The sequence below is a fragment of the Medicago sativa genome, chromosome 5 (genome assembly GCF_051527215.1).
Source record: "Medicago sativa cultivar Bolivia chromosome 5, Bolivia_mono, whole genome shotgun sequence".
Lineage (NCBI taxonomy): Eukaryota > Viridiplantae > Streptophyta > Magnoliopsida > Fabales > Fabaceae > Medicago > Medicago sativa.
In genome coordinates, this window is record NC_140753.1 from 28247365 (window position 1) to 28319293 (window position 71929).

Consider the following 71929-nt stretch of genomic DNA (forward strand, 5'->3'; position numbering starts at 1 on the left):
CATCTTCAAAAATACAGCGACTACACCATTTGCTCTAATTGAGAAAGTCAAGTTACATTCGTTTTTTTGGTTGAAAGCAAAACATGCGTCCTTTAATTACTTTTATCATGACTGGTGGCAACACCCGCTACCTTGTATGGGCATCCACTAGTGACCTTTTTTGTCTGTTTTACTGATGCCTCTTTCTTTGGTCTCTTGTAATTTGTAAACTTTGATCGGTGTTGTTCTTTTACACTCCTTGTGCAGGGCGCACCACCGTTGTTGTTAATATATATCTTATTTTGATTTGTGCAAAAAAAAAAAAATTCTATATATTGAATAAACAATCAATTTCATTTATAAATTATATAAATATAATTTTTAAATTATATAAAATTCATCAATTTAGTATCTCATATTAAAATGTTATGAACTAAATTGACAGACTTTTATCTACTCTAATGATAGATTTTATATAGGTTAAAGAATACTTGCTATTTTTATATAATTTAAATAGTAAATTATTTAAGAGAGGATAATAGTTTATGGACAAACGAATTTCTTAAAAAAATTAAAAAGGTAGAAATATAGAGATAAACAATATTTCACACACTAGAGATTGTGGATTCGAATTTAACACCGTACAACATTGTTAAATCTTATCTTATAAGAGAGAATGTTGTTGTTTACCATGGTTCTATCTGATAAAACAAATTAGTTTTTTATAATTGTGCACAATAAATCTTATCTTATAAGAGAGAATGTTATTGTTTACCATGGTTCTATCTGATAAAACAAATTAGTTTTTTTATAATTGTGCACAAAAATACTTGGTTTATAGAAAAAGAACGATATTTCACACAAAATGTATGATTTACTAATAGAGTGGAATTTGATACTGTGGGGATCGTTTGTCGATAAGCTTTGCAAGGTGAGGAACACTGTATTGTGAGCACGTTAAATATATATCGATATCGACTAGAAGCTGGTTCTTTCTCCACCACATAAAATCCATAAATAAATATACTCAATAAATATCTTCCATGTGAGTGTTTTTATTTTATTGATAAAAACAGGACAAAATAGGAATTTTTGGGCCACAAAAAAGACCATATGTCGACTGAACATGACAACAAAAATTTGGACCACATATTTTTATCCTTTTTTGATTTCAAGATGTTAAGATCTACACTTGTCACATTTTTATCCTTTTTTGATTTCAAGATGTTAAGATCTACACTTGTCAAAAATATGTTTAGATCTATATCAAAATCTCCTACCTAAAAAGAGATTTACATCATAATCAAAGCTTTATACTATTGAATTCTGTTAATAGTAGGTATAGCTTGTTTTTTATTCTAATTTTTAGTTTTTTCTAATGACTTTTTGTTCAAAATCTACTTTTTTATTTATGTTTTTTCAAGTGCACAAAATATATATATATATATATATATATATATATATATATATATAAATTGAAATTGTTAAAATATTATTTGCAAATGTAAATTTACACTATTCTTTTATTTGCAAATGTAAATGTACTTAATTTACACGCGTAATTAAGTAGATTAATGGTTCAATATGTCTCCGTGAGTTTAACTCATTTAATAAAGACAATACATATTATATGCAGATGTCGGCGTTCGAATCCTAAACACCCTACTTATCCAATTTAATAAGTTTTTTTTTTAGGGAGCAATTTAAAAAGTTGAATTTCTAATAATTTGTCCAAGCCAAAAATTAAGATAGTTTTTATTTGACAGAGAATAATGTTAGATATTTTTTTTTAGAAAATGTTATACCATTTCATTTTATTGCACTTTATTCCACCTTTTACTACCAATTCAAATATACTCATTCCACCCAAAAAGTTCTACCAAAAATATATTATAATATTTTGCAAAAAAGAAAATATGTTAGAACACCCCTTAAAATGAAAAAAAAGGGTAATGCTAACTAATAACCCCAAAATATAGATTAATAAGCTAAAATTGAAAGTTTTAAATTGAAAATGTCACTTATTAAATTTCAATTCTTTAACAAATATCTTTAGAGCATTTGTTGGCTAACAAGAGGGAATGGTGGGATGTTTCAAAAAAAAAAAAAGAGGGAATGGTGGGTAAAAAAATTGATTAAACCATCAAATTGGTCCCTGTCTTTGTAAGTGATTCTCAAATTAGTCTATGCTGTATTAATATTTCAAAATAGTCCATGTCTTTGTTAAAAGTTTCTCAATTAAGTCCCTTGACATGAGTTTAATTGAGAAACTTTTGACAAAGATATAAATTATTTTGAAATATTGTCAAAAGTTTGTCAATTAGACTCATGTTTCTATGTTTTTTACACGACGAGGGACTTAATTGAAAAACTTTTGACAAAGACAATGATTATTTTAAAATATTAATAGAGTTAAGGACCAATTTGAGAATTACTTACAAAGAAAAAGACAAAGACCTAGTTGATGGTTTACTCTAAAATAAAATCAAAGGCTAAGATGTTATCTCATTTGACTAACAAGTGGGAAAGACCCAGGGGAGGATTGACAAAAAGACAAAACTTCCAAAAAAGTTATATGGATTAAAAAAAGGCTGGGATAGATAATAGAGCAACAGTATCTTTATAACTACGTGGGGGAATCCAACACAACACTAAAATCTCATAGGCCAAAGCAACTTGTGGCTCACAAAACTTCTCCTTTGCTGAAGTGGCATTCCAACTTTTTGTTAATAAGGATTAAGGATAACTTTGTTTAAGAGAAGGATAGATAATAGATGGAATGGAAAAGAAAGGGATAATAAATGAAACTTTATTAGTATGGACACATGTGTTAAGTATATGTTAGAATTTCGTCATCTTTAAAAGAGATGATATTGTGATATATCAAATGACATTTAGAGCTCAATATTAGATAAAAGAGTGCACATTAAACAACAAATAAGTGACGAAATACATACTTTAAGTCTTAATTTTTTTGGATGAAGATGTTGTATCATTCTCACTTGTGTGGTCGGTCTTTCTCAAATGTGTCAATCCACACCAGTGTTGTCCCCCCATAAAGCCCAACAATTGTATGATGTACCGGTTTAACATTGTGGGATAGTACGAGTGGGGATCTTGGTGGTGGATCACGAACATGAAGAGTCTGACACTTAATTAAGAGATGTTAATGTGTCAAATGAATTAAAATTATAGGTATGAAAGAGTAGTTGACTCATATACTTAATGTTTTAAGATTTTGGAGGAAGATATGATGTCAATTTCACTTGTGTGGTTGCTCTTAGCCTAATATGACTATGCAACCCAATATAGAATTCCACGAAAATCCCAACATTATGATATTTGTGTGGTTGCTCTTAGCCTAATGTGATGATACAATCCATTGTAGGTTCTCTCAAAACTGTGAACATTATGATGAATTATTTGATTAGTTTTTAGATGTCATTTGTTTAATTTTCATATTCAATTTAATCTTTTGGATTTGAATCGTTTTCATGCAACATTTTTTAATCAATCTCTATTATTTTAAATTCCTTCACTTTTGGTCTTTGTTAGAATTTAACCAAATAAAAACAATAATGTATTATGTTGAGTTGACAAAATACGTGCTTATTAGACATTTTTAAATATTGTGGCGTTTTTTTTAATTGGGTCTAATTTTTTAGTAAATTAATCCTAAAAAAATCTTCAACTCCTTTAATAAACCCATCAAATTACCAACAACTCACACAATCTCTAAATTTCCAGTTTCTTTATTCCCACGCATTGCTCATAGAAGTAGCCGAGCAAGGCTAGACACTGTAGGCCATATCATTTTGATCAGTAGAAATAGTTTTTTTTTTTTGAAATAAGAAATAGTTTTTTTTTACAAACAGTAGAAATATTTTTAATTTGTATATAAATACTTATTGTTGGAGCAGTAGAAATAGTCTTTGGCTAGTAGAAATAATCTTTGACTTGTATAATAGTTTAATAGAAAAATTCCATAAAGAACTAAACTTACCGTTTTGTTGGAGCAGTTAACGAACCCCACAATTGAGAGACATATTAAGTTCATTGCATATCGTTAATTGCTTAAAGAAAGAAAATCACAAATGAGGACTATTTATCGCTACCTCGATTAAATTGCTAGTTGGACAACAAACTCTTTTTTTTTTTTTTTTTTTACAAAGACAACAAACTCTTATCTTCATATGTTATGCGATTGATATTATTGAAACTTTATATTTTTCCCCTTCCCCTAGTTGTATCTCTATGGTTAACAAAACAAAGTGGAATATAATAGAAAATTCTAATTAATATTGTTGCGATTAAAAGTTTAGGTGGTCTAAGGTTCAATTTCCCACAAGGATAGACTTCACCTCTTATGAAATATTTATGGAAGTATTTCAGTATTACTCTACGATAAAACTCCAAATTTAAATCGTTGCTTGTCCTCAAGCAACACATATAATTTACATGAATCTGATGATGAAACATACCTTTTTGGAGATGATGCTTAGATAGTCATTCACTCTTCCCATTTCCAGACTTAACTAATTAACTTATCATTTTCACGCAAATGAGACAAGTTTAGAGAAGATACTCCTACTCTCAACCACTTACAATTATATAGAAAAGACTCTTTATGATAGTTTATATAGAAGGGACATTTGTTACATTACAAGCCAATTTTGTATGGTTATGTTAAACGCAAGCACAATTTTTAAGACAAATTTAATTCATTCCATTACACTTACCTTATAGTTCAAACGTTTCAAAATATGAGAGGCCGATATGGTTTTTTGCCTGTCAAGTGGCAAGATCAAGAGGGAGGAATTGGCAAAAAGGCAAAAGTTGAAAAGGATGGGTGAAAAGAGAACAGAACAGCACATTTTTTATACGTGTGAGTGAATCCAACTTTACACTAAGATCTCATAGGCCAAAACAATTTGTGGCTCACAAAACTTTCCCTTTTCTGATGTGGCTTTTTAACTTTTTAATCTTTATAAAACCTCTTCACATAAACACATAAACCATTGTACCTCCCTCTCTCTCTTTCTCTCTTTTTCTTCATTATCAAGTAACCAGAACAAAGAAACAACAACAAAAACTTCTTCAACATATATACCAGAGATGACTAATGATTCAACCATTAAGCTTTTTGGGAGAACAATTTTTCAAACACACAACACTGATGATTGTTCCTATGAGTTTTCTCCTCCTCTTGCTCATCAAGATTTCTCTGATCATAGTCTTCATTCATCTTTATCTTCATCTTCTCCACTTGAAGTGAATTCTTCAAACCAACATGATTCAAAGAGATATAAGGTATGTTTCATGCCAATTTTTCATCTTTTTTTGTTTTCAAATTAATTACTTATAGTTAGGTGTATGCAAATGTGTATTTAAACTAATTTTCATTGCAATCTTGTGGCCATTTTGACAACTTTTTGCTTGAAAATATGCTTCATGAAATTGTGCACTTTTTTCATCTTTTTGGTGATAAAATTCTTATGGCTGTTTTGACAACTTTTTTTGCTTGAAAAATATACAAAGTTTTTGGATTTCATGATGACTGATGCTTGATGAAATTGTGCTTTTAAAGTTTTCAAGTTTTTCCAATTCATATTTTGAAGTCTATAATCCTAAACTGGTTTGATTGCAACTTCAACTTAACTTTGTGGTTCATATTTTGGTCTTACCTAATCTAATTATTGTTTATCAATTTCAGGAACAATCAAGGAAAGAACCTACCTCAGTACTTGATTATAAAGAAGCCTCAAAACAAACCACAGAGGATTTAAACACTCCCACCACATCTTCAAGCCTTATTGAGAACCCGAAAACACCCTCATCAGAAACAGAAACTTCTCAACAGAATTCCACTAAAATTGATGAACAAAGTGATATGTCCCAGGACAAAGCTCCTAACAAAATTGTTCCATGTCCAAGATGCAAAAGCGTAGACACAAAATTTTGTTACTACAATAATTACAACGCCAACCAGCCCCGTCACTTCTGCAAAAGCTGCCAGAGATATTGGACTTCCGGAGGAACCACGAGAAGTATGCTTGTAGGTGCAGGTCGCCGTAAGAATAAAATCTCTTCTTTTTCTTCCGATGTCTCACATAATCGTCAAATGAGTAGTGTCTTGACCTTTGGATCAGATTCTCCTATTATGTCTTCATCTTCACTTGTCAAGAAAATCAATATTGGATCAAATGATGAAACATCTGATAAGAGTAATCAGTGTTTTTTTCCACAACAGTTTCCATGGAACCCAACAATGTGTTATCCTGTGTCATTCCAACCCAATATAGCATACTATGGTGGTTGTTTAGTCCCATCATGGAGCGTACAACCTATCGCAACTCAATCTTGTGTTCCAAGTAAACCTACTTTAGGGAAACATTCAAGAGATGGCTTAGAAAATAACAACAAAGAAAGTGATAATAATAGTGTGTTGATTCCTAAGAAATTGAGAATTGAAGACCCTAATGAAGATGCAAAGGGTTTTAATTGGTTAACACTAGGAAACAAGAGTGGTGGAGGACTTTTCAATGGATTTGCATCTATGGGTGGTGATAGGAATCATGTGGTTGAAGCAGCCTCATCAGTATTGAAAGCCAATCCTGCAGCTTTATCAAGGTCTCATGTGTTCCATGAGAGGATTTGATTGGGAATATGTAGAGTCGACGCCTACTGACATGTGTCAGTGTCGTGTCCGTGTCTGTGTCAATGGTAACTTAATTATAATGAGATAGACTGATCAGATTTCAAAATGTTTCTGAAATAGATCATAGGATAGTACAGTTTCTTTCTGCTAACTAAGCTTCTTTTCTTTTCATCTTTAATCAGAATCAGATGATTTTGCTGCGTAAATATCTGTTGTACATATTATGTAAATGAGACAGGATAATAACACGATGAATAGACAAAGGAAAGGAGATTTTTGGACTGAATATTATGTACATATTATGGGTTGCGTAAATATCTGTTGTACATATTATGTAAATGGCTTTTTTTAGAATAAATATCAGGAGAGTGCTATTGCTATTGCTTCTTCAGTTCTTAATTACTCTGCAGTAGTAGTAATATTGTTGGTTCCAAAAGATTATGACATTTATTTCAGTTGGGAGTGGTAAAGGAAGGGACCATACCTCTTTGTTTTTTTACAAATCAAACCACATGCATGATCACTTCACTACCACAAAGCACAAAAAGAAGGGGAATCAATGCTATTCCTGTTAGAAAAATATAAACTTTTCTTAGAAAAAATGGGAAGTTGTTATGATTAATCTAAGGTTGCTAAGAAAAAATCTGATTTGTGACACATTTATGGAAGACAAGCCTTGCGTCAATGTTGTCAATCCCCCTAGCATTCCGAAAGAGAATCTTCAGCACAAGGAGGTGGATGATCCACCCTTGTTGCGGGTTCCCCGTAATCTTGGGAATATTAGGCACATCATCTGAATTTGACCGGATATGGCTTCTAGGAGAGTGAAGAGATTCCTCAAAATTAACATGAACATAAAAAAATGTTCACAATCAGGTTATTAGGCCCCTTTTGATCCTGAACATTGTTTGTCGTCTCAGCAACAGAGTCAACCAGGGACTTATCACCAACAACCAGAGGTTTTGCTGCTAACCGGTTCACAATTGTCCTTCCAACCAGAATTCTATCTTACGGGGAAGAACCATTTACTTTCTCTTCCTCTAATATTGCCTTATTATCTCTTGATCCTTAATTTTAGGCACATAAACACCTTGTTTAGGCTTGATATGCTCCTTCCTACAAAGAAAACACATCCCTCTCTTTCTACAAAGATTTGATCAAGATGATTAAAAAAAATATCACGATCCACCAAGATTCGAGCGAAATGGCTTTAAGTCTCATCAATTGCTAATTTGCTGTTGGTCTCTGGATACCACCCACAATAGCAAAAAGGATTTTAGGCCTCCAATATTTCAATGGCCAATCAGAAAGCCATTACTGACACTGCGAGTGAGTTAGCTTTAGATTGTTATGGTTAAAATCCGATGTCCATGAGAATAAACGCAAAGTACCAGGGTTGAACGACCAAGAATCTACTGTGCTCACACTGAGCATGTCTTTCAAGGACAAATAACTAAATTCAAAGAATCCTTTGTCAAGGTTAATAATCATCCAATAATTCAAGGGTTTCTGAATTTGCGATAGGTTGTGACGCAAGTCAAGAAGCTCAAGAGGTATGCTTACATTTAGGAATGACCAAAACACCGTGCTTATTGTTATTACACCCTGCAAATCCTTCCTGATTATTACACCCTACACCCGTGCAAGGAGTTGAGAGTTGGTTAAGAGTTATATCGCATGAATTGTCTAGAGCTTGAGCTAACATTTTATGCATACGGGGTGGGATCAATATTTTGAGAAGGGACTACTACATCAGAAATGAAGGGGACATCCCCGCTGGGTTTTGTTGCAAGAAAATACTAAGACAGTGTGGATCGCAAACCTACTTGGAGGCGTTCAAACCCTAGGCGCATGTGTAAGAAACAAAATTATATTTCAATGTTTCACTTATACCTTAATAATATTTTTTAATAAAGTTTTATATATTCAACTCAACATTGCTTACCTTAATATTAAAACTGATGACAAGCGACTGCATGTATACACAGTTTTTTTTTTTTAGTTTTTTTTTTGTTTTTTTTTTTATAAACTAAGGTATAGAGTACATGCTTCATTAGATGAAAACTTGTAATTATTTTAGTATGTAATTGAGATTGTGTTGCATAGTAAATTTCCAATATAAAATCAAATTTCAAATGTTTGCACGAAAACATATTTGGATTTGCAAATCTGAATCAAGTTTGATCTTCAAATTTTGTTCATTAATTAAATATGAAGTCTAAGCAAAGACAAATTTGGAAGATTCACAATTTTTCAGTCTAGATGACTTTGCGACACTTTCTACAACTTTTCAAAAATTATATATGTAACGCTTTTTAGTGTTACTAGCCATGCAAAAAAAGTGTTACAAAAATATAAATATGTAACATTTTTTTTTGTTACTGATATTACTATCAAATATTACTAAAGCTCTTTAGTAACATGGGTTTTACCTAACAATTGTTCAAATGTTACTAAGTTTAATTAGTAACATTTTTCTTGATTTAGTTACAATTTTCAATTGTTACTAAATCTCAATATTATGTTGTAGTGCTTCCACTTATTGCACATCACATTGCTTTCACTCTATTCTTTTAACAGGATAACGTTACTTTGAATAAAATACAGTTCAAAGGGTGAAGAAAATTGAGTGAATCCTGAACTAAAAATATGCTTTAATTGATGATGTAGCATACAATAAAATGAAACGGAATAAAAGAATCTAACAATAGACAAAACCAAGAAAAGGAAGGAACTGAGAAAAAGGCAAAAGTTGAAAAAGGAGGTGACATGGATGAAAAAGGGTAGGACAGAAGAGAACAACACTATCTTTATAATTATGTGGGTGAACCCAGCTAGGCACTAAGATCTCACAGCCACAACAATTTGTGGCTCATAAACTTCCACTTTTCCTATGTGGCATTACTTTCCAACTTTTTGACCTTTATAAAACCTCTTCACATGAACACATGAATCATTGTACCTCCTTCTCTCTTTCTCTCCTTTACTTCTCCCTTGTAACTCTTCATTATCAAGTAAACAGAACCAAGAAGCAAAAACAACAAAAAAAACTTCTTCAACATATATACCAGAGATATGACTAATGATTCAACCATAAAGCTTTTTGGGAGAACCATTTTTCAAACACACAACACAGATGATTGTTCCTCTGAGTTTTCTCCTCCTCTTGCTCATGAAGATTTCTCTGATCATAGTTTTCATTCATCTTTATCTTCGTCTTCTCCACTTGAAGTGAATTCTTCAAAGAGATATAAGGTATGTTTCATGCAAATTTTTCATCTTTTTTGTTTTAAATTTAATTACTTCTAGTTAGGTGTATGCAATCTTGTGGCTGTTTTGACAACTTTTTTTGCTTGAAATATATACAATGTTTTTGGATTTCATGATGACAGATGCTTGATGAAATTGTGCACTTTTTTCATTTGTATATTTATTTAAAAGTTTAGTTTTGATAGTGTCTGTAAAACCATTAATAATTCACAATAAATCATATGTACAACTTTACAAGTAATTGTGATTAAAGGAACTTCATCAAAGTTCATTCTTTCAAGAAAGACCAATAATAGGCCAACTCATATTATTTTTTATTCATATTTTGAAGTCTATAATCCTAAACTGGTTTGATTTGCAACTTCAACTCAACTTTGAGTTTATTTTTTATTGGATCTCATAGGCCAGCTCTTAACTTTTTATTTAATATCTTAATGAATCAGTTACTCTATACTTTCAATTCATAAAAAATATTTAACTTTGTGGTTCATATTTTGGTCTTACCTAATCTAATTATTGTTAATCAATTTCAGAAACCATCATGGAAAGAACCCACCTCAGTACTTGATTATGAAGAAGCCTCAAAACCAACCACAGAGGATTTAAACACTCCCACCACATCAGAAAAAGAAACGGAAACTTCTCAACTGAATTCCACTAAAGTTGATGAACAAAGTGATATGTCCCAGGACAAAGCTCCAAACAAAATTCTTCCATGTCCAAGATGCAAAAGCGTAGACACAAAATTTTGTTACTACAATAATTACAACGCCAACCAGCCCCGTCACTTCTGCAAAAACTGTCAGAGATATTGGACTTCCGGAGGAACCACTAGAAGTATGCTTGTAGGTGCAGGTCGCCGCAAGAACAAAATCTCTTCTTTTTCTTCCGATGCCTCACATAATTGTCAAATGAGTACTGTCTTGAACTTTGGATCAGATTCTCCGATTATGTCTTCAACTTCACTTGCCAAGAAAATGAATGTTGGATCAAATGATGAAACATTTGATAAGAGTAATCAGTGTTTTTTTCCACAACAGTTTCCATGGAACCCAGCAATGTGTTATCCTGTGTCATTCCAACCCAATATAGCATACTATGGTGGTTGTTTAGTCCCATCATGGAATGTACAACCTATCGCAACTCAATCTTGTGTTCCAAGTAAACCTACTTTAGGGAAACATTCAAGAGATGGCTTAGAAAAGAACAACAAAGAAAGTGATAATAATAGTGTGTTGATTCCTAAGACATTGAGAATTGAAGGCCCTATGGAAGCTGCAAAGGGTTCTAATTGGTTAACACTAGGAAACAAGAGTGGTGGAGGATTTTTCAATGGATTTGTATCTATGGGTGATGATAAGAATCATGTGGTTGAACTTGAAGCTGCCTCATCGGTATTGAAAGCCAATCCTGCCGCTTTATCAAGGTCTCTTGTGTTCCATGAGAGGATTTGATTGGGAATATGTAGCACCGACGCCTCGGATTGAAGGCGTGCTCGTACCGACGTGTGTCGGAGTCCGGTCGATTCAATGTCCTGTCCATGCCTGTGTCAACTGTAAATTATAGTGAGAAAGACTGATCAGATTTCAAAGTATTTCTGAAATAGATCATAGGCTAATACAGTTGCTTTCTGTCAAGCTTTTTTTCTTTTTGCAGAATCAGATGACTTTGTTTAGTAAATATCTTTGTTGTACATATTCTGTAAATGAGACAAGAATCACACGATAAATAACAAGATCAAATGACAAAGGAAAGGAGATTTTTTGACTGAAATCCAATGATTTTTTTTAGAATAAATATCAGGAGAATGCTACTGCGATTGCTTCTTCAGTTCTATATCTACTCTATAGTAGTAATATTGTAGTTTCCAAAAGCTTATGACATTTATTTCAGTTGGAACTGCAATATGGTAATGGTGTATGCATCATCTATTCTGAAGAATTTATCTTTGGGAGTGGTAAAGTATGGGACCCTACCTCCATGTTATATTTTTTCAAATCAAACCACATGGTCACCACCTCAAAGCACAAACAGCAAGAAGCGGAATCAATGCAATTCCTTTTTGAAAACTTCAACGTCTCTTAAAATAATTGGGAAGTTGTTATGATTAATCCAAGGTTGAGCCAAGAGATTCTGATTTCTGACACATACAAAATTTTTGGAGGACAAGCCTTGCGTCGACGTTGCCTATCCCCCTAGCATTCCGAAAAAGGATCTTCATCACAAGGAGGTGGATGATCCACCCTTGTTGCAGGTTCTGTAATGCACATCATCATTTACATGCGGTTTCCTGTGTTCTTACTTATTTGTTTTGGATTTGACCAATATAAAATCATCATTATCTTCCTCGTTCAATTTCCTAGCATACAAAAAATATGACACTTAAATTCAAGCTTTTGCAAACTACCTCAGTCAACTAATGATCTGGTGTAATATTGGGAATATTAGGCACACATCTGAATTTGATTGGATATGGCTTCTAGGAGAGTAAAGAGATTCCTCAGAACTAACATGAACATCAAAATCTTCTCATGATTAAGCTATTAGGCTCCTTTGGATCCTAAACATAATTTACAGTCTCAGCAACAGGGTCAACCTAGGACATATCACCAACAACCATAAGTTTATTGCCAACCATAGTTCATAATTATCCTTCCAACCAGAACTCTATCTTACTAGGAAGAATAATTACTTTCTCTTCCTTTAATATTGCCTTTTGATCATAATCCTTGGTTTTAGGCACATAAACACTTTGTTTAGGCTCGATATGTTCCTTTCTTTTGACGGGTTGAGGAATCATATGACCATTCTTTTCACAATTAGCCATATTATCACCAACTATTCCACAATCATGGCAGAGAGGTGGAAGCTATTCATAGATCACATCCACAAAGAACATACATCCCTCTCTTTCGACAAAGATTTGATCCAGAAGATTAGAAACAAGATCACAATCCACCAAAACACGAGCAAACTTTTATTGGGTTGGATTGTCAATGTTCTATTGGTCTCTCAATGCCACTCGCAATAGCAAAAATGATTTTAGGCCTCCAATATTTCATTGGCAAACCAAAAATATGTAACCAGCACTACGAGTGAATTTGCTTTAGATTGTTATGGTTAATACTCTTCCAAGAATTCAGGGGATTCTGCAAGAACTTCTATACCTAAACTAGAAGTTCCAGGATTCAACGGCCAAGAGCCTACTGTCCTCACACTGCACATGTCTTTGAAGGACAAAAAACTAAATTCAAGGATCCTTTGCCAAGGTGAATACTCTTCCAAGAATTCAGGGGTTTCCAAATTTGTGATGGCTTGCGATGCAAGTCAACAACTTCAAGAGGTATGTTACCTTTAGGAATGACCATGCAACCGTGCATATTATTATTACACCCTGCAAGTCCTTCCTGATATTCATTTTTAAGTATTTTAATGGCAACAACACATCTCTTTCCGTGCAAGGAGTTGACAGTTCGCCAAGATGTATATCACATGAATTGTTTAGAACTTGAGCAAACATTTTATGCATAAGGGTGGGATCAATATTTTGATAAGGGACCACTACATCAGCAAACGAAGGGGACAACCCAGCCGCATTCTGCTGCAAGAAAATCTAAGGACAATGGGGATCGCGATCCTCCAGTAGAGAGGCATTCAAACCTTAGGTGCAGCGCATGTGTAACAAAAGAAGTTCATTTTAATAAATTCGCTTATACCTTAATAATATGTTATAATAAAGTTTTACATATTTTACTCAACATTGGTTACCTTAATATGAAAACAAAGGACAAGTGACTTGTGCGTATACATAGTTATTTTGTAAGTTTTATTTATTTATTTATTTCTAAACTAATGTTTTACCATTCACACTGGCTAGAGATCGAACTTTCGATCAAATAGCTAACTGATCCATGTATCTTCCACTTATTGCACATCACATTGCTTTCACTCCATTCTTTTAAGAGGATAACATTTCTTTGAATAAAATAGACTTCAAAGGGGGAAGAAAAATAAGAGTAAATCCTGAACTAAAGATATACTTTAATTGTTGATGTAGCATATAATAAAATGAAATGGAATAAAAGAATCTAACAAGAGGAAATACCAAAAGGAAGGAACAAAAGGAGGTGACATGGATGAAAAAGGTAGGACATAAGAGAACAACACTATCTTTATAATTATGTGTGTGAATCCATCTGCACACTAAGATCTCACAGGCCACAAAAATTTGTGGCTCACAAAACTTCCACTTTTCTGATGTGGCATTGCTTTCCAACTTTTTTACCTTTATAAAACATCTTCACAGAAACACATAAACTATTGTACCTCTTTCTCTCTCTCTCTTTTTCTTCTCCCTTATAACTCTTCACTATCAAGCAAACAGAACAAAGAAATAACAGCAACAACAAAATCTTCTTCTACACATATACCTGAGATGATAAACAATTCAACCATAAAGCTTTTTGGGAGAACGATTTTTCAAACACACAACACTGATGTATCTATCAATGATTCTTCCTCAGAATTTACTCCTACTATTGCTCATGAAGATTTCTCTGATCATAGTAGTCATTCATCTTTATCTGCATCTTCTCCACTTGAAGTGAATTCTTCAACTGAACATGATGAAAAGAGATATAAGGTACGTGCCATGCCATGGTGATTCTATTTGAAGAATTATATTTTCTTGAAAAATATGTTGCTAGCTAGTAGGTTTAATTCAAATTTTTCATCTTTTTTGGTTTGAAATAAATTGCTTCTAGTTACGTGTATGCAATTAAATTGAGTTTCACTGCGATTTCTCGGGGCTGTGTTGACAACTTTCTGTTCGAAAAATATACACGGTTGATGAAATTGTTCATCAAGGTCTCTCATTCAACTTATGCACAAAAAACATGTCTCTTTATGTGAACAATTTCATATATGAGAAACCTCATGTTAGGATCAAAATATATGAAAGAGATCTGTCCATCAAGGTTCTTGTTACTATTTCGATCCTACCAACAAATATAAAGAGAGATGCTTTTTATCAAGGACCAACATGAATTTTCTGTTGTTTATTTATATAAGAAAAAATAAATCGGATACCATATGCTTATGCAGCACTGACACTTGAGAATAAAGTTGTGTTTTGTGTCCAACACGATGTCAATACATGTAGTTACATTCAATATGTCTTTAAATTTTCAATTTATTATCGGTGTCGTATTTAATGCTTGTGTCTATGTCGGTGCTTCATAGCTTTATACTGTCAATTTATAAACCAATAAAACTTTGTGGCTCATATTTTGGTCATATTTAAATGCTATATATCAATTTCAGGAAACATCAAGAAAAGAACTCATCGAGGATGAGGCTTCATTCCAAACCACAGAGGATTCAGAATCTCCCACATCTTCAAGCCTTATTGAGAACCTGAAAACTCCCTCATCTGAAACAGAAACGTCTCAATCAATTTCCACTAAAATTGATGAACAAACTGATATGTCACAAGAAAAATCTCCAAAGAAACCAGACCAAGTTGTTCCATGTCCAAGATGCAAAAGCACGGACACAAAATTTTGCTACTACAACAACTACAACGTCAAACAGCCTCGACACTTCTGCAAAAATTGCCAAAGATACTGGACTTCCGGAGGAACCACGAGAAATATGCTTATAGGCGCAGGTCGCCGCAAGAACAAAATCTCTTCTTCTTTTCATTCTGATACCTCACATCATCATCAAATGAGTACTGTCTTGACATTTGGATCGGATTCTCCTATTATGTCTTCAACTTCACTTCACAAAAAAGGGAATGTTGGTTCACTTGAAAAAACATTTGACAAGAGTTATCAAAGTTTTCCTCAACAGTTTCCATGGAATCCTACAATGTGTTATCCTGTGCCAATCTATCCAAATATAGCATTCTATGGTGGTTGTTTGGTACCATCTTGGAGCGTACAATCCATCTCAACACAGTCTAATGAACCAAATAAACTAACTTTAAGGAAACATTCAAGAGATGGGGACATTATCTTTCGTTCAAAGAATGATGGAGGACTTTCCAAGGGTTTTGCTTCTAACGCTGCAGCTTTATCAAGGTCACTTTTGTTCCATGAGATGATTTGATTTGGAATAGGTTGCACTGACACCTAGGTTTGAAGGCGTGTTCCGTGTTTGACACATGTAAGTGTCTGACACTGACACATGCGTGCAGTGCCAGTGTTGTGTCTGTGTAAATGGTATAAAGCGAGAAATATTCCAAAATGTTTGTAAAGTAGATCATAGTCTAGCACAATCACATTCTGCAAAGGTGCTATCTTTCAGAATTAGATAACTTTGTTGAGTAAATATGTTTGATGTACATATTATGTAAATGAGACAGGATAAATAACAAGGTAAAAAGACAAAGGAAATGAAAAATGAGTTTTGGACTGAAATCTAATGTTTTAGAATAAAATAAGAAGCATGCTACTTCTGTTCTGTTTCTACTCTGGTTCCAGAAGATTATGAGATTTATTTCAGTTTTTACTGTTATGTCCGTATCCATGACCTATACTTATTTATGTACCGTTGCATAATCGGCATAATTTGTATAATTCATTTTGGTATAAATCTGGTATACCATGCAACTGTAGAAATTAATCCCATAAACCTAATAGGATTACCTGAATACCAAAGATTCCTCTCAAGAGTTTTAATATCGATTAATGGCCATGACATTTTTAAAACCTTTACTGCATCCAAATTTTTGTTACAATGCTCTCTATAATTCTCTATGTTGCAGATCGGATCTCACGAAGTTTAGAGCAAGCTTGCCACAAGTTGTGCCGAAACTAGGTCCATCCAGAGTACTAAATTTCAGTTAGAGGTTGTTGCATAACCGTCTTCCAACGCATGATGCATTGAAGACTAAGAATACTCTTTATTACACGCTACCTTTATTGTTGTCCCTTCTGTTTTTTTGGGTGGTTGCTCTCCTTTTTTAATATCTATGAGTTCTCGAAACCAAGATTATCTACCCAGAAAAACATCTTTTTCTTCTATGTCTCAGCTTCCCCTTTCTTGTATAGTTTCCACTCCTTACATGATGAAGTTATTGGATACACATCTTTCAAAAATACATGAATAGTGTTCCGGGATTAAGTCAAGACACATAATGTGGATATCTAGGTTTAGTGGTGGTTGTCCTCTAATCAGAACAAAAGTTCAGAAATACTAATGTTATATTTTGCCAACTAAAACTCAACTTTATTGTAGGATGTTGCAATAATATGATCCATATTCGGTAACGTCAACCACTTCTTTTTTGGTGCAAATCTCTATTATTTGGTGGAGGGTACAAACCATTAAAGGTATATTGAGAACGTTCCTCACTTTCAAATATTGACATATAATCACTCTTATGACTAGTTAAATCTTTAATCAGTATGTTATATATCACATAGTGATATCTTCACCCACATTAACATGTTGAGCTACGACTCAAAATCCACAATTACCATCACCTAATATATCCACAATTTTTTCAGTATATGGACACATGAACAAAGGCATCCCATTAATATAAGGAATGTTTGAATTTGGAATCGGAGTAGGCCTTGGAGCCAGAGTAGGCGATGAATTATCAATATGAGTGCTTTTTCTTTTATGGAATGAAGACTTTGTTTATGACATTTAAGTATCCAAAAATTGGGAATCAACACAATCACACAAAATGAATCGTCGACTAGTCGAACCCTCATTTGGTGTAGACCTCAGTCGTTTTTTGGCACCGGTTTGTACCTTATTTGGAGGTGGAGTCACAATGTCGTTTTTGGAAATGCAAACTGACGCATATGCTCCTTGATATGTAGTTTGATATTTAAGGAACTTTCTTGAGACGTTCTTGAATATCATTCCACTATACTACGGCAGAAAAACCTTCTTTATCTTCTTTCTCATCCATAGTAACCTTACAATGTAACCTATGCTAGTGAGGGTTTACCTAATCTAGTCGAATAGGCTTCTCGTTAGGAATCCTCATAGCAAGAATACGTGCACAAGGAAATCGATACGATGTCATGATCACACAACCACATTTTTGCTTATCCATACCAGTTTTCTTTGAGCAAGCTCCATCTTGAAAAATAAAGTTCAAACCAACTCTACAAACCTTATACTCCAACTTATAGTACAAAATTTTGTCGTTCTAAAATAGTTTAAATCCTCCCAAAATTTGTTTGTATCTCAGTGAACTCCAACACGAACATAATATGTATTCCCTCCCAACATATAGTCAATCTCTCATACTATCCGTCAAATATTTCTTCAGCTTTCCATGAACACAGATTCAACTCTATTAGTGGTTCCATTGCCAAAATGCAAGACACGATTTGTCCATGCCTTCACAATTTTTTCATTTAAAGGATTTAATGTTACTTTCAACATATGTAAGGAACTTGAGGAATTTCTTATATACATCTCGTAGTTGTTGTACGAGATCAACATATGATTCTTTTGAAGGAGACTCAACCTGATTATCCCAAGCTTTCATGATGTTGTCAACTAACGCCATGGATTTCAACTCTTTGAATTTCTTATCTTTCTCATCCAATTTGGCATATGATCACAAGAAATAATGAAGGTTTTAAGTCGTCAATTAGCATCAACTTAAGAAGTAGAATAGGAAGTTTATGTTAGTTTTTGCATAGAAATCATTCAAAAAGTCATGAAAAACCAAGAGACAGGAAGATGCCTTAAAGCAATGAAAATATACCTAAACCATACAACTTTGTATTCGTGTTATTCTTTTTACGAGTTTCTCATTGATTAAGTTTAGTACATAGTCGTTACAGACGTTCTGGTGAGATGAAATGGAGCGAGGAGTCAAGAAACCAAGGAATTGGCTATGGCCTATCTCGCATCGTAGGCTATGACCCCTGACAACAATCAGCCATAGCATATTTTTAGAGTATTTTTAATCAAGTTTTTAGTCTATTTTTATTAGTTTGGTATCTAATTTAAGGTCTTTTTAAGTAGATTATTGTTTTTCAAATATTGAGTAATTGTAGAGGTTGAAGTGAATTAAAGAAGAGAGCATAATAAATAGTTAAGGGTAGAATATGAAAAGTAACATTAATGATTGGTATTGTACAACAACTTATAATTTAGAATACATTGTTTCACAAAACGTTTTATAATTTGGGATGGAGAAAGTATTTTGTGTGTGTTAGTGTTAGTGGACCATGTATGAAAGAAAGCATTAGGCCTTTGACCTGTTGTGTCTGTTGACCCTAGAGAAAATGATGGCTAGCATGGAAATAAATTCTAGAAGGGAAATAAAATGTCGCTACGGAGGATGCATCATGTTCGATTCTTCTCGATGAACATGATTAATTAATTTCTTTTGATTGGGTCTTTTAAATGAATTTATTTTGACCTACTTGAACTATGTAGTTGTGAAACTTTATTCAATACAATTGCAATTCTAGTATTATTCAATATATTTGTTCGTAATATTTTTTATATCTTGAACACATATGAACTATGAACTGATTCATATGACTACTAGTCCTATCTGTTGATTTAGATATAGTATAGTGTTCAACCTATCGGATCAGAGCTATTTTGTTTACTTATGGTGAGGCTATGAAAATAATTGTAGAGAATAAGTGCAATTTACCAAATAACAAAAGAAATAAAGGATTTGAAAGAGATGATCACTTTAATGTTTGAAATTACCAAAACTAATTTATTTTCTTTTGAACTCATATATATATATATATATATATATATATATATATATATATATATATATATATATATATATATATATATATAGAAGAAAAGTCACGGGTGTGGCGTGTCGATTTTCACCTTAGAATGAAGACTCAATCAATGAGGACGGAAGAATAGTTCATTTATACTCATTCTTCTATAAAGTGGGAGATCACAATTCCCAAAAGTTTGTTGACATCTAAAGTGGGAGATCACAATTTCAACAAGAAGTGTATGACATAAGGATTGTCTATGTAGTTAAAACTTCCATAAATATCAGCCTATGAGGTTTAAGCCAAAATTTATACACCCTCCGGTCACTAATATAAGCAAGAGTTTGATTTTTAGATTCATTCATTAAATGACGTATGTAGTCTTTATTATAGACTACATACGTCATTTAATGAATGAATCTAAAAATCAAACTTTTGCTTATATTAGTGACCGGAGGGTGTATGTTTTTACTTTTCTTTGTTTATGAGTGTTTCCATGCATCTGTTATTTCTAAAACTTGCAATTTTTATTTACATGTTGAATGATTATATTTTGTACACATTGATGAGGCAAATTGCTTTGTACCTATAACCTTTTTGAGCCACCCTATATGATGTATTTATTTATCCTTTTCTAAGCAAAATTTGAGCATATAAATAATTACACTTTTGATTGGCGACAAATCATATCACAAGCCTAGAGACCTTAGGTGAAATGTTTATCACTCCTGGTTTTAGAGTTAGGTAATGTTTTGTATGTTGTTTGTTGAGTGATAAGTTTGAAGTTGCTCTTGAAATTAACAATTGTTTAAGTTTGGGGTAGCACCAGAGAATTTAGAGATCACATAACGTCTCTTAAATAAAATAATAAATAGTGAATTAAACCATATAAATTTTGTTTACCCAAAAAAAAATTTGAAGAATAAAAATATGAAAGAAAAATGAGAAAAATAATAGATACAAATTTAAACATTAGTCTTTTCTTTCTTTTTTTCTAGAAAAAAAAAAAAAAAAAGTTCTCTAGTACTCAACCTTGATCGGTTATGTTATGTTGGGATGAATATTTGTTTTGACTGAACCAAGATAGTAATGAGTACTTAACTCCAGTATTTTCTATTTAACCTAATTTCGCAAAAATATCGCACATGTACCTAACCATCAATATAACCCTTAAAGATGTCAAAAGTGTGTGTTCTAGTATAGACTTTGAGAGACTATTTAAAACCTTTTCAAGTGTATAGTAATATGAAAGCTCTCCATGTCGACTAAAAAAATTGTATGACCCTATAATTGAAATTTTTTTTTTATAAGCCAAGAGCACAATGACATAAAATGTCAGTGCTCATATATATTATCAAAAAAACGGAAAAAAGAAATATAAAAAAATACAAAACCCATGGATGTCTAAAATGCGGTGTTTAAAAACCCTATAATTGAAATCATGTTATATTTGTTTTAAAAAATTGTATGATCAAGAAATGATCAAATAACAAAAAAAATTGTCAATTTATTTGTAGAAAAAATTTGCAAACAAGATTATAAGGTGAAAATGATATGAAATTTAAATAATTATTGATAAAATATTAATACATAAACTAAAACTAAATAAATAAATCCACAAAAGCATCATAATTTTGCAAAAAATAGGAATAAAAATAAGATTAATGCTATTTGTCCCGAGAGATATGTTCCCGACGTTATCACGATGGTGTAAAGTAACCGCATCACCAAATCACCTTGTATCCTGTCCATCCATTTATTGTATTAATTGCAGAATTAATGGTGAAAATCAATTCGGGACACTATCGGGATAAAATCCTTCGGGATAAATAGCATGGCTCTAAAAATAAACCCAATTAACGAGTCTGCAAAACATTTATTTTCAACTAGTAAGTTTGCTGCCAGCCACCAAAGAAAACTAGATTCACAACAACATTCACTTCAAACAAAGTCAAGCATGGTCCTAAACATAAGCAATAACAAAAGAGCAAAGATATATATATATATATATATATATATATATATATATATATATATATATATATATATATATATATATTTATTATGTTCTGCATAGCTCAAAGGTTGACAGGAGATGCATCACATTTCGGGGTGACGGTTGAGATCAAGATATGGAAACTTGTTCAAGCAGCTAGGTTCTCCAGCAATAGGGACATTATCTGACGTTGATGCACCATTAGTTGTTGTTTCAGCTATCACATCTTTATTCTTCTCTTCTACAGCTACACCATTAGTACTTGTTGTTGCTAGGTCATCAATTAGCATATCGAAAGTTCCCAAAACAAGCTGATGGAAAAGAGAAACTTTGAGTAAGTGTGTGACAATGGCTATCAAATAAATAATTTCTAAATGGACAACATGGAAATGAAAGGAAGTAATTTTTGGTATTTTTTTACAACCAGGTACACAATTTTCCCAGTTGTTTCGTTGGGACTAATCTTCGTTTAAGAATCTATTAAACATACAAGATGAAGGTAGGTCCTCTCCCCCTAGCCAAATTTTTTGCACATATAAAGTCATAAATCAAATTCTAATCACATTTTGATAAATCAAATTATGAGAACGTTGCCTCTCATAAATGTTGCGCAGCCACTTTTCTCCGAAAACATTACTATACTTTATCCTTATAGTGTGTTTGGATGGGGGAATGTTTTAAGGGAATGTAATGTTATGAGGGAATTCAGGTGCCGTTTAATTTGGGAAAGGCTAGTTATTCCCCACCATGGGAAAGGTTTTTTTTGACCGTTAGATCAAATGAGGAACACATTTTAATCATACTCTCTCATTACTAGATTTTTCCACACTTTCTTCTACCATCACTCTCTCCTCCATGGTCACTCACCCACCACCAGCACAACCTTACTGTTTTTGTCCAAGCTTTCATTGTAACTCTTCAATTCTCCTTGAATTGCAAAAGAGGGCTAAATCACAAACAATAATTAAATTTATATATTCTCTAAATCTAATAAATTTTCAATAAGAAGAAGAAAAACATAATGGCTTACAATATTTCCTTTTACATAAAGAACACAACTTCAAAAGACCAATTATGAATCATGAACTAAAAATCTCAAAAAAAAAAAAAAGGCAAAAATTGAATATGGGTGAATTTTCTTCAACTGTGTTTGAAACCAACAGGGGGCATTTTTATGTTAGAGAACTTCTGAATTAACAAAGGAGAGAGAGAGAGAGATTTGGCAGCGGTCTCTGTGATTGATGTTTTCTACATAGTCAGATTTCTGTTATATTATATTTCACCAGTGGTGATTTTACTGCACTGTGATTTGGTAATGGTGGGTCAATTGTAGTCTGAGTTGAAGATAGTGAGGTGGAAGACAGCAAGGTTGAAGAAGACAAAGTGTTTTGGTGATGGTGGTGGTGGTGGTGATGATGGTGGTGGAAGATGATGTGGGAAAAATTTGATGTTGAGAGACCATGATAAAATTGTGTACCCAATTTAATCTAATGGTTAAAAACTAACTTTCCCATGGTGGGGAAAAACTAGCCTTTCCCAAATTAAACGGCACCGGGAATTCAAATATTTTGAGGTAAATTGCCTAGAATTTTAAATTCTTTAAAATTTTCAAATTACCTCATCCAAACACACTCTTAGGTTAAGTTTATGGGGTTTAGATTTCTTAACTTTTTTTTTTTTTTTTTTTTTTGAGGTGACCGGGGTTTGAACCCCGGACCTTGCATATATTATACATTGTCCATACCAACTGAGCTAAGCTCACGAGGACAGATTTCTTAACTATCTGCTTTCTAACTATCCTATATGCATGGATGTTTAAAAATAATTCTTACATGAATAGGAGTAGCAGCTATCATTGATCTACCAATACCACCTCCAAAAATACTCCCATCAGGTTTAGACAAGGAAACACTCATCAATTCAATTTCCTTCTGTTCACAACCAGCAGCAACACTAGGGAATTCGCATGGCCCATTCAAAGATAAAATAGGAAAGTGGCCCTGTATTATAGCAGAGAAAAGTTCAACAAAAAAAAATATTTATTAATTAAACAAGCTAGCTAATGGAAGACACAATCAACGATCAAGTTAATTGACAAGAATCATATGTTATGAACTAATTGATTAACGAGAGACACATTTGAAGATGTTTTTGAATTTTGGTTAATTTAGAGACACATGCAAGGACCAAAACTACGATTTGTTAAAAAAACAAGATGTTTAGATTTTCTCATAATTAAAGAGTACAAATTTATTGCAAATTTCCAAAACTCCCTTTTACATCGTTATTTACACTACATTATTCTTCTCCATTACTCTTAATTTTTCAAAGGTTGAATTGTAGAACGTTACATATTTTTTGAGTTAATAAGATATAAAGAAGTGACAGTGAAAGGTCCATGTGAATAATATTAATGCATATAGAAGATTAATTGCTTTTACAATTTTACCTCAAATCTTAAAAATCCATCAGAAACACCAGGTTGGTAAAGGGTGACATTTGATACAGCTCCATTAGCAGAAAGTATGCAAACAGCTTGTCGAGGACCATTCTTAAAAAATGCTGATATCTTTTCAACCACATTCTGAAAATCACCAAAAACAAAACTCTGAATTCATACCATACATATATATAACTTTTGAGAAATGTTTTGAAAATCAAAACCATCCATTAAAACGATACCTATATGTTTTAAATTTCTTAAATCAACCCAAATCTATATAGATGGACCGATCAAATAGCTGAACCATAAAAATTGTCAATTTACGGTTCAATTAGTTGAACTGTTCAATAGAATTTGAATTTTAAAATATTGCTTTAAAGTTTCAAAGTAAAAACAGTTCTGGAATTGGTGCCAAATAGCATACCTCATGAACTAATACGCTATATTATGTTTTTTTAATAGAAATACAAAATTGGACTAATTAGTTATACTAAGTAAATCCAAATAGTTTAGTTTAGACCTTTAAAAGTTCTAAATTAGAATTTGAAATAAATTTTTACTCCTCTCAATCTCATATTACCTCTCCAGGCTTCACAATCAATACATGAGCTGTCATGCTTCCTCCAGTTGTTTCTTCAACAAATCCATCTGTAACAAATAAAAGTTTCAGTTTCAAGCATATGAAATGGATAAAATTACATACCTACAAAAACCCATTAAACAATATGAAGTATTTTACAATATAAGTATATATGAATTTGTAGTTTCAAGGCATAATGGCTATGAATAAATCCTCTAAAAAAAGACTATGTGTAAATAATAGGCATTGTAACACATTTTAGAAATGTATGCATGATAAAATAAGATTAATTATATGTATGTATAAAATTATGTGCACTGTTAGTGCACAATAATCAACTCCTACAACTACAAGATATGTAAATTGAGATATAAAAGTAAATAATATGAGAAAATCATATTTTTGTTATTTAATATGAGAAAATCATATTTTTTTTATTTGTTACAAAACCTTAATATTTTAAAACTTAACCTCCTTGAAGGTATGGAAACTTGGACACTTCACACCAATTTATGTCAAAAACTCACAAATACTTTACATATTTTTAATTATTTATTTGCAAACCAGAATTAAATATTAATAACATAAATTATCATAGGTTATTTCATATTTATATTTCAAAATATTTTAATTTTCTGTTTATTGTATTAGTTTTTTTTGTGTATATATTTTCTAACTAAAAACTTCAAATCAGTAGAATTTTATTTTCCCTTTAAATGAAATAAATACACTATTTAAAACTAAAAATTGGTCAAAAAATAACGTGTGGAGACTTCACTTTCCCGAGACACTAAAAGCAAAAAGAAAATAAAATATTTAGATTTTAAAGTATTATATTCTATTTAAGACTTTTGTCTTTAAATTAATTTTATTTATTATATTATTGATAATTTAAAATTTTGGATTCCAATTATGTTTTTTTGCGCATAAAAGAAAAGTATTGTAATATCCTGAAATTCCACGGTGAAAAAAAAAACCAAAATCAATATTAAATGAGCGTACTAAAGATAGTCAAAGGAAGATTAATTATCAATAAAGTCGGTAAGCTATTCCGCTAATAACGCCAAAAAAATCACTTTTATAATATTTGGACTTTAAAATATTAACTTTAAATTTTGAACTTTATATTATATTATTATTATAAAGACTTCATAATATTCTAAAAAAGAATCCTAAATTTCACCACCCAAAGAAGCCAAAATAAAATGTAAAATCGACATTGAGTGACCCCATTAAAGGTGGTCAAAAATATATTAGTACCGTTTTACAAACACACAAAAACAATATTAGCTATAAAAAAGTTTGTATATATTCCAGACCTATTTCTTATAAAATAAATAACAAAAGTAAAAGACCCTTTCAAAAAAAAAGTAAGAGATTTTCAGTCAAACAAAAAATAAAATATTTTCTCTTTAACAAATCATTGTTTGGACAACTTCAAAACCTAAAACCAAGATATATCTCATTTTTCATAATAAGTTTTCAGCCTTGAACATGAGTTTACCGTTTAGTATTTTGGTGTTAATCCTAAATCATATTATGAAATGAAAAAAATTCAACAACGTCAAATAAAAAACAATCACTTGCACAACATTACCTCAATTTTTCAACTCCAAAAAAAGTACCAACCCAAATTATAATTTAATATTAAACAAATTTTTTTAATTCCCACTATAACTGTAAAACTAAAAATTCTAAGTAGAGACAAGTTAATAACAAAATAGGTAACGGGATGTGTTGAACTGCTTCTGTTAGGATGTGTTCGATATCGAATCTAGACGTATCCTCTATCGGATTTACATTAGATATGTACTAGCTTTGTCTCATATCTTGAGTGTTTGATTTGAACCAACAACTTAAATATGTTAACTGGTGAAATTAATCATATTCTCACAAAATTCTTATATCAAATGAACAGTCGAGATCCTACAATGTTTTTATGTCTACCTTCAATCCATCCAAAACTAAGATAACATTCCTCCAATGGGATTTGATTTGATAGAAAAAGTTGTACAATTGAAATGGTAAAATGTGTCCAACTCTCAAAAGAACGACTCGACAAACAATCATTCAAACAAGCCACGAGTGTTAAAAGTACACCTTCTCAATAATAAAAAAAATATATATATAAAATATAAAATAAAATAAAAATAAGAACTTCATGAAAAATTTAAACAGAGAAAAAAAACCAATGAAAGAAATTTTTTAAATATAATACCAGTAGAAACTAATGAATCTCCAGATCGTCCCTCTCCACCCTTTTCCTCACTTTCATAAGAGTGACTAGTATCAAGCCCCGGTGGAGGCGACATTGGAGAAAACGGGCTCCTACTAACCCCGTACTTTGGAGGCCTCTCCATGTCCCTTTTCACTTGTTCAGAGCTCGAACCCCCTGACTTTGTTCCAGTGATGGAACCAGCATCAACTCCGACAACTTTCGTCACATCAGGAGCGTTGTTGATTGTTTCTGACCGTTTTGGGACTGAACCCAATGAAAGAGTAAGTCGAAGGTCCATGTTTTGATCCTCCATTAATGAAGCTATATATGCAACAACAAAATTGAACACAATATATGGGATGTGAAGAAAATAAAGATAGTTGTGTTTCAATATATATATATATATATATATATATATATATATATATATATATATATACACACACACACACACATGGTATTCCAGAACGCCCCAAAGAAAAAGAGTAGTAATAAAAATAATTAAAATAAGATTCATATTTATATTAGTCAAAAGAATATCTATATCAGCTAAAAAAAAGCATATTTATTTAAATTTATATGTAATAATAAATATAAATAATAATTAAGATTTTTTAGGAGGAATTGAATTAATTGAGTTTGATGGTAGTTTTTTTAGGGGTTAAGTAGTATAGTGACCAAAATTTTACCCTCTAGGATGTATAAGTAGAATGATCTGATTGGAACTAGGAAAATGATTTGCTGAGTAGAGATCTGATGTTTAAGGGATTGAGCTTTTCATCATCCACTGTGGTCTGTCATGAGTCCTTCTCCACTAGAGCCGGTGGTGTATATGCACGTACTCCAACACCAAAGTTGACGAGGGGTTCAAAAGAGTGCACGACTAAAAATAAGATAAGAAGTGTGTTACCTGACCTAATTTTAAGCATGGGTATATATGGCGGATAAGAAAGGTTTTTGACTATCATGACTTCACCTGGACATTTGTCCCTTGGGGACAGGTGTGACCATCTAGGTGGTCCTCTTGCATTGGATACATACTGGATGATCATGACCTATTTGTTTGGAACATTATCAAGTGGGATTTAAGGCGCGCCCGTCGTATGGTATCACCTGCTCTAGGGTCCTAGATCAAATTTTAGTCTAGTGGGAATGGGCCTTAACCCAAGTCGTAATAATTGTGCCCAAACTATAGATTGAGGGTGTCTGGGGCTCGTCTTCTCTGACGAGGGCTCCGTCGTACTCTCCAACTCAAAACCAATTGAGTTTTACTAAGTGTTCCTTGGATGTACTTTTGAGGTTTTCAACTCCTACATCCCCAGGGCTTCTTATCCTATTGTGGAAGGTATCGTTCCAAACCTTTGTTGGTGCATCTAAGCGATTCTTGGTGATGATTTTCAGTTTTATCATTCTGATGGGTTCGAAGTGCAAAATGGATGATATATTTCCCTCCTTAGGGAAATGATCCCTTGTAAAGAGAGTTTTATTGACCTTCTCGCTTTTACTGATTTCTCTTTTTGTGACTCGCTAGGGTCCGATCTCTCCGCCTTGTGGGATCAAAGGTCCAACGGGGTTGGGGCTGTGACTTTCTTAGAGTAAGTAGTTATTAGAGGATAAGCCCATGGGTTTGCTTCTCTATGTTGGTGTATCTCATGCTTACTTGTGAATCTCGTGCTTTGTTTCACCCAGACTTTTGACCTTTATTACGACCATCAACGGAGGGAAGCATGCAAAGTAGCGCATGTCCTGGGTTTTTTATCCAGGAGTTAGTTTCTTTCTTCCACGTGATTGTCTCTTCTAACCTTCCCTCTATTCAGTTTTTGTCCATTGGATTTCTCAAGGACATATGTCATGTAGCTTTATTGGGAGGGCGTTTCACTTCGAGGAACTTTTCTCCAAGGGAGATTAGCACCATTAGATTGCTCCTTTTTGGCATTGACAACTGTTTGATCTCCTTAAGACTTGAACTGGTTTTCTGAAGCCATTCAAATGGTGTTTGTTGTCCATTTTCTTCTTTTTGTGTAGTCTCCCACTTATTTTTCTTTCACGTTTTTTTCCCTGCCTTGAAGCAAGCGACTTGCAGGAGGTTTCTTTGTTGTTTCCCTTCATCACTACCTCTTTCAAGTAAGTTTATTTATTTCTTTCTTTTTCCTCTTTACTTCAGCAATTCTTTGTTTGAATTTCTTTGGCATGCTTGCCTTATCATTTCGAGAGAGTTATCCTTAGGCTTTGAATAGGTGAATGTTCTTGCTCGCTATGTCTTTGGGGTTTGATCCTTAGGATCTTATCTATTTATGAAGGTTTCAACCCATGCCTTCGCCTAATTTTGATGAGTTAGGGTATTTCAACCCGCTCGCCGCTGTCCTTGCTCATTCTTGCTTGTTTAAGGGTAAGTTTTTGCAGTGCTTAGTGGGCAATGTGTTCTTCATTGTAATCCCATATTCTGGCTGGTGTGTCTGCCCCTCATGGGCCCGCCTCCGGTGGTTATAAACGTGGATCTGTTGAGTGTTAGGTTTTAGCAATAGGTTCATATCAGGCTCTTGGCCTTTGGATTGTATACTCTTTCTCTTTACTTGTCTAATCATTGCCTCCATTTTGTGGGTAAGACTAATGATACAACTAAGAAAGGAGTTAACCCCGTGGTTGGCTTGTGATAATGAGGATTTTTTTTATCTTCGCACAATAGGGAGTATTATGTAGGTTATATTAAAAATAAATTAATGAACCACATAAACTGTGTTTAGCGCGATTTCGCTCGTATCGACAGATTTCTAAACTAAGTTTTATAGAAGTGTTTTGTTAACGTGATCAAAATTAAACTAATCAAGATAGATAAAGTTGTGTTGGTATTAGATTTTAATATTTATTTCTCATATTTTTCTTCTTAGTCGATCATATACATTTTATGCTTCAAATATAATTCCACCTACCTCTCAACATGCATCTATATCTCAAATTAATTCATGTGAGATTCGTTGAAATAATTGACTTCAAATGCATCGATGACAAAATATCGGATTATGTCAATGACATATGAGCAGATAGGTATACATGAATATATACCACTTGTCTTCATATATTTATTGAATATCCTTTGTTCGCTTGGCGGACCAAATCTCACCAAGCAAACAACCTTTGGAATTTCTCTTTAGAAATCTCTGTTTCGGCTCGCTTTCACGTCACTGAGCTCTAATGACGGAGCATCATATGATATTCTTGGCTATATTTTTAGTATTTGTCTTTGCATCTGAAGACAAATAAGATGAGAGATATAGGATTTGTCAATGGTTTGAGGAACATAATGTATTGTTTTCACTCGAGTCGTTGTAATTCACTTTTGTCCCAAATCATGCAACTCCATAGTTGTTTTGAGTGTTTTGTAGTGAGGAATTGTGTAAATTGACAAATCAAGACATCACGTGAAGGATCTAGGATATGAATTTTGAAGACTAATGGTTCTTGAAAGGTTTTTGAAGACAATACAAGATAAAGAAAAATCATTTCAAGTTCCTAGGAGTTTCCAGACATAAGAATGATCGAAAACGAGACGAAAACGCAAGAAATCGCACATGAGAGGTTGCCTCATGTGCACCTGGGCATGGGGCATCCTTGACTAATGTCCCATGTTCCCATGCGCCTCTCTCATGCGCACATGCACATCCATGCCAGGAAAAATTTCCCTTTACTTGTTTTTCAAGCTGGGTCGGTGGAAAAAGCCCAATTTTCTTCTCTTAAACCCTAATTAATCATGTTATAAATAGATACCATTGCAGACACTTTTATTCATTTAGAAAGCTAACTGTTCAAGGCAAGGGTCAATCATCAGAGTTCCAAGGTAGAGGATCTCCATCTTCCTCTTGTTCTCTCTAGGGTATATTTTTCTATTGTTTTGTAATGATGTTTGTTGCCATGTGCAACTAAACCTCTTTGATTAGGGTTCCAAGACGAACTCCTTCTTATTTGTTGGATTCAATTAATAATTTTTTCATTCAGTTATGCTTTTCTTGTGTCCAATTTAATTTGTACTTGCCTGTTCTTAATGCTTTTTAAATGGAGAATTTGTATCGGTAATCTTGAAAATTGATCCGTAGTAGATTAGTAGGATTGACAACCCAAAAAAATTTCTCCGTTCTTGGCATAAATAATTTCTTATTTCTTAATTATTGTTAATGAAATTTAAGTATGAAATCTAGGATTTTCTAATTTTTCCTTTCTGGAACGCCACAATTTTAACTAGGTTAACTTGTAGCACATGATGCCATAAGGGTCAATGGAGTTTAGAAACTAGTTTCTTAAATGAACAGTAGATACCACATAACTGTTGTTTTACTAAGTTAATTCCAACAAAGACAGAAGGGGGGATTCGAGGATTCCCTAATCGGCTTTAAATCTCAGAATCACAAAGCTAATGTCGCATTGGGAAAGGCAACTAAACCTTACAACCCTTTTTTAATCTCTTTTCTATTTACTCTCTAAATAAGTTTTTCTAATTGCTAAGTTGAACGACAATCCCTAAGGAGACGATAAACTTACTACTTTATTACTTGTTACGATTTGGTGCCCTTGTCAATTTCATCCATCAAGCTCTCAGAGCGAATCAAGCTTGGCCCCGAATGTCTTTGTGATACTCTAGCTCGTCTTGTAGCACATATTATTTTATCACTTTGTTCCGTATTGATGTAGTCATGTTCAAATCTGATGAAAAGGCGTGGAGATACAAAAATAACAACTTTCTGGCATAGTTTTGAGATACATATGATATCTATATATAATTGGGGGTTTGTATTGAATTACTTGTAAAACAAGTTGAAAAGTGATATGGAAAATATTAGTAATTTAGCACTTATCAACTATCGCCAATTTAGAACTTTGTTTGCCCTCAAACTATAGTCCTTAAAAAGATACTTTCACCCTTTAAAAATTTATTGAATGCGAGAATGGATTCACAAGGTTTTTAGTGAATCAATTTTTTTTGAAAGAGATGATTGATAATGCATGATTCAATAGTGAATTTCATTGGAAAGTCTTATGTTCACCACCAACGTAACCTGGAATCAGACCAAGAATGTATGGTGAAACATATTATTTATAATCACAAATTTCAAGTCCACATTCATGTATGTTTGATAATTCACTATTGGTCGCCCTTTCGAAGGACTTGTACTTTGGGGGTTGTGCATCATCATAAAAAGTATACTTGGGCCCCACCTAACTATCTGTATCACAACCGACCACATACCCGCCACGTTGCAGGATATCCAGGACCTGCCGAATTCACCTGGACTTGAGGTTGGTCATATGGGCCTGATGGGTGATACCTTAACCCATTAGCCCAGGGTCTTTAGGCCCACGTTCCCTCAGACTTTATCCACGCCCTTGGTGTCTTGTGCCAAGAATCAAGGAGAAAAAGGAGGGTGAGTGGGCCGAAAAAGAGAGGAATGTGGGGGCAAGGCACTTCGACTTCTCCTAGGGTTCCTGCCTTATAAATACCAGAAGCATATCCCTAATGACGTCTCATGACCAAAACACACAACCATAGCTCTATCTTTGGTAAAGCATATCACTACTAGGGTTGAAACTATTGTACTTCCACCAAGTACAATATTATTCTACAAAAAAAAGTCAAATATAAGAGTAGAAATGTTATTCGATTGATTACAAAAGGAAAGAAGGAGAAATAAAAATAATCATAAGAAAGAATTTAAACAATAATGTTTTTGAATAAACTTTTAATCTCTCCACCAATTATACCACTTCTACGTGGCAAACAAAATTTGTTTCATACCATCCTTAAAATAAAATGAAAATAAAGAAAAAAATGGTTTATCTTTCTCTCTCATCAAACTTCTGTTTATCTTTCTTTGATCACCCTCTCTTATCCCTCTCATAGAGCCTTCTCTTTCCACTACGACCACTGCCTCTTTTCTCGCTGTCTCTGATCTCTATCATTCTTGTTGTCTTGGGTCTCTCTCTCTCTCTCACTCACTCACTCTAGTCAAATCTCTATTCATTGATGTTTATCTCTTTGTCGCCTCTCCATCCCTCTCGAAATCCAGCGTCCTCTCTAGTCACTACGAGTTCGTGCCACAACTAGAGGTTACAAAACCTATGTTGGCGGAAGATTTGAAGATTATGAGTTTTGCATGAAAATATGCTTTTCTAGAGTTTCAGATTATGTTTTGTTTTGATTTTTTTTTTGCACCAAGTTTGGGATGAGAGGACAAACGTTGGTACATGAAAGTGGTTTGTTATGTACTCATCGTCTCAAATTTACTGACCAAAATCGGCCATTGAGTCCTGTAAATCGGCCACCGATTTTGCCTGCCTGGAAACTGATTTTGAGTCACTTTTCAACAATTCTCCACCTTGACTCTAAATTAGTGATGATGCAATTTTAACCATCAATCACCATGCTGCTCTCTCCAACCTTCATCTACACTTCAATGAAGATAATCAAGTCCAAGCAATGTTTGAACCTTGATCACAGTAATGATTTGATGAACATGTCTGCTGGATTTTCTTCCGATGCCACTTTCTCCACCATGATCTCCTTAGTCTCAATCATGTCTCTAACAAAGTGCAAACAAATGTCAATGTGTTTTGTTCTTTCATGATAGACCTGATGATTTTCCAAATGAATGGCACTTTGGCTATCACAATGTATTTTCACACACCGTTGACTGATCCCCATTTCTCCAATCATACCTTTCAACCATATGGTTTCCTTGACCCCTTCAATAAGGGCAATGTACTCTGTTTGAGTTGTTGAAAGAGCTACAACTTATTGTTGATTTGCCTTCCAAGTTATTGCTGTACCGAATAATGTAAACACAAATCCTGACAAAGATTTTCTAGTGTCTACATTACCTGCATAGTCCACATCCACATATCACTCCAAAGCATCTCTTCCTGGTTGTGAACTTGTATACTTCAGACCACCTGTCAAGTCCCATTCAAATATCTCATAACCCACTTCAAAGCTTGCCAGTGCACTTGACCCGGATTTGCCACAAACCGACTTATCACACTTATTGCATAGGATAAGTCCGGTCTACTACAAACCATACCATACATGATGCTTCCAACCCACTTGCGTAGGGAGTACCCTCCATCTTGCTTTTCTCTTCATTAGATTGAGGACACTGCTTTATTGACAACTTTGTGTAATGACCAAGAGGAGTGCCAACGACCTTAGGATCTTTCATTCTGAACCGCCCCACCACTTTCCTCAAGTACCGCTGCTGAGATAAGAACAGCTCACCTTTGTTTCGGTCCCTTATGATATCCATACCAAATATCCTCTTTGCATTACCAAGATCTTTCATCTCAAATTCATCATTCAATCTTTCCTTGAGCTTCTAAATCTCTTGCATGTCAGACCTTGCTATAAGAATATCATCTACATAAAGAAGAAGGTAGAGACTGACTTTCTCATTCCTTCTCATCATGTACACACAACTATCATAGTTGCTTCTCACAAAACCAGCCTTTACTAGGAACTCATCAAACCGACGATACCGCTGCCTTGGACTTTGCTTCAACCCATACAAAGATTTCTTCAACAAACATACTTTTGTATTATCTTCTACGAAACCTTCTGGTTGTTGCATATAGATAGTTTCTTCCAACTCTCCATGTAGAAATGCGGTTTTCACATCCATCTGTTCTAACTCAAGATCATACATGTTAAGAATCGCCATAAGTACCCTTATAGAACAATGTTTTACCACCGGTGAAAAGATTTCATTGTAATAAATCCCTTCCACCTGAGTAAAACCCTTTGCTACAAGCCTTGCCTTATACCTTGGTGCTTCGACCCCTGATATACCTTCTTTCTTCTTAAACACCCACTTGCTTCCCACTACCCTTTGATTCATAGGTAATGAAACAAGTTTCCAAGTCTGGTTGTTTTCCAATGAAAGCAGTTCCTCATTCATTGCCTTCAACCAATCCTTGCTTTAGTTGCTTTCTAATGCTTCCCTGAAGTTCTTTGGTTTCGAGTCTTGCAATTCTTCAGCTGCATTCAAAGCATAACATATAAGGTCAGCATAACCATATCTATTAGGTGGATTAATTTGTCTCCTTTGCCTATCTCTTGCTAGCTGATAGTCAGGATTAATTATTTCTTGGCCTTCACTCTCATCGGGTACTGGAGTCTGATCCTCCCCTTCCCTTTCATCAATGGTAGGCTCCACCTCAAACTGAATTTTCTGTACCCCCGTTTCTGAGCTTGTTTCCAGGTCTTTGCACTTCATCCCCATGCGGGTCTCATCAAATGTAACATCCCTGCTTATAATAAATTTTGATCCTCCAGTTTCCATCTTCCACAATTTGTAACTTTTCACACCTTCAGGATAACCAATGAAAATACACTTCACAGCTCTAGCATCAAGTTTGTCCTATCTGACATGAGCAAATGTTAAAGCTCCGAAAACTTTCAAATTAGAGTAGTCTGCCGGTCTCCCACTCCAAACCTCCATAGGTGTGTTGAGATTTATTCCTGTTGATGGACATCTGTTAATCAAATATGCTACAGTACTAACAGCTTCTCCCCATAAACTCTTGGATAATCCAACTCCCAACAACATACACCTCACACGCTCCAACAAGGTCATGTTCATCCTTTCAGCTAGACCATTATGTTGAGGTGTGTATGCCACGGTTCTATGCCTCTTTATACCTCTTTTTCTGCAAAACTCATTAAACTGCTCTGAAACAAACTCCAGGCCATTGTCAGTTCTTAACACTTTCAGTTTTGTTCCAATCTGATTTTCTACAAGTGTATGTCATTCTTTAAATTTTTCAAAAGCGTTACTTTTATTCTGTAGAATGTAAACTCATACCCTTCTAGAATAATCATCAATAATAGACATGAAATATGAACCTCCCCCATGAGTTTTAACTAATGCTGGACCCCAAAGGTCCGAATGAACATACTCAAAAGGCCTACTAGATTTATGCACACCCACCCCAAACTTCACCTTGTGTTGTTGCCTAATGTGTAACTATCACAGAAATCTAGTTTGTTCAATTTTTCATTCCCTAGCAAACCTTATTTAGATAGCTCAACCAAACCCTTCTCACTGACATGACCTAACCTCAAATGCCACAGTTTAGTTATGTCCAGAGTGTCTACACTAGCAACCGATGCATGAGCTATAACAGTGGAACCTTCTAAAATATATAAACCATGTATTTTAGACCCTTTAGCTATAACTAATGCACCATGAGAAATTCTCATCATACCAAGTTCAATTCTAGTACAATATCCTAGACCTTCAAACATGCTTATAGATATTAAATTTCTCTTAAGTTCAGGAATATACCTCACATTCTTCAAAAGGAAATCACAGTCATCAAACATTTTGAGACAGATATTACCCATACCTTGAATTTTGCAAGCTTTATTATTACCAAGGCGAACAACTCCATCTTCTTTCAGCACCTAAGTTTCAAAGTACTCCTTTCTCAGACAAATGTGATAAAAGAAGCCAGAGTCCAAGACCCAGCCCTTTTCAGGTTCCCAACTTGTCACAGTTAGTGCTCCAGCACTCTCATAACCTTCCTCTTCACTTGCAATCTGAACGTATGGATTACCACTTCCATTGCCCTTTCTCTCTAGACAATCCTTCTTAAAGTGACCTGGATTGTGACAAATAAAACATTTGTACTTTGTTTTATTACCACCATCCTTCGACCTTGACTTTGACCTGGAATTCTTACCTTTCCCATTTCCTCTGTTTTCACTTCTCCCCCTTGACACATTCAAGCCTTCTCCACTATCATCAACCTTCAACTCTTTGAACTTGGTTAACTCTTTGATTCTCAAAGCTGCTTGAACTTCCTCCAAAGTGATAGTGCCCTCTTTTCAATAAAGCATTGTATCCTTGAAATTCTCAAAGGACTTAGGTAAAGCACACAGTAGGTGTATGGCTTTATCCTCGTAATCCAGATTTACATCTATGTTCGCCAAATCATCAATAATCTTATTGAACTCCGTCAGTTGCTCCATTATAGGTTTTGACTCCACAATTCGGTAAAAGTAGAGTTGTTGTTTCAGACATTGTCTATGTGCCAAGGACTTGGTCGTGTACAATGAATCAAGTTTATTTCACATAGACACAACAATAGTATCTCTTGCTACCTCTCTCAACACCTTATCCCCAAGACACAGAATGATAGCACTGACCGTTTTATCATTCATCTCCGTCTTCTCAGCAGGTGTTAGATGCGCATGCATCTGTGCTTATCCCTTCAATGCTTTAACACACTTTTGTTGAATTAGAATTGCCCTCATCTTTACCTTCCACGACCCGAAGTCGTTACTATCGGTAAACTTCTCAATGTCCCACTTCGAACCCATGATACCTGGTTATTGATTTGACTTTTGCCCCACGGTGGGCGCCAATTGTTGTGAATTCATTGTGAAAAACACACCAATAATAAAACTTGATGCGTGGAGCAAATTAATACCAAACAATCAAATGAAGCGAATGACAAAAATAATTCAAACAAAAATAAACAGCATGAGATAAAGGAAGAAGGAGAACACAAGAATCAGTATACCCATTTCGGTCTAATGATGACCTACTCTGGGGGAGAGAGCAACTCTCCATTTGACTATAATGATATGAGTTTCTTTACAAAGAGATATTGAGGATTACAAGAATTAGTCTTCAAACCTAATTCTACCCACAGTCCCAATCTCTTCCAGTGACCAAGAGACTCAATCTTAACAGTGTTTTGTTCAAGGTGAATCAAAACGATCCCAACCCTAGTGTTGTTGCCAAGAGAAATTCTCTATAAACCCTAGTTTGTATGTTGTCTTCTAAACCTTGTTTTCTACACACATAATCATCTGATACAAGGTTTATATTTATAGTGGAAAGCATCCCTCAAAATATAGAAACGATCGAGGCCCAAAAAATGCGATTTCTAATTTTGCTGTTACGCAAAATCGGCCACCGAATGCTCCAAATCGGCCACCGATTTTTGCCGAGACAAAAGTCTCAAATCTGCTAACCAAAATCGGCCACCGAGTCCTGTAAATCGGCCACCGATTTTGGCTGCCTAAAAACTGATTTTGAGTCAAGGTGGAGAATTGTTGAAAAGTGACTCATACAATTGCCAGAGCTTTGCACTAGAGCAACAAAGTCAGTCATACAATTGCTTGGATTTATAAATAGAGAAAGCGGGAAATGAAAAAGACAAAATTTATGTTGATTTTAATTGATTTTATTCTTAGCCGTTGATCTGCATTAAAGGAATAGAGGATTGAGATTACTTCACCGAAGAAACCTGGTGGAAGTTTAACATGAGATAATCCATTCCCACATCACTCACTATCTTTATAATTACGTGCGTGAATCCAACTGGCAACTGTATGAATCTCATAGGCCAAAACAATTTGTGGCTCACAAAACTTCCACTTTTCTGATGTGTCTTGGCTTTCTTCTAACCTTTTGACCTTTATAAAACCTCTTTCACGTAGACACATAAACCATTGTACCTCCCTCTCTCTCTTTCTCTCTTTTCATCTTTTTCTTCATTATCAAGTAAACAGAACCAAGTAACACAAACAACAACAAAAAATTCTTCTACATATATGTACCTGAGAGATGACTAATAATTCAACCATAAAGCTTTTTGGGAGAACAATTTTTCAAACATACAACACAGATGTCTCTACCAATGATTCTTCCTTAGAGTTAGAGTTTGGTTCTCCTTTTCCTCATGAAGATTCCTTTGATCATAGTCCTTATTCATCTTCATGTTCCCCATCTGAAGCAAATTCTCCAACTGAACATGATGCAAAGAGATATAAGGTATGAGTTCTTGTGCCATGCCATATTGGTTCTATTTATTGGATACATTTATTATTTATAGGCTTAATTACTCTTTTGGTACCTTAACTTATTTTTTGGTTTCGTTTTGGTCCCTTAAGTTATTAACGTTACAATTTGGTCCCTTAACTTACTTTTTGGTTTTGTTTTGGTCCCTTAACTTATTTTTTGGTTTCGTTTTGGTCCCTTAACTCTAATACATTCATCCTAACGTAAAGGACCAAAGTGGTTGACGGAGGAAGAGTTAAGGGACCAAAATGAAACCAAAAAATAAGTTAAGGGACCAAAACGAAACCAAAAAATAAGTTAAGGGACCAAAACAAAACTTTTAATAGTTAAGGGACCAAAACGAAACCAAAAAGTAACTTAAGGGACCAAATTGTAATGTTAATTACTTATGGGACCAAAATGTAACCAACAAATAACTTAAGGGACCAAATCATTAATTAAGCCTTATTTATAAGGGTTAATTATGTTTCTAGTCCCTATAAAATAACGACTTTGTAAGTTTAGTCCCTACTTAATTTTAATAGCATTTTTAGTCCCTATAAAAAAAATTTACTTATAATTTTAGTCCCTGCTAAAACAAAGTTTGATTAATTATCCTTAAACTCTTAAATTTTTGAACGATTTTTTTGAGACAAGATTAGAACACTATGAAAGGTTCGTTTACTAAAATTTAGAATTTTCTGACATGAAATGAATTAAATATGAATTTTTTAAAACGACAAAAGTTAAAGATAAAAAGTAATAAAATCTAGATGTAGAAATCAAATTTTGCAATAATTTTTTGCGGACGAACTTTTAGTAATGTTCTAAACATGTCTGCAAAAAATTGTTCAAAAATTTAAGAGTTTAAGCATAAATTAAACAAATTTGAATTGAGTAGGGACTAATACTCAGTGCAGAAAAACAAAATTAAGGACTAAAAATGCTATTAAAATTAAGTAGGAACTAAACTTACAAGGTCGCTATTTTATAGGGACTAGAAACATAACTAACCCTATTTATAATTATGTTGCTAACTAGTGTGTTTTGAAATTATAACAGTGACTCTTTTTTCAGAAACTATCAATTGTTAATGAGTTGATGCAAATTTATTTCAAATTGCTTCTAGTTAAGACTTAGGAGTATATAATTACTTCATAATTAAGTGTCACAGCAATTTTTCGTTGCTGTTTAGACCACTTTTTGTTTGAAAAAAATACAAAGGGGTTGGTTTTCATGATGATAGATGGTTGATGAGATTGTTATCTTTTCTCATTAGTAGATTTATTTAACTGAAATCGTCAATAAATTACAATCAATCATATTTATATCCGTAAAACCGTTGTTAAATCATAATTAATAAGATGTGCAACTTTAGAAGTAATGATGATTAAAGTCAATCATTGTTAATGATCTTACATGGTTTTATAAAAACTTTATCTTAATCAGTGGCCTGAAGTCCTTCTGGATAAAAGTTCATTCAAGAATTTCGTGTTCTAAAACATGAGATTGCAAAACTGAAATAAATTAAAATATCAAGAAGGACCATATGATATTCTGTTGTATATTTATGTCAAAACGAATAAATCATTTAGTCCATGTCTATGTAACACCAACACTTTAGATTAAATGCGTGTTTGATCTCCGACACGACCCAGATACATATACTTACATTCAATATTTCACGCAGTTCTCAAATTAATATCGGTGGGAGTGTCGTATTCGATTCCCGTGTCTATGTCAATACCTCATAGCTTTATAATGTCAATTTATAAATCAGTATAATTGTGTTGCAGGAAACATCATGGAAAGAACTCATATCAGTTCAAGAGGATGAGGCCTCATTCCAATCTACAGAGGATTCAAAATCTCACACACCTTCAAGCCTTGTTGAGAACCCGAAAACTCCCTCGTCCGAAACAGAAACTTCTAAACTGAATTCCCATAAAATTGATGAACAAAGTGATATGTCACAAGAGAAATCTCCAATGAAACCGGACATAATTGTTCCCTGTCCAAGATGCAAAAGCATGGACACAAAATTTTGTTACTATAACAACTACAATGTCAAACAGCCCCGACACTTCTGCAAAAACTGCCAGAGGTATTGGACTTCCGGAGGAGCCACGAGAAATATGATTGTAGGTGCTGGTCGTCGCAAGAACAAACTCAATGCAGCCAATGGATTGCATAGTACTACTATCTTGACCTTTGGATCAGATTCTTCTACTATGTCTTCAACTTCACTTGACAAGAAAGTGAATGTTGGATCACATGAAGAAACATTTGATAAGAGTTATCAAAGTTTACCTCCACAGTTTTCTTGGAACCCTGCAATGTGTTATCCTGTGTCATTCTATCCCAATATAGCATACTATGGCGGTTGTTTGGTACCATCATGGAATGTACAATCTATCTCGACTCAATCTTGTGGTCAAAATTCAACTACATTAGGGAAACATTCAAGAAATGGGAACATTCTCGTTTGTTCCAGCTCAGAGAAAGAAAAACTTGGATCAGAAAGTAATAATAATAGTGTGTTCATACCTAAGACACTAAGAATCGATGACCCTAATGAAATTGCAAAGAGTTCTATATGGTCAACACTAGGAATCAAGAACGGGGGAGAGCTTTTCATGGGATTCGCATCCAAAGGGGGAGTCAAGAATCGTGTTGAAACATCCTCGTCAGTTTTGCAAGCTAATCCTGTAGCTTTATCAAGGTCTCTTGTGTTCCATGAGAGGATTTGATTGCGAATTTAGCAGCACAAACGCCTTGGTCTGAAGGTGTGTCCGGTGTCTAACTTATGTCATAGTCATTTCCGATGTTTGTGCAATTGTAAATTATAGGGAGAAATTCATCAAATTCCAAAATGTTTCTGAAATAGATCGTAGACTAGTACAATTGCATTATGCTAAGCTGCATTTTTTTTCTTTTCAGAATGTGATTTCTTTGTTGAGTAAATATCTTTGATGTGCATATTTTGTATATGAGATAGGATAAATAACAAGGTGAAAAGACCAAGGAAGTGAGATTTTTGAACTAATATCCAATGGTTTTTAGAATAAATATCATAAGCCTGTTACTGCTTTTGCTTGTCCACTTCTTCTACTCAACAGCAGTAATGTTGGTTCCAAAGAATAATGATATTTATTTCAATTTTGACTAAGTTATGTCAGTTTCCATAACCTACTGGACTAAGAAAAGAACATTGACGTAATCGATTTACCCCCGCCATATCATCGATTTTCTAGGGTCAAAATTCATAAAGGTCCAAAACCAAAGAATCTTCAAACTACAGGGTTGGAATCTAAACAATTTTTTTTACAGGAGGTAAACCAGAAACCACTAATATTACAGGGGGGGTAAACATATTTTAACCCTAAATACATTATGTACCAACAAGGTAAATAATGGAGTGGAGGAGCCATGTCCTAAATTCATCTTTCATTATTAGTCTTTAGTCATGTTGTCCTCAACTACTACAAAGAAAACTATCTTTAGTCTTTAGTCATGTTAGTACATAATGTATTTATGTATGCTAATTGCTAAGTTCTAATGACCAAAACAGTATCATCACAACACCATCAATGACAAACAATCCATCTACCTCAATACACAAGCACATGTAATCAAAAATCTCAAAAGGGAAACTCCTTCCACCTGTCCTCAATCATGTCAATTCTGTCTGTCGGAATCTCAGATTTTTCTAGTAGTGATTAGAGACGGACTTACTAAACGAATTGAAGTTGCGATATGAGAAAATGATAGCATGGACTAATCCTCCTCTAAAAAAAAGAACTAACCTTAGTGACAAAATTTCAGAATGAAAAACTAAAAAACAATGTCTGGAGTTTGCTGCAGTGAAGAGGCCAATGGATTAAAAAGCTACACAACTGCCTATTGAAAACACCAAATTATCAATACTTCAGGTTAAAGGGTTAAGTGAAAAAACCTCAGCATTATTTCATGTTTTTTGAGGGGTAACCTTGGCGCAACTGGTAAAGTTGTTGTCATGTGACTGGAAGGTCATGAGTTCAAGTCCTGGAAACAAACTCTTGTGTAAAAAACAGGGTAAGGCTGCATACAATACACCGAATGGTGGGACCCCTTCCCGGACCTTGCGTATGCAGGATCTTTAGTGCACCGGGTTGCCCTTATTATTTCATGTTTTTTAGCTTGTTATTTTTTTAGCTGTTATTTGTGTACTTTTTATACTAAATAGTGCATCAGAGAACACAAGCCATTTGTTCAAATTCTGCTGTGGTATAGTTGCGGCATAGCCTCTATTTGACAATACTATTTAGTATAAAAACCATTTGACTCTATTTATCTTTTGTTAATAAATAGGTTATACATAAGCACTTATATGATAAGTGTTTGATTAAACTGTTTATCTAAACATGGCCTACGTGTGTGTTTGGTTACGCTTTCACTGTCACTTTTTTATGTACAATTTGACAGGGATTTTTAGAAGCTCTAAATTGAAGCTTTCACTTTACCGTGACCGCCAAATTTCCAAACACAATAACTGTAGTTGTAGGCAATGGAAAAAAGCTAGTTTGAGTCTCTTCATTGCAGTATCTGTTTATTTATCAAATAGTACATGAAGTATTCTCTAAGTCTCTTTTGGTTCAAAAACATTCTTTCACCAACTCAACTCCTCTCACCAACAATGCTTCATTTGCATACTCCCTTGTCACAGCAACACGGGTTTATTATTCTAGGAACATATGTATTTTATAAGGTTCAACAAAGAGATGATTCGGGTTTGTGGAAAATTAATGATCTTCTGGCAGCCGGCAGGCTATATAACAAAGAATGTTGGCGAGCAAATTGGCCGCATTGAGTGGATTCCTGGAATATGACAAAAACAAGAACACAGGTTTCTTGAGAACCTACATAAGGATCCGAGTCATTATTGATGTCAGGATGCCGTTGAAGAAGGAACAGATGATAGGAAATTTCTGCTTCTTATGCGGCTTACTAGGGCACACCTATAAGTTTATTACTAGGTTATTCGAATTAGCATCAGACAATTGTACAAGGCAATGGGGACCACAGTTACGCGAGGAATTCTGGTGCAGTAAAACAGTGAGCAAAACATGTTGGCTGAAGGATGGAGGAAGAACTCAGGCACAAGGCAGCGGCAGTGTCTCATCGGAAACCATCTAGCTGTGTGGTGTGACTGTGGCAATGAATAGCAATTCTGTAATCGAAAGTAAAATGTCTCCACTCATGCTATGGGAAATTTGTTAATATGTCCTGGCGAAACGTAGTATGTTGTGTACAACACCATGGAGTTTTTGGAAAAGGAGAAATTTAAAATTATGGGACGAGATGGAAGAGAATAATACAACGATATATCACGGTGGTGCAACATTTTTCAACCAATGGCAATGGGAAAACTTGAATAAAGGCAGTAATGGGACCTTGGAAGAACCCACCTTTCGGTACATTAAAATGCAATGTTGATGCAGCTTTTAAGGATAACAATGCCGGTGGTGGTGGTGGTATGTGTGTGCATTTGAAACCATCGTGGTCGATTCATTAAGGCCAAAACTGTCACTTTGATGCAGATTTTGTATATTTCTTTCTTTATTATGTGCATATTTTGCAGTCTCCATATGTGCATGTTTGATAGTCCCAGTTTGGTAATTTGCTTTCATTACTTCTGTTGGTCCTATATGTTTTCATGGGTATATAAAGAAGAAGAAAAAGACACAAAGAAGAAAACAACTAGTCACAGTGTGTTTATGTCACAATCAGAGTCTGAAAACAAGAGAATGTTTCACAAATATGCTTCATTATATAATTCAAGTGTAGTTCTGACTTAACATGATTTTGTTATTTAATCTAATTATTTTTATGATTGTTGTTCAAATTGATTAACTTCTTCTTTAATTTAAATAGGAGAAGTTCTGTTTTCTTTTCATAGATTCACTCATTCATTTTACCTTTATTTTTTTTTTCTTCCTTTTATTGTCTAATATTTCCTGATCTTTAGTTCTTAAGTTATATGTATAAAGAAAATTAATTAAAATACAAAAAATAAAGATATATGCTCATAATTGAAATCCAAACGACTCAAATACTAAAAAACACTATTATGTTAAGTTAAGAAGTATTAACAAAAGGTTGAGAAATACTCAAAAGGCAGATCTGAAATATGCGAAAGGTTTTACCATTAATAACTCATAATAATAATTGAAACTAGAAATCTATCCTAATAATGTAAGGCAAAATTTAACCAAATAAAAATAAAATAAGAATTCCTCTAAAAATAAAAATATAAAATAAAGTAAAAACTAAAGAATCTAACGCTTCCCTAACTCTTGATCATTGGGTTTGGGTTTCGCTTTAACAAAATCACTCCAATAAGGATGCTTCTCCCATACGGTTGACATTTCTTCAATTGGAACTCCCTTCGTCTCTGGCAAAAACTTGTAAATAAATGTTGTCATCACAACAACGAAAAAGGCGAAGAAGATAAATAATCCAAACTTCATGTGACAAAGCATTGTAGTGAAGATTTGAGCAATGATAAAGGTGAAAATCATGTTAACAGAGACATTGATACTTTGAGCTGCAGAGCGAACTTCAAGTGGGAATATTTCACTAGGAACCAACCAACCAAGAGGACCCCAAGACCATGCAAATCCTGCTACGTACACACAAATGCACATAACAACGACAATTGCATACCACTTTGGCAAAACACCTGGATCACCACTTACTCCAAACTTAATCGCAATAGCAATAGCTATAACAATCTGCAAACAAAATTTAAATTTAATTAATAAAAATAATCAACTTCAAAATTTAGCATAGATTATGTATGCTTTTTTTTATATAAAAAAAGTTTATTTCACAAACCTGACAAATTAACATTTGAATACCGCCTTGTATGAAAAGTGTTCTTCTTCCAAATTTATCAACTGTGGCGATTGAAACGAGAGTGGCAAGTGCGTTACATCCTCCGGTAATCAAGGCTGACATGAGAGAAGCATCGCTGCTAAATCCAATAGTCTTGAACAAAACAGGAGCATAGAATGTAATCACATTCATGCCAGTGAATTGCTGAAAGAATGGAATGAATATTGCCATGGTGAGATGAGGTCTATACGGTCTCGTCAACAAAGAGGCCCAAGGATGTTCCACAGTTTTTGAAATATCACTAGCTGCAACCAAATCTTGAAACTCCTCATCAACATCGGTTGTTCCACGGATACTTATCAATTCCTTTTTGGCTTTATCATTCTGACCACGCTCTATCAAAGAACTTGGCGTGTCAGGAAGAAAGATTGCACCTATGATAATCATTATTGCAGGGACGGCAGCCAAACCCAAACTATAACGCCATCCTTCACCGTTTTTCATTTTAGAAAACACATAGTTGAGAATATTGGCCACAAAGATGCCTATTGTGATTGCCAATTGGAACATCATGTTAAGAGCTCCTCTATACTTATACGGAGCCACCTCAGAAACATAAATTGGCACACTCTGTCAAATAAAAAAATAATGTTCTATTAATTGTGATCCATGTTACCATGTATATTGAGAAAAAATATTACATAAAACAATTCATTAGCTACATTTAATCCATACTAATCTAAGTATCTAAGTATTTAGTTTAATCTATCTTAGGGCGGGAGATACTAAGTTATAGTGGAAGATACTATATATGAAATCTGATCAATTCGGTAATAAAATGATTAGTCCATATCTCATTTTATATATTTAGTTCAGATTTGCCGAAAGTTTTTATACTCCACCCAAAATAATCAAAATATAATTAAATATGATAAGTTTAATTTTATTTTACCAACGTTGATTTTGTAATTCTTTATTCCCAAACACTCATTCACATACATTAATATTTGTATACTTAGTGAATAGTAATATACTAGAAGTGAATAAAATTAAGAGCAAAGTCAAAACATCACTTGAGATGTGTATAACCTTTGCCTACTTTAATCTAATTCGTGATAAATCAATATTAATGACCATAGATATATTCTTTTAAACCCCAGTAGCAATCAAAAGTTATCGATACATCTATATAAATCTTAAGCATATATAACTATTTTTCTTCAATAAATCTATAAACATATATAATTTTTTAGAGTGTTTTTTTCGTTCAATTTTAAGATTTATTTAAATTATTTTGTATCCGAATAAAAGAGACTAAAAAAGCTGATAAACAGAACGAATTTAAATAAAATAAAATAATAATCAAAAAGCAATATATAGTAAGTTACCTGATTAGCACATCCGATACCGAATCCAAGTAACATACGACCAACAATGAGCATCCAAACTTCTTGAGCAAAGCCATTCATGGCAGCACCAGCAAGAAAAAGAACACCTCCAGAAAGCATGGTGATACGCCTTCCAAGCACTCGAGTTAGCCACGACGCCCCAATAGAAGCGACAAGAGCAGCAACGTACAAAGAGGACGTGAATAATGTTAACGTTTGGCTGTCGAATTTGCAGTACTGGTTGTCGGATGGTCTTATATTGGCCTCCTTTTCATAGACATGTGGAAAGAATTTTTGTAAAAATGGATCCATAGATGTAACTCCACCTACACACATACATATATGATGTTGATTAATAAACAATAATACGTACACATAACTAGTAAATATTCAGTTTCTAGTGACGGATTTAGCTATTGAATTATTTCAATCATCATAGTGACCAATTTAGTAATCGATTTAGGAACATATATAAATAAAAACGCGCAAAGAGAAAATTTGAATAGAGAATTAACGTGTATACCTGAGATGCCAAGATCATAGCCAAAAATTAAACCTCCAAAAGCAGCAATAACACAAACGAAGACGACTCTAGGAGTGAGTTTTCCGGGATAATCTTTCCCAGACCCATTGGTGCCGATGGTACCACCTGCCATTGTGATCGTAACTCAAAAGCGATAGTGAGAATTAAGGAGAAATGAAAACGGAGTGAGTGTGAACTTTGTGAAGAGTTTAATGTGCATATATACAGCATCAGAATGGATTTTACTGATTTGTTGATCTCATCCATAGTAACAAACTTCTTGTTATATTCAAAAACTTGTTGTTATCCATTTGATTAAGTTGTTGCGATTTTGGCTCAAAGGTTATATTTTATGAGTGCGTGTGTTTACTTCAGTTGTTATCCATTTACTTAAGAGTTATTTTTTATTTTTATTTTATAAAATACGTAGAGTTATTTTTCAGCTCACTACTCCACGTGACAAATTCATAATTTAAATTTTTTTTTTAAGGATAAATTCATAATTTAAATAAAAGTAAGAAAATTAATATATGAAACTTTGATTTTGATTAAGGACAAAACTCAGGTACAATTCTTTAGGTGCTTTTCGTATGGTTCTTAACTAAAATTATAAATATTTTTAGATTTAACAAACTTTGAAAACCATACGAAAAGTACCTACGGAATTGTACATCATAAGTATAAATTTATTTATTTTTGTAAAAGAAAAATTATAAGTATAGATATTAGTGTTCCTTAAAAAAATATAGATATGCATGATTTTTAAATTGTAACAAACTCACTTTATCTTTTCCAATAACATCAATAAATATTTGTGATTTTAAAATTGTAACAAACCCAACATGTCATGTTTATCTTTTTCAACGACACCAATAATATAATAAATATAACCTAAATTCTTATCTTTTTTAATAACACTAACAATATAACATTATTATAATATAATAACATTATTATAGGGAAAATTTGTTTAATGGTATAAATTATAATAGCTCAAATCCCCTATATTCCTCCCCTAATTGGTGTTATCTTTGTAAACCAAAAGTGACAATATTTTTGGGACAAACGTGACAACTATTATGAGATAGAGAAAGTAGTTGATAAATTATAAAAAACGCTTAAATTTAAAATAAAAAATTAAAATAAATTATCAATTAAAAAAATGCTTATAAAATAAAAAATGAAATTAATATGGAGAGAATAAAGCATTTATACACAAATATAGTCAAAGAAATATTAGTAGTCAATGAAGGTTCGTTAACTTGGTAAGGAGTTGGCTCACCCTCAAGTTTATGGGTTCAACTCGCCTACACTTTATCTCATTAAAAATGTAGTATATTTATTTTATTGATATATTTATCTATAATATATATACACTTACTATAAATAAGGGGATACATGTTTTTGTGGTGGCTCCTAAAAAAATTGATTTTAAGGTGGTTTTTTTACTTCCAGTTATACCTTAAAATACTTCCTATAAAAATGTATATTGTGGGTGTCATTGAAAAAGATAACAATTTATACCAAATTTACTATTTTGTTGGTGTCATCGAAAAAAAATTAACATGAGTTGTAATAATTTAAAAAATCACAAACACATATACATATAATTTTAATCAAACTCTAAATTTCAAAAATAAAACAGTGTATGTAATTCATAAGCATTAGCATAAAGAATAGAGAGAACATACATGTCCGTTTGAACATTAGGGTCAAATAAAAAGGGTATTGTTAACGAGTGCCCCCGAGGCGCTCTTTAAGCATCTCATAGTTAGTACTTATTCTTTTAAAAAGTCAACTATTACAATTTTCAATGTATTCAATGCACAACTTTTTATTAAAAGCTTACTGTTTAAAGTGCTTAAAGAGTGCCCCGGGAGCACTCGTTAACATTTTCCAATAAAAAAAGTAAGTGGGGGTAGTTCGTACCCATATGTCCGTTCTCACCTAAAGAGGTTGTCTTGGTTCTAATGAAAAAAAGTGATTATGTGGTTGTTAATATGCATAAATTGACCAATGTCACAAAATCTCATTAAAATGAAATGTTCTAATTCAAAAGTTCTCACCTAGCTTATGTGAAGAAGCTCATCATTTGATTCATATGTTTAATAGCAAGTACAAAGTTACTCTTTGAGATGAGGTTTACGCAAGAGCAATAAGAAGTTGGACTCCACACACTCACTTAGTAGCAACGTGGGAATGATCCAAGTTTGTTAAAAGGGGGATGACTAAGATCTTTGCTTTAGTAACCATACATGATAACAATCCTACTCAAAAATTTATTAAATGCATGATTGTTGTGTAATGCTAGAAATTAGTATTTGGTTTAATCAATGATTGTAGCTACATCATGTTCAAGTTTGGGCGTGCGATAACCAAGAAAATGTTGGTTATTACATTGTATTTATCCCTTTTAATTAATGATATCTTGAGTGATTGCATGAGCTAAATCATTGTGATTCCATGACCTAAATAATTTAATGTGTGCCTATTTAGAATTTTAGAAAATTATTTAATTGTTATTTAGTCATTTTGAACTAGTAATCCTTGTAATGATTGGTTTTGTGAAACAAGTTGAGTATTTGTTGTGAAGTTGTAAGAAGATGCATCATTGAGAATGAGTGTAGATCTGCATCATTAAAAAACTTTCAATACGATTTGTTCAAGTGTACGAAATTGAGTCCATCGTTGAAAAAACTTGCGAATGAAGTTTGACGAGTTGTCACTTATGATTGTCAGTACGAGGAATATAAGAAATTAGTTGATTTCCAAGAGATAAGATAGGGACAACTCACATGGAAAATTACGAAATGACACAACTTAGCCGGTGTTTAGACTTGCACCATAGAAGGACAATGTCATTGTTGTGCCAAGGGTCCAAAAATTGTTCTTTTATTTGAGTTATCTATCTAACCATCACATACATTCCATTGATGAGCATGAGTGCTATTTATTAGAGAGTAGAGTTTATAATTATTTTGAGTGAGTAATGCTAAGAGCTCGCTCGTAAAGACAATCACCAAATGTTTACCATTATCGTTGAGTTGAAATACCATGAAGGCCATTTGGTCACCATGAAGTTAAAGTTGCAACTCTCTATCTTTGCAACCCATGTCATAATTGATTCATTGTTCTTTACCACACTTTGTCATTTGAGATGTTCTAAGTCTTTTGATGCTTTTCCAACTTTTATTGTTTTTAACTTTATTTTTATTGTTGTGACATTGAATGATTTACTATAATTTTAACAAAACAAGTTTACAAACTGAAAAGCGCAAAAAGCTACATCACCTTAGCACTCATGGTTCGATCTTTTATAGTATTGCTTGAGAGAGTGTATACTTGCACTACACAAATAAAAGAAGAGAAAAAAAAGTGCAGAATTTGAGAGGGCATCTCAAACACCAATATTGCATAATCTCACAGTTGTGAGGATTGGTCTAGCTTAATTAGGGTGGACTAGGATAACATCCTTGTGTCATCTTCTCTATCCATTATTTCATTTATTTGGTAGTTCAAAAACAAACAAATTCATCCAATCTCTACAAGTATCAAATTCAGTTTGATACATATATATTTCAAATCATCAAATCTGAATCTCTTTTCAAAGCTAATACACAGCCAAAATTTTCAAAGGCTTACAATTTAACACCACTTTCTTGTGACTGATTTTTTTTACTTCAATTTACATTATAGCTCTGTCTATTAGGGTTTGAGCTAACAAGTTTTAGAGATTGATTGTCACATTAGGAAGGAGAAATTACATGTGGTCATCGTGAAATTACTTCCGGTTATTTCAAAGGACCAGATTGCAATTTTTTTACAAAATCTTTGCTATCTCAGCCATTTAATCTGCTACTATCCAAGTTAGGGGATTGATTTCCATTTTTCAACTTCCAACTTAAGGGGGCTACTACAATATAAAGAGATTCACATTCATTTTAGTATACAAGACAATTACTTGTATTAAAAACCGTCACTAGTTCATAGAATTCTCTACTAGTTAGACTTCAATAGTTAGTGTGGGAACTCTTTCCGGTATAAATAGATGTTGTATACTCCTCATTCATTAATAAAACAATGATATTTTCATTCATTTCTTTTCCTTCATAATAGCAGTCACTTGATTTTGTTAGAAAATATTTGTAACAGGAAACATGAAAATAATGATTTGGTTAATTAGAAGTGGTGTTCGTGGGATAGAAAATGAAATGGACCTTATTGATTTTGAATAAGATAGTATATTTGAGCTAAGTCTTATATTTACAATTGATGTCCTTTTTATTAATTATTGGATCAATATCAAATAATTAATTATTATTCAAATAGAAATTCAAAAAGTCCTAATGGTGTGTTTTATTTACTTTATTTTGGTTTTATGTTGAAAAATTATAAACGAATCACATTGAAATCAAAGGTAACAAAAGGGGATCATATGGGACAAATGTATATTATTTTGGACATCCAAACATATATTTATTGCTACAAACCAAACATATATTTATTTATCACGAATACTGGGGAAGAGATTACCGTGCTTAAGGAACAAGCGTACTCTGTCCTCGTGAGCTTAGCTCAGTTGGTAAGGACAATGCATAAAATATGCAAGGTCCGAGGTTCAAACCTCGGCCACCACCAAAAAAAAGGAACAAGCGTACTCTTACACATAGTTGGCATTGGCATGAATTCACACAAAGATTCTGGTGATGATAGAAGGATATTGAACAGTTCCCCATTATGAATGTACATATAAAGTCAGTTGCAGAATTTGTGCCTTAGTTATTGCATTGCAGGCCCATGAGAAAGTGATGTTCTCAACAGTTCCCATCCCCCCCTTTTTGCCTATCTTTTTTAAGTTAATTTAACCTTGACACTTTTTACATCACCACCCCTCAAATGGTGTATATCCCCTCTATCTACAAGGACAAATCTAGAGGTTATAAGATTGATTTAGTGGTTGAATGAATGTGTTAGGGTGAAGTTATGAGAATGTTGAGACCTTCTATTATTAAAAAAAACATGGCTGAAAAAGAAAATGTATTAAATAATTTTTGCATATCAACTAATAATCTTTTGTTTTAATACAACATTTGTATAATCCATTTGGGGTTGACCTAGTGACTGGATTGAAATCCTGGAGTTTCCTCCTCTCAAGTTTTAGGTCCGATTCCTTAGTGCTAATTTTGGTGGGTCCGTACATACACACAGAGCTAAGGGCGCTGCAAGTGAGTTGTGGAATTGATCCCCTCAAATTAGTCGATTTTTAGATCAGATATCAAGTTTTCAAAAAGAAAAAAATAGAGCAACTGTTTGATTATCATTTTTCATATTACTCTAAACAGATTAGCCATACATTCCATAGTAACACAGAATGTTTCAGACATGTTTGGAGGCATCCAAAGTACCATATATAGAAAGAAAATGCCATAAAAATAAGAATCAAAAGAAGATTAAAATAATCAAATAAATTAAACTCTCATTAATTTTTAAATAGTTGGAAAAAGGTTCCACGTGAGTAAAGTGACACAGTCACCAAACTAAAGCAACTATCCTTTCTATTTTCCTCTGAAATGAATGACTTGTTGGACCACACCTATATTGAGCAACTTCCGTGGAAAATTCTGCAGCTTTTTTTGGACTTATTTGAAGATCATGTAGCACCTACTCCAAGGAAGTCAAAAAATTGAGGAGTTTCAACAGCATCTGGGGTGTCATCATTCAGAACTTTTTCACTGTTTCCTGCATTATGATATGTTGCTGATGCTGATGAATTTGAGAAAATGTGAAAATTGTGATTGTTTTGATTTTGCTTTGTCATCAAATATTGTTGAGGATAATGATGGTAGACACTAGATAGTTGTTGTTGTTGATATTCATCATTAGTGCCATCCCAGTATCTGATCTGATTGAATGGTTCTTCCACCATGTCATTGCTTCTACCAACTTCAAATTAAACCAAATTATGTTAATTAATAGGAGTGAAACTACAAAAGAACATGCTTATAGCATATGTGTGACAAATAATGAAGGGTTATATTTACATTAGTGATTGTTACTAATCAAGCAGTTATAATTATGCTGCCAATTTTTATATTGTTGCAGAGATTTCAAAGACCTAATATTGTGGTCGTCATCGCAATTTAAAACTATGAAAAAATATTTTTAACTTGATTCTCCTATAGAAAATAGAAAAATGATAGTATGTTGAATCAACTAGGTTTTCGTCTACCAAGATTGCTTAGATGAGATGGAACAGGTCTCTTCTAGCTTAACTAAGTTCCTAGGTTTGAATTCAGTTTTGGGCATGCAGCAGCGTTAAAACTCTTTGGGAGACTTTGCTGCCCATTTGAGTCCCACAATACTCGAGGGATTAGTCTCTGCAGTTACGCGCAGAGGATGCCCAGTTTACACACAAAAAAAACTAGGTTTTCGTCTCTAGTCTACTCGATAAATTCCAATGTTCTAAATTGCAATCACGGTTGAAGTTATGTTGCGAACTTAAATATTGCAATGCACTTATAAAGAATACGCAGCATAACAACAACCGTGACCACAAAATCAATTTATAAAAACCATGGTGTCTCCTACAAGAATATGAAGTGGCAAAAAGAGAAGGATTTAGAGAGAAACAACACACACCAGAGAAGTAATCAAAAGGTGCTTGTTGAGCATACAAACCAACATGTAGGGGTCCTTGCATAGCTTCTCTCTCACCACTCATGTGAGGTAAAACATTTAAACCATACTCAACCCTACCACCAGGAGCACAATGTTGGAAAGAAGTAGCATATGGGAAAATGGACACACTATTCCCAAGTGGGGCTCCATTGAGAAAATAAGGTGGTGATGATTCTGTTTCCATTGTTGTGGTGTCTCTGCGGCCAAAGCTTGGATTTTGCTCCATTCTGCTGTAAACATTTTGGCTCAATCTTCTTCTCCTGTATGCACTGGATTGTTCTCTGTACTTTCTTGCCATTATAACATGCCAGTGATTTTTCACAGCATTGTCTGTTCTTCCTGGGAAGAGTCTTGCTATCATTGCCCATTTGTTTCCATAAATTCTATGTGCTTGCATAAGTCTCTCTTCCTCTTCTTCGGTAAATGCCCTTCTGTTGATTCTTGGATCCAATTGGTTGAACCATCTTAGCCTACAACTCTTGCCTTCGCATACAAAAAAAAAAAAATTAAAAAGAAAGTTCTAAAATCCAAATATATACATCTCTTCAAAAGTTTTTATACGCATAGTTTTAAATTGTAATTATTGCTGCAATATAACAATTTTTGCAACCGAAATTTAAAACTATATGAACACATACTAAATGAGAAAACAGAAAGAAAAAAAAAATTTAGTTTTTCAAGATGTATCATGTATATATCAAGAAACAAGATTGTGAGCATGCTTGGAATCAGAGTTTGACAAAATCACAGTCGCATCGTGATTTTGTTGAAGCTTAAAAGTATAGCTCGTGCCAAAATCACAATAACATACCGTCTCCCAAAGTCACCGTCAATTCAAACATACATGATATAAAAATATTTATATATCAATTATTAATTACACATGATAATAGTTTTTTTTCAAGACCTGATCTTCCTTCCAACTTTTCAGCTATAAGATTCCAGTTTTGAGGACCATAAAGAGCAACAAGTTCTTTAAGCTTGGAATCTTCAGCAGGCCTCCAATGCCCTCTTGCACATTTACTAGACTGTCCATTATCTTCCTCTTTGCCACTTCCATTAGGGTTCTCTAACTCATCATTGAAGTTAGTGTTATTATGGTTTATTTTCTCACTGTTTTCACCTTCCTCACTCCAATAAGAACCTTTTCCCTCCATATCATCCTCCATGTTATGTTCTTCATATCTTTTGGAAAGACACTCACTCATAAATGGAAAGACGCTACCATTCTCCATCACAAAGCTCTTATAGGCATAGCTATTTTTACTCTCTTTGTCTAAACTTGAAACAACACCATAGTTTGTGTTGATAGAGAGAGATCCGAGGTCTGCATATACCATATGCATAGAAGAAATTGGAAATGAAAAAGAAGAAGAAAGAGATTGGTTTTCTTGTGAAGAGATCATGCTAGCCATGAGTTCATTTCACTATCTATTCTGACAAGACAAAAGCTATGTAACAAAAGAATATTAATAAATCTTTGTGTGATGTTGTTGGAGACTATATTATGTAACATGAGAAAGCAAAGTTTGACAGACAGTGTAAGGTGAAGAGAAAAAAGTTTTGCAGTGAGAAGGAAGGGTAAAGAGACCTGGACAGCAAAGGTGCTTTTTTTTTAAACAGAAACAGGAAAACTCCACAAGGTTTTTTCACTCTTTCATCACTGTCCTATATTCAACCCTTATTTACCATTAGTACTATTTAGAGGGGTAGGGGCACCAGTGGCAGCAGAGAGTGAACTTTTAAATGCTGACTGACCCCATGACATCTTGACATGTATGTATAATCTTATTTCAATGCTGTTATTATAAAATAATTTTTGTCTTACTCATGAAATTCAGCATTTTATTTTTGAGTGGTGATAGATTCACCACCATAATTGGCACACACCTCTCTTTTATATGAGGTGAAATTGTTAAAATGATATGTCAAATAAGGTGTGAAAAAAATGTGTCAACTTAATATTCTTATTTATTTTATGCTCCAATAAACGTTATACGTATAAATTTATTATATTATATATTAATGTTTTATTAAATAATTTATGTAAAAATATACTAATATATTGGTTGAGAAATTAAAAATGTGGGTTGAGTCTCAAACGATCGCTACCTTTGAATCATTGATTTGTAGAGGAATACTAGCAACATAATATTTTAATATACATTTTTCAACACACTCTTTGATTAATTAAAATTCACATGAGTTTCACCAATTTATGTAGGTCTTATATAAATTTGATAAGTCACATGTGAATTGTAACCAATCAAAAAGAGGGTGTTGAAAAGTGTATATTACTAGCATTTATCTTAATTTGTGATAACTTTGTTGCTATCTCAACTAATCATTGTTTTTCATGTAAATAATTTAATTTATCATTTACTTATCTTTTAAATACATTAAAGCCAACAAACAACTTATATTTTAAGTACATTAAAGGCAACAAACAATAAAGAGAGAGAGAGTTCAATTCTAGAAGGCTTACTAAAGTCAAAAAGTTTCACAACTCATAAAAGCGTGTTATGGACGCTCTCTTTTTATCACACTCTATCATTGACTTATTTATTATACGAAATCCATGTGAATCCTACATCTGTGAGATGGATTCCATATAAAATGGTGATACCTATAAGAATTTCATCCAATAAAAGAATGTTTCAAGAATTTCTCACATAAGTATTTAAATGTTATTCACAAATCACAAATAAGGATGTTGTTAAAGAGTCTCACAAAAGTTGAGAGATGAACTAAATAAGTGTTTATAAGTGGAGCAATATTCACATAACCCAATTTTGTATTGTTGTGTTAGACTCAACCATAATTTTTAAAAAATCTCATATCAGCTGCCAAATTTTTAACTTAGTAAGAACGATTTTTCATCAACAGCAAAATTCAAACTTAAGTTATAGAGATCTAATATGGATTATTACCTACAAGCAAGACCGGCCCTGACCAAGTGCAACACGGGCCTTGGCACTGGGCCTCACCTTTAAGGGGCCTCTAAATTTGGAAGAAAAAAGAAAATTGCTTTTCTGACATAGAAAACTTCACAATGACACAAGTAAATGACATAATTGCCCCCAGCGGCAGTTAACAGCCGCTCAATAATACGCCGGCAGTTAACAACTGCTGGAAGCTAGCGGCAGTTAACTGCCACTCACACCAGTTAACAGAACCAGTGCAGTCTGCACTGGTTTTCCCAGAAAATTTGTCCTGTTTTACCTATAATTTCAAACGGCAATTTCGGAGGAAATCAAAACGAAACAACAACATCCAGCAATCATAAACATCAACATTTTATAGTTTATCAATTATTCGGTAACATTACACAAAACCGATAATGCGTTAACGTTTCACAATTGTTTGAAATTCGTCAAATTTTCCACATTATGCAAAACATTACACGTAATGTACACTAATTACTAATAAATGAGAAACTCAAATATATTGATATACATATAAATAGTTAAAGGTTATTACATATCACCCAAAAAATTGGTCATTACATTATATATCCAAAAAAATACGTCGGCGCGTATCAACCAAAAAATGGATTAACACCGACCAAAATGTGTCACATTTCATCTAATAAAAGCAAATCATCTAAATGTTTCAGAACATCTTCAAATTCAGTGTTTGCTTTAACCGGAGTGTCATCAAACATAATTGGATTGTCTTGATTTGTTGGCTTTTTTGGTGGAACCGGTCTCTCTTTGAGCTCAATGACCATGAGTGTTCGAAAACGATCGTGTTGATCCAAGAATTTATCCTCCCATGTTGCCGTCTCTTCGCTCCTGTGATTTCTCCACTCCGTGGATGCTGGAGGTAGTGGGCAACCATCTTTTAACGAAAGAAGGACAAAATGATTTGGGATTAGACCAAGGCAAACCATGTTGCTTTTCGGGTTAACCGGAGGCCGACCTCTCAGTGGGAAAAAAGTCTCGGAGATGTAGTCTAAGTAGGTAGTCATCTCTAACACCGGCCTATTGTAACATGATGCAACCATGTGTCCCATATCCAACAATGTCAACCATTTGTCGGGAGGTGCAAAACTACTAGCATTTTTTGGAGGATACAATCCATCCAAGATGTAGTTGTAGCGGGTCTCGTTCGCATATATCTCGATGTGTGGAAACTTCGTGACAACGAAGTGGACACGGCTCAATTCTTTTCAACCCGAAACTAAAATTAATTATAACATGTCCTATATATATATATATATATATATATATATATATATATATATATATAGAAAATTTAACTTTTTGACTAAATTCAACCATTAGATGTTCCTGTGAGTTTAACTCAGTTGATAAGGACAATGAATAACATAATATATGCAACGTCCGGGGTTCGAATCCCGGACACCAAAAAAAAAAATTCAACCATTAGATTGTAATTTCAATTTAATTGTAAAATCTCTCCAAGAAATTCCACAAAAAGAAAATGCAATTAATGGTAAATTTCACAGTAAAAAAACGCATTGCAATGGCGGTATTAAACCGCAGCAAACTGTATAGTAGTAGTCACGAAATTATTTTGCTAGCTTCCTTCTTCAAATCTAAGACCAAGACTTTTAAGGAAGTACAGATATCTTGAATAATGTTTTTTTTTTCCTTAAGAGATATCTTGAATAATGATGTCGAGTTGATAATAAAATATTCTAACATTAAAAATCTTTCAAAAAAACAATATTAACATTAAAAAACGTGTGTCCCCTAGAGAGTGTTTCGCAAAGTACCTCTCCCAAATTGATACTGTTTTTATGGCTCCACAATGAGAGTACTTGTTAGGTATTGAGTCTTATAGAGCAAGATCATTCCATAATAGATGGTCTTAGAATCTCACTATAAAAAAAATCTATTATTGTGAACTTAAATGGATCTCATATACATATTTATTTATAATTTTTTTAATTATAATAGTTAATAAACATTCAATCTATTCGATCTAACACTCAGTGATTATCTATCAATATGTTTAATCATTAATTTTAGTTTTTAACATTAAAAGATAAAATGAATGTTTATTTGAAACCCTCGGCCCATCAAATAACAGGTACTAGTACATAACATTATATTGTTTGAAACTATAACAGTAACATTTTTCATAATTTAGGCTGTTGCTATCATTATAAATACATTCATACATGTTATAATTACCATAGTCATTCCCTGAAAACTTATGATAAGTCATTCTTTTATTGATCATGATTCACACGTGTGAGAGTGAGAGACAGTGAGAAAACTCTTACCCCATTCACAGGGTTACAGTCTGTCTCTCTCAAAAGAGTCACGAACGTGGTGGATGTTTACGTGTGGTTGTGCATAGCAGCAGCAGCATAGACATCTTTCTTTTCAAAACAGATATTTAATTGAAAAATTGCATTCCCAATTCATGATACACAGCATGACCCTGCCATGTTAAATTCTCATGTACAACCTATTGCATAGCTTATAGCTAGCTACCCTATTCACTCACTCATTCATTATTTTTTTTCTAGTCTAATCTACTGTTACATTTTCCATCTTATCTATTCCCTCACATCATCATCAGTTGGTAAGTGCGTATGTTACCGGTCTCCTATCATGCATTGTTCAGACGTTGTAAAAGAAATGCAGTCATTGGTTCTTAGAGCATACACATCCATGATACTCTATTTTGTGGTATAAATGGGGTGACGTTTATGGTGGGAGCATTTATTAATTTTCTCACCATGGGAAATGTCTATCTCTACCATTGATATACTAGCTCAATCTTGGATGGCTTGGATTTCATGAATGTATATTTTGTACCAATTAAAGAACTGTGCCTTTTGTACCAATTTCCATGTTCTATTTGCATTTATTCATGAATGTCGCTATATTTTATTGTAGAATTTGTTAGTACCGAATATTTTTGAATCAATTTTTTTAAAATAATACTCCCTCCGGTCCTATTTACAAGAATTTGCTTTTTAGATACAGGTTCTTGACTAGATATATACATTATTCATGTATAAAAAGTCAATTTTCTCTTGTAAATAGGACCGGATGGAGTATTTTGAAGTATTTGTAATGCTTTTTCTTGCCGGAAGTTATAAAGCTTAGTTTCTATAAAATAATTGTATTTCACTTTTATAAAAAAATAGATATTTTAAATATCTACTAGTATTAAAATATCGAGAAAAAAACAGATAATGATAAAAATTTAATATTTTGAATCATAGATAGTGATAAAAAATTAATATTTAAAATCTCTACTATTAAAATAGCAAATTAAACTATATTAATATTTTAAAAATTAATGTTTGGTTTTTTATCTACTATTTTTGTTGTTTTTTTTAGCATCATGACTATATACATTAATTTTTAAGTCTAGGACCTAAGTCACACCAAAATTTTTAATATTTTGGATTGACAACAACAAAATTTATCAGATAAATAAAATATAAATAAAGGCAAAAACTGATATGTAGTTTTACAGATTTTAGTGTCTGAACAACATTTATAGGTAGATATATAAATTAATTCAATTTAATCGAATTTTGAGTAAAAATAAATTAGTCCAGTTCAATAAATAAATGTAGTTGGTATAAATGTAATAAAATAATAGATGTCAAATTTATGGTACTTTTTTTTATATTTTTTTGACGATTTTTTTTTATATATATGAAAATTCTATAATAAAGTTCAATCATAACTCATAATCATAATGTATAAAATAATTTATGGAAAGGAAAAACACAATCGCATAAAATAAAATATAAATGAATGTTGAAGTTGGTACTTGGTAGTGGTAGCAGCCCAGCCTAGCAGGTAGATACCCTCCTGTTCTATTTCAGTCATAATAAATGTAGCTTTTTCAATCTAAACCATCTAATATATAAGTATTATATCAATGGTGGGATTAGGCATTTTCCATCATGGGAAAATTAAGTGACATTCCCATGATAAATGTCACCTATAAATGGACCCTACCTAATCTTTTATAATATTTCACACTTCTCAATTATTTAAACCACTCAACAACATTTTCTGAATATCCATACCACTCTTTTAAAACTCTAAGATGGGTCTCACTTATCTTACAATAACAATATACTTCAAATTAAAAGAATGATGCACATAATTAAAAGAATAAAAAAAAGAAAGAATGATGTATATAACCGTTGGCTCCTCTTCTTATTTAAATAGTAATTAAAAGAAGGAAAAAAAAATCAAAAGTATTCTAAAACCTGACAAACTACAGCAAAAGCAAAGTGGCAATGCATTGCTACCATTGCAAGTTTAACCACTCAATTTCATTGTCAAATATCCATGATACTATGACATGGTAGCATTGGGTAGTGTGATACCACCCATTTTTTCAACCGATGTGTGTGCTCTAATATACTACACCCTCCGGTCACTATTATAAGCAAAAAACAATATTGTAGGTTCATTCATTTAATGATGTATGTGGTCTTTATTACAGACCACATACATCATTAAATGAATGAATCCAAAATGTTGATTTTTGCTTATAATAGTGACCGGAGGGTGTATATGTTAAAAACATCAATGGTAGAATTTTATGAAATACTTGAAGTGAGTACAATATTCAAGATTAGGGTTTACTCCCTCCGTCCCTTAATACTTGACACAGTTGACTTTATTACGTATGTCAATGCATAATTTTAAGCTTAAATATCTTGAATAATATATTAGAAAAAATTATGAAAATCTGAAATTTTGTAAATACTCATCGAGACAAATCCAACGACATCTTATATGATACTCCCTCCGTCCCGGAATAACTGACCCATTTTCTAAAAAAAAGTGTCCCAAAATAACTGACTCATTTCAATTTTCAATACAACTTTCATCATTCCCAATACAATATAACACTAAATAATACTACTTTTATCATTCTCAATACAATATATTCCACTTTCCCCTTTATTTATACATTTTTCTTAATATGTGTGAAAAACAAAATTGTGTCAATTAAATTGGGACGGAGGTAGTATTATTTATCTTTGTATATTAGTAGAAAAATATGGTAAAAGTAAGTTAGGTCAAAACTACACATTTTCAGATGGGTCATCTATTGCGGGACAGAGGGAGTAGTATTGTATTGGTCATGCCTTAGAAATGCTCTCGAGGGTGGTATTTATAACCCTCTATGGGCTTGATTTCTCGTGACTTAAGCACCAAGCAATGAGGGCATTTAAGACTTTTTGTCGTGCTCTAGAGGCTTCTAGAAGCTGCCTGAGGCGACGCCCTTTAGGAGGGCGCTGAGGCCTCAAGGAGGGTTTCAAGACTCTTTGGGAGGACTCATAAGTCCTTAGGAATGTATTGATGGTTCACAGCCCACCCAAAGCACGAGTCTTGGGTCAAGGCGAAGTGATTATTTGACGTTCTTTTCTTTAAAAATTATTGTATATTGTTTCTCGATATTTCACATGTGTCTCTGTTTGTTCCCGTCGAAGCTTCAGAGCCTCCCTGGGGTGGTCATATTAAGCTTCAGAGCCCCCCCGAGGTCTTCGTGGATTTTTCCTTATGTATATGCTGATATTTTGGGGATTTACTAGTGCTTAATCACACATTGACGGTTCATAGCCCCCTCCCCCCAAGCACAAGTCTTGGGACAAGGCGAAGTGATGATGGCGTTCTGGCGAGTATGGCTCTTTTTAGGAGGATCAAAGCGAGTTCAGGATGAGGCGAGTTATTTGCCAGAAATAGATCGAACGGCTCAAATTTCGTGACCTTTCACCGGTAGTGACGTGTTCGAATCCTGACGTCTTCTGACACTTGTCTCCAATCGTGATTGAGGCTAGCGTGTTTTTCGAGGCGTCTTTAAATGCAGGTTTATAAAGTGTTCCACCCTTTCGCTTTCCTCCTTTATTATTGTCTTTCCTTCATTTTTGCCTCCAGATCCTCTTCATCTGCATGAGCTTCTCTTGGCTGATTTTTCGGATCTCGGAGTCTAGCTTCAAGCTTCTCAGGTACTCTCTCATTCCTCTCCATTCGCTTTTTCGAATTTTTGCATCGTACAGCGATGGTCTTGATTAGAGAGTGCGACGACATGGGTAAGGTTATTTCCCCCGTTACTAGGGGTGAAAAAACTAGGTTATGGGAATATAGTATGAATCATGCAATTAGACCGGATGGATCAGTGAACTTTGCTGTTTTTTAGCAGGTTAATTTGGGTATACGATAATAGGTGATTCGTCGAGTAGTAGTAGTAGTGATAGTGATAGCTTCGATAGTGATTGTGTTTTCCTATATGCCACTTTAGGGTCGGATCATAGGAAGAAGATTTGTCCTTATATTCCTTCGCGATTAACTTGTAGAAAGGAGGTTCTATACCTGATATCTCCTATTGATTTAGATATGGTCGCTTTTGCAGAAGACGTCCTCCGAACAGTTTCTTTTTTTACACAGTCAAAAGATGTTACTTTCGTTCGGAGCAAAAGGGATATCTCGCCAACCGGGCATGAGGAGGATATAGTTGTGACGCCCTGTGGTCTGGGCGAGAAAGTTTGCATTTAACGCCCGAAGAGCATGAAGGATGAGATGTACCACATGTACATGGCAGTGTTGAAGGAGTTTGGAGTAAAGCTTCCCTTCACTCCTTTTGAAATGGACGTGTTGAAGTTTCTCAATGTGGCGCCCTCGCAGATACGGACTAATAGTTGAGCGTTTATTTATGGTTTTGAGATATTGTGTGAGGCCTTGGAATTAGAACCTTCTGTTGGGGTCTTTTTCCATTTCTATGGCACTAAGGACATGAATAAAGGGTCATGGGTGTCGATTAGTGCCCACCCCGGTAAGAAGCTCTTCTCGCCTTATGCTTCTAATTTCAAAAAGGACTGGAGGGACACTTTTGTTAGGGTGCAGGAGCCACCTGGGTGTTCTGAGTCCTCTGTGATGGTGGAGGGGAAACTGGAGTTTCCTCTTTGCTAGACAAGTGCTCCTGTTGCTTTGATGGGCTATGACTTTAGTAAGATGACGCCCTACAAGCAAGGTGTGGTTTGCTTTTTGGAGAAGATGTGAATCATGGATATTCATGAACTTTTGGATAAAGAGGGGGACTCGAAAAGTCTTGAGGCCTACTTGCGTGAGTGTTTCACTTGTTAGTTTGTTTCCTTTCTTTATTTCGTTTTTCATTTATATTTTTGTGTTGCAGTATAGATGATGCCTTTATCTGGACCTGAAAGAAAAAAGTATTAGGCGGAGCTGAAGGCCAAAAAAGTTGCGGAAGGATATGCTGCAAGTGATCCTTCTGCCGTTCTACTTAGAAAGGTGAAGAGAAAGGATGATCCTTCTAAGGAGGATGCTACTGTAGGAAGTTTAGAGATGGCGATTGAACAAGTGGAGTAAGCAGGTGATGGCGCGGTAGCTGAACCTTTGGAATCGCCCAAACGAAAAAAGGGTAAGATCGGGAAATCTGATCCTAAGCGGATGCTTCTTGTGGGAGGGGAGGATGGTGAGAAGGTTGGTGACGCGGTAACAACTACCTCTTTGAACGAGAAGGTGAAGGCATCCTTCTATCACAAAGATTTTGACTTCTGTAGGTACGTAGAAATAATTGGTTTTTTAATTGAATATGTCTTTTTGTCGTGTTGGATTCTAATTGCTTTGCAACTCTCTGTCGCAGGTACATGGAGGAGAAATTACCTTTGACGGAAGTTGATGTTGACGCTTGTGTCAAAAGAAGGCCTCATACGGTTTACTCTTTAATTTTATTCAGAGCCACGTAAGGTTGACAGTGATCGCTATTTTTAAATAAATAGAAGAAGAGTCAGGCAATGAATATTAAAAAATAGGGAGCCTCGTTAAAACCCAGCCTTTGCAAGGTAAAAGAGTGCCACCCTACTTCTTTTAATGAAATGTTGGAATGCTGATAGGCGGCATCATTATGTTCTTCTGCTCGCCCTTATTAAACTACGGAAACATAAAATAGACTTAAATAGAGATAAAGTATTAAACTAAAGTAGTGACACAAGTTGACTGTGTTCCAAGTTCGTGGTATTGGGTCGCCATTTAGTTCTTCCAACTTGTAACTTGTAAGCTCCATGTGACAGCTTTTCCTTAACTTTGTACGGTCCTTCCCAATTTGGCAGTAATTTCCCAATTCTAGTTGGGGCGACCACTTGCTTCAAGACTAAGTCGTCTTCTTTCATTTCTATGGAGATAACTTTTGAGTTGTACCAGCGAGCCGCTCTTTGTTTTGCGGCAAACTCTCGGATGTGGGTGTTTTCTCGTATCTCATCGATCATGTCCATTGTACATTTTAAACTTATCTCGTTAGCTTTTTAGAGAAAGTTTCCTTTTTTAGTAGTAAGAAAATAAATAGACCTTAATATTTTGGAAACCTAGGAAGAAAAAAGGGGTTAGGAAAAACTAAAAGACTTATTACCTTCTTCGGAGAAATTTTCACGGCGTCATGTGGGTGTGTCTATTTCAAAAGGAAGCATTGCATCTGTGCCGTAAACCATAGTAAATGATGTTTCTTTTGTTGTATAATTTGGTGTGGTGTGATAAGACCATAGTACCTGTTCTTATCAGCATAGTATCGTGGTGATGAATATATGTTTATGATGAGTTATGTTATTTCTAAAGAATGTATAATCCGTTGTCGTTATTTTAAAAGATAGAAAATATGGCACTTACCTCATGCAACTGCTCAACCTAAAGACCTTTAGCCGCCTCGAGCTTTTTCTTGATGCAATTTAGGATAACTTTATTGGCAGATTCTTCCTGTCCGTTGGCCTGAGGATGAATGACAGAGACGAACTTGGTCTGAATTCCCAAGTGTTTGCAAAAATCTACTACTGAAGCGAACTTAGTTCCATTGTCGGATACTATATACTTGGGTAGTCCAAATTGACAGATGATTCTTTTCAATTAAAACCTTTTGACCCTTTCTGTTGTAATTTTGGCTACGACTTCTACTTCGACCCATTTGGTAAAGTATTCCACCCATTTGTAAAAAGGCCATGGCGAGAAGACTGAAGTTAGTTCATTTTCTAGGGTGTGCTTTTTATCCAAGAATCGCTGGCACTTGTCATATTTCTTCATGAATTCGGCACAATCTTGCAGTAGGGTTGGCTAGTAGTATCCTGCCCGCAATAACTTACCCGACAAGGCGCGTCCTCCAATGTGACTTCCACAAACACCTTCGTGAACTTCCAGAAGTACAAGTCTTGTTTCGTTTTCTCCTAGGCACCTGAGCATTGGAGTTGCTTTTCCCATCCTGTAGAGTTTTCCTACCACCATGGTGAATTTGGTTGCTCTTCTTCGAACCAGTGCTTTTTCTTCCTCGTCTTTTGGGATGAAAGCTCATGTGAGGCACATAATTCATGGAGTCATGCATCCCTCCTCTTCCTCTGATATCACATTGACTTTCATTGCTTTCGTGCTTCGTGTAGAGATCACTTCCTGGATCATTGTTAGAATGTTCCCAGGTTTCTTGGTGCTGGCGAGTTAGGATAGGAGATCTGCCTAGGCGTTCTGCTCTCGAGGAATGAAGGTGGCTTCAAAGAATTTTAAGTTGCTAGCTATGTCATTTACCCTCATGAGGTATCTGGCGAGTTGAGTATGAAGCCTCTAGCTATAGTTTTGATGATGTTTGATTTTGTATCTTTCACTGTTTTAGTTTAGGTCTTGCTTGTCTAGCTTTTCATTTTGATTATACTATGTTAAAGCACCCTAGTGAGGCAACCTGTGATTGTTCTTGTTGGTACCCCTTCATTTGTGTCTTATGTCTGCATGAATCGACTCATTCTTATTTGAATCGTCTCAAAAAAATTCTGACTTCGTATGAATCGATACACACTAAGTATGAATTGATTCATATTTAAATCGTATCATTCCTTCTTGAGTCGTATCATCAAACTCTTTGACTCTCTCTGAATCGATTCACTGTTATCTTGAATCAATTCAAACATTCATTTAGGCAGTTTGAATCGTTTCATACATCTCTTGACTTGCATCAATCTTCATACAATTTCCTTCTTCTGGGTTTAATCTTCCTAATGTCTGAATCGATTCAATGAGTAAATGAATCGATTCAATTTCTTATTTTGATACAAAAATTGTGTCTTTCCACCCTTTACTATATAAACACTCTTCCCTCTCAACTTCAAATTATTGAATCATTTGCATCTATTCTCTCTAGGTCTCAAAAACTCATTTCTCATACATTCTTCAAGATTAAACACTTTTTCTTAGAATCATTTTGTCTTTGAGTGTGTGTAGATTCTCTAGGTTGCTAGTAGGGATTGTAAGTTGGTTTTCTCAAGAAGATTGATCGGGCTTAATCAAGACTTCAAAGGAAGTGAATAATCTCATTCCACCTCCAAAGGACTTGGGGGTATTTCTAACCGTTCTTGAAGTCGAAGGGGGATCGTTTGCCGGATGTAGCATTGAAGACTCGAGTGAAGAGTTCGAAGGAGTGCACAGGTAATTCAAGGATCCGAAGATTCAAGACGCACCACATTCAAGGGGTACTTGAAGTTTGGGGGAGTAGTTTACATTTGAGTTGAAGAATATCGGCTTTAATTTGAAGGAACTCTTGTAAACATTGTAATCAACATTTGTTACATAGTGGATGACCTTGGTGAAGGCGTACTTCATCAAGTAGAGTAGACGTAGCCCTAAGGGAGGACGAAAAAGGGTGAACTACTATAAACACCGGTGTTCTCTCTCTTTCCTTATCCTTTTTACTTTTCAATATTACTTGTGATCAAATGAATAATTGATAGGTTAATTCCTTTTTACTAGTAGTTTTTCATTAAAAATTGGCCTAATTAATTGAGTTAGGTCTCATACAATTTGCTTAGATCAATTAAATACAATTTGCTTAGATCAATTAATTGCAAAGTCTATTCAATTCTTCGATTACACTTTCATTGTGTTTTGAATTGATAGCATATTATTCTTGTTCATAGGTTTGGTTTTTGTACCTTATTCAAGGATTGTTAATAATTGATTGTGCACAAAGATTTGTATCGTGAATCTCTCAATTCTAAGATAAAATCTTATCCCACTTATATTTGATATTTGTTGATTCATTGATTGTGATTGTTCAAGCAAATTTCAAATAGTCAATTTGTTAAAATCATTTTTCACAAATCTCCAAAAAGTTTTTCAAACGCGTTATTCACCCCCTCTAGCTTGGTAACCATCTAGTCATATAGACCAACATAGTATCTTTTGTTTGGAATTCTGAGGGAACGTTTGATGCGTTTGCAAATGGCAAGTGCACCAATCGTTAACCAAGTAATAAAGTAATAAGTAGAGTATCGTATCCACAAGGATTGTTCTTTCATCCAAACAATTTGCGTTACTTGTTTTTATAAGTTTGACGATATAAAAGATAAGGGTTAAAAAGACTTGCAATTTTTATCTGTTTGCAGAGCAAGTTTACCTGTTTTGGTTGCAGAAAAGTAAGCAGCGACTAGGATTCTTCGAATCCCCTTTGTATATATATTGTTAGATAATAAATAATAGAAATGTCACGTTTATTTATCTTAGGTAGACTATACAAGTGATGAGGTCGTTCGGACGTTACTAACCTACTTTAGCCTATCCCACCGATGGCTAACTGCACCTGCAGATCGCACAGTGATCCTTACATGTCGGGTCTTCTTAATTCAAAGGTAGTTGAAACATAAACTTAAATTGGTTTTCCAGTGTTTCCCGAGGCAATTATGGTCACACTAAGGTTATACGCGCGCTATGGTAGAGGATTATTAATCCTATAGGATTCCACGACCTTCGTAAGGAATATAGGTGCGGGTCATGTCCAAGGTTCCGTTAGGTCTGCCCATCCATAAATCTTAGGAAACTCATAACACACTCTCTCTACGCTTTTTTAGTAGTTCTACAAATGGGCAGCCCTAATCTACGTCTACCCCACTAAGGGTTTCAAGAGAATGGTTCTATTAGGTTAAAGCTTATTTCAGACAGCTGGGCACTTGTTTCCCTAATAACTAACCAGTTAATTCCTAGGTTCGGTAAGGCACCACCCGACTCAATGGGCATCATCTGCTAAGTACCTACGTCTAGGGTCAACAATTCTTATGGTATCTTTGGCTAGTTAATAATCACTTACTTTCTAGACATATAGTTACCAGTAAAGGAATATAAATATCAAGATATATGCATCCAGTTAGTGATAGCAATATTAGGCTCTGTCATAACCTAAGTACCTAATCTAGGGTTGCACCTATCACAGAAATAAACTACTTCCTAATAAAACTTAATGGCGAACAAAAGAATAAATAAAATAATAAAGGACATTAAATAAATAAATAAATAATTATCCAACAAAAATATAAAGAGGTTCATCTTAGAACTCTAACCTAAAAAGATCTAGTTACACATGGTAACTAAAAACAAATTACTAAAGATAAAAACATTACCCTAGAAAATCAAGGAGAAGATAGATTCTCTCTCGAAGCTCCAAAGTAGCCTTCCTCTTGAACTACCACAGTTCTGAACGAGAAATTATGAATGATGAAGGCTAGTATTTATAGTGGAGATTTCTAACTAGGTTTGGGCTGAAAACGCGGGCTTTACCCACAAAAACGAATAAAATTACGTATGCGCCCCCGCATTTTATACTTGAGGCGCATATCATATGCTTAAGGCACATGGTAGCATTTTGCCATGCCCTAGCCACATATCATATGCCTTAGGCGCATGGTAATGCTTTTCCATGCCCTAGGTGCATGCTTTTATGCTTCCGGGCCAAATTTCTTCAATCGTCTTCGTTTTTAGGTCTTTGTCTTCAAATAACTTGCCTCGGAACTTGGAAACAGAATTCCTTCCTATGTAAAGTCTCCTCTGGCCTCTTGAATCTTCATTATTTGTCTTCCCAAAGTCTTGACAATTCTTCATATGTTTTTAATTTGCCAATTTGCATGATTTCTTCGTGAATTACTTCAAAACCCCCGTAAAATTGCTATGTTTCGGGAAAACTAGAATTATAGACTCAAATATAGAAAACATTACAAAAGTCCCAAAATCATAGGCAATCGTTCTAATACTCCTCCTTTTTGCTGCTAAAACCTACTGAAAATGACTGAAAGACATGCTAAGAATAACGTAAGATGACATGTCATCATATTCTCCTTTTATTTGGCTTGCTACTAGTTGGGAGTCTCTTCGTACTCTTAGGTTTTTGGCGCCCATCTCCTGTGCTAATGTCATTCCTGCGATTAGAGCCTCATACGCTTCTTGATTAGAGCCTCATACTGTTCAATGAGTATGTCGCTTGGTCCTTATAGAACAACTCTGACACCACTTCCCTTTAGTTTGGATGATCCGTCGACAGATAAGAGCTACACGTGAAGAGTTTCTTCTTGTTTGGGTGATGTAAGTTCTACTACAAAATCTTCTAGGACCTGGGACTTTATACTTCCTCAAGGTAGAAATTGGATGTCGTACTCTGATAACTCTATAGACCATGCCACCATTCGCCCGGCGAGATCAGCTTTACTAAGGACCTGCTTGATAGGGTAATTCAATTTGACAATGACAATATGTCCTTGGAAGCAGAGGCATAGCTTTCTCGCTATGGTGATTATGGTTTGGGCTAGACATTCTATCTTCTGGTACCTTGGTTCAACCATTTAAAAATATTGTTGACGAAGTTTACTAGCTTCTCTTTAGAATCAGAGTCTTGCACTAACACGGAGCTTATGGTGTTGTCCGAAATGGATAAGTATAGGAAGAGGATGGAACCTGTGGTGGGGCGATGTAGTATTGGCGGGCTTGACAGGAAGGCTTTTATTTTGCAGAAGGCGTCTTCACATTCAGATGTCCATTCAAAATTTTCTTTCTTTTCGATAGATGCGAAGTAGGAGAAAGATTTATCGTCGGCGCATGAAAGAAATCTAGATAGAGCTACTAACCTTCCTGTTAACTATTGAACGTTTTTTATATTAGATGGCCTTTTCATGTCAATAATGACTTGGCACTTGTTAGGATTAGCTTCAATACCTCTTATGGTTAGTAGAACACCTAAGAATTTTCCTGCCTGAACGCCGAAAGAGCATTTGGCGGGGTTCAGGCGCATGTTGTACTCCCTTACCTATTGTAATATTTCCTTTAGGTCCTCCCTGTGACTAGCTTCTTCTTTGGTTTTGACTACAAGTCATCTATGTATACTTCAAGATTCCTCCCAATCTGTTTTGCGAAGGTGGTGTCTATGAGTCGCTGAATGGTGGCACTCGCGTTTTTGAGGCCGAAATGCATGACTTCATAATGATATTTTGGGTATTTATCGTGAATGTTGTTTTTGGGGCGTCTAATGGATCCATTTTGATTTGGTTGTAGCCTGAGTATGCATCCATGAAGCTAAGAGTTTTACATCTAAAAGCGTTGTTAATCAAATGGTTAATGTTGGGTAAGGGGTATGGATCCTTTGGGCAGGCCGTATTGAGATCTGTATAATTTACGCACATCCTCCACTTCCTTGAAGCTTTCTTTACCCACGTTGTATTAGCTACCCATGTTGGGTATTTGATTTCGTTGATAAAGCGTGCATCCTTGAGTTTTTTGACTTCTTTATCCACAACTTTCCTTCTTCTTCGCCCAATTTGCGTTTCCTCTGAACTACCGGCTTAGTTCCAGGATTTACGGCTAGATGGTGACATATTATAATTAGGTCAATCCCTGGCTTGTCTAAAGGTTCCCAGGCGAATAGATCAAGGTTCTCCCGCAATAATTTTTGCAGGGCGAGCTCCTCGTCAGGGTCCAAAGAAGTACCTATCTTGGTG

At 34.1% G+C, this 71929-nt stretch overlaps 8 protein-coding genes across 8 annotated transcripts; 4 read left to right on the forward strand and 4 right to left on the reverse strand.

Moving 5' to 3' along the window:
- Positions 1-4996: 4996 nt before the first annotated feature.
- LOC146921535 (cyclic dof factor 1-like) lies at positions 4997-6923 on the forward strand. The gene is made up of 2 exons (XM_085714923.1): positions 4997-5289; positions 5693-6923. The coding sequence occupies exons 1-2, from the start codon at positions 5095-5097 to the stop codon at positions 6635-6637; spliced, it is 1140 nt and encodes a 379-aa protein (XP_085571049.1). The 5' UTR covers positions 4997-5094; the 3' UTR covers positions 6638-6923.
- Positions 6924-9583: 2660 nt separating this feature from the next.
- LOC146921536 (cyclic dof factor 1-like) lies at positions 9584-11812 on the forward strand. The gene is made up of 2 exons (XM_085714922.1): positions 9584-9892; positions 10441-11812. The coding sequence occupies exons 1-2, from the start codon at positions 9713-9715 to the stop codon at positions 11359-11361; spliced, it is 1101 nt and encodes a 366-aa protein (XP_085571048.1). The 5' UTR covers positions 9584-9712; the 3' UTR covers positions 11362-11812.
- A 2300-nt stretch (positions 11813-14112) lies between these two features.
- LOC146921537 (cyclic dof factor 1-like) lies at positions 14113-16329 on the forward strand. Its single transcript, XM_085714925.1, has 2 exons — positions 14113-14549; positions 15230-16329. Exons 1-2 carry the CDS (start codon positions 14343-14345, stop codon positions 16016-16018), a joined length of 996 nt encoding a protein of 331 aa, XP_085571051.1. The 5' UTR covers positions 14113-14342; the 3' UTR covers positions 16019-16329.
- A 5412-nt stretch (positions 16330-21741) lies between these two features.
- On the reverse strand, positions 21742-27248 carry LOC146921538 (AT-hook motif nuclear-localized protein 10-like). The gene is made up of 5 exons (XM_085711325.1): positions 26879-27248; positions 24661-24728; positions 24087-24221; positions 23470-23637; positions 21742-21948 (listed from the first exon to the last, which is right to left on the reverse strand). The coding sequence occupies exons 1-5, from the start codon at positions 27189-27191 to the stop codon at positions 21742-21744; spliced, it is 891 nt and encodes a 296-aa protein (XP_085567451.1). The 5' UTR covers positions 27192-27248.
- Positions 27249-38380: 11132 nt separating this feature from the next.
- Positions 38381-41755, forward strand: LOC146921539 (cyclic dof factor 1-like). The gene is made up of 2 exons (XM_085714929.1): positions 38381-38703; positions 40506-41755. The coding sequence occupies exons 1-2, from the start codon at positions 38497-38499 to the stop codon at positions 41457-41459; spliced, it is 1161 nt and encodes a 386-aa protein (XP_085571055.1). The 5' UTR covers positions 38381-38496; the 3' UTR covers positions 41460-41755.
- A 3115-nt stretch (positions 41756-44870) lies between these two features.
- LOC146921540 (sugar transport protein 1-like) lies at positions 44871-47732 on the reverse strand. The gene is made up of 4 exons (XM_085714928.1): positions 47497-47732; positions 46974-47299; positions 45586-46215; positions 44871-45482 (listed from the first exon to the last, which is right to left on the reverse strand). Exons 1-4 carry the CDS (start codon positions 47627-47629, stop codon positions 45027-45029), a joined length of 1545 nt encoding a protein of 514 aa, XP_085571054.1. The 5' UTR covers positions 47630-47732; the 3' UTR covers positions 44871-45026.
- Positions 47733-52946: 5214 nt separating this feature from the next.
- On the reverse strand, positions 52947-55814 carry LOC146921541 (uncharacterized). The gene is made up of 3 exons (XM_085714926.1): positions 55082-55814; positions 54136-54657; positions 52947-53439 (listed from the first exon to the last, which is right to left on the reverse strand). The coding sequence occupies exons 1-3, from the start codon at positions 55587-55589 to the stop codon at positions 53147-53149; spliced, it is 1323 nt and encodes a 440-aa protein (XP_085571052.1). The 5' UTR covers positions 55590-55814; the 3' UTR covers positions 52947-53146.
- Positions 55815-57748: 1934 nt separating this feature from the next.
- Positions 57749-58144, reverse strand: LOC146921542 (uncharacterized). The gene has a single exon (XM_085711326.1). The coding sequence runs from the start codon at positions 58142-58144 to the stop codon at positions 57749-57751; it is 396 nt and encodes a 131-aa protein (XP_085567452.1).
- Between the last annotated feature and the right edge of the window lie 13785 nt (positions 58145-71929).

Excerpts from the sequence above, each read along its gene's own strand:
- LOC146921542 (XM_085711326.1), bottom strand. The coding sequence starts at position 58,144 with ATGACTACCTACTTAGACTACATCTCCGAGACTTTTTTCCCACTGAGA.
- LOC146921538 (XM_085711325.1), bottom strand. The coding sequence starts at position 27,191 with ATGGAGGATCAAAACATGGACCTTCGACTTACTCTTTCATTGGGTTCA. Across the intron at positions 24,729-26,878 it reads AGATTCATTAGTTTCTACTG|ATGGATTTGTTGAAGAAACA; the intron begins GTATTATATTTA and ends TATTTGTTACAG. Across the intron at positions 24,222-24,660 it reads TGATTGTGAAGCCTGGAGAG|AATGTGGTTGAAAAGATATC; the intron begins GTAATATGAGAT and ends GGTGATTTTCAG.
- LOC146921539 (XM_085714929.1), top strand. The coding sequence starts at position 38,497 with ATGACTAATAATTCAACCATAAAGCTTTTTGGGAGAACAATTTTTCAA. Across the intron at positions 38,704-40,505 it reads ATGATGCAAAGAGATATAAG|GAAACATCATGGAAAGAACT; the intron begins GTATGAGTTCTT and ends ATTGTGTTGCAG.
- LOC146921536 (XM_085714922.1), top strand. The coding sequence starts at position 9,713 with ATGACTAATGATTCAACCATAAAGCTTTTTGGGAGAACCATTTTTCAA. Across the intron at positions 9,893-10,440 it reads ATTCTTCAAAGAGATATAAG|AAACCATCATGGAAAGAACC; the intron begins GTATGTTTCATG and ends AATCAATTTCAG.
- LOC146921535 (XM_085714923.1), top strand. The coding sequence starts at position 5,095 with ATGACTAATGATTCAACCATTAAGCTTTTTGGGAGAACAATTTTTCAA. Across the intron at positions 5,290-5,692 it reads ATGATTCAAAGAGATATAAG|GAACAATCAAGGAAAGAACC; the intron begins GTATGTTTCATG and ends TATCAATTTCAG.
- LOC146921537 (XM_085714925.1), top strand. The coding sequence starts at position 14,343 with ATGATAAACAATTCAACCATAAAGCTTTTTGGGAGAACGATTTTTCAA. Across the intron at positions 14,550-15,229 it reads ATGATGAAAAGAGATATAAG|GAAACATCAAGAAAAGAACT; the intron begins GTACGTGCCATG and ends TATCAATTTCAG.
- LOC146921540 (XM_085714928.1), bottom strand. The coding sequence starts at position 47,629 with ATGGCAGGTGGTACCATCGGCACCAATGGGTCTGGGAAAGATTATCCC. Across the intron at positions 47,300-47,496 it reads CTATGATCTTGGCATCTCAG|GTGGAGTTACATCTATGGAT; the intron begins GTATACACGTTA and ends GTATGTGTGTAG. Across the intron at positions 46,216-46,973 it reads GTATCGGATGTGCTAATCAG|AGTGTGCCAATTTATGTTTC; the intron begins GTAACTTACTAT and ends TTTATTTGACAG.
- LOC146921541 (XM_085714926.1), bottom strand. The coding sequence starts at position 55,589 with ATGGCTAGCATGATCTCTTCACAAGAAAACCAATCTCTTTCTTCTTCT. Across the intron at positions 54,658-55,081 it reads AAAGTTGGAAGGAAGATCAG|GCAAGAGTTGTAGGCTAAGA; the intron begins GTCTTGAAAAAA and ends TTGTATGCGAAG. Across the intron at positions 53,440-54,135 it reads ACCTTTTGATTACTTCTCTG|TTGGTAGAAGCAATGACATG; the intron begins GTGTGTGTTGTT and ends TTTAATTTGAAG.